Below are 51,873 nucleotides of genomic sequence, written 5' to 3' on the forward strand. Positions count from 1 at the left end.
CCGAAGGATGAGCATTCCCGAGAGCTCTCTGGTTTTACGACTTGTCCACCTTTGACATCTACCGGTCACCAACCTCTGCACGCTCGGCTGAACACGGAAACGGTCGTCCTCCCGGACTCGCGAGAATGCCAAAGGTTTCCTGATTGCCGTCGTGAGTTTTGAGAATTTCGATGTCAAACCCCTGTATCACTGTCTAGAAGCTCGACTTATCAGAGTGATTGTATCAATATGATGATATAATTTTATTGCACATGTTTTCTTACAATAGTCCACGTCATCAGCTTATGCACAATCAATGGACAGCTCCCTTATTTGGATGATACATTGCGCGTTTATATGAAGAGTTCTTCGGTGACTTCCTTCGTGGCGGGCAGTGTGAGTCGTAGTGGCGATAAGACTACGGAGGCATCACTGGCACAATCTGAAGAAGATGAAAGGCTTTATATCATCGGATTCGTGGGAGAATGTTCAATGATCTGTCATACGCGTTTTCGGATGCCTTCGCATGCATACCTGATACCAGTGTGCTTAGCGAGGCCATGCTGAGATCTCCTTCATTCTCGAAAACCTTGACGGTGTCTTTCGGGGATAGTACATCAGAAATATCGATCGTCACCGGATTGACTGAGGAATTCGTGTGATTTGAACATTCCAAGTGCACAAAAATCTCGGGAAGGCTTTCACAAGTACACCATTATATCAGGGATCAGGATGGAGATGCTATGAATGCCGTTAAGGAGGAACCCTGCGAGTTCCCGGGGAGTCTATCGCCTGTATCGCAGACGAGAGTCCACGATTCGGGTTCAAAGCATGGGTCGAACTAGATGAGCGTTCTCTTGGAATAACAGTAGAGGCGTTTACCATCTTTGAAACTCGTGGCTGTCACGGAACTTGCCGTCCTGGGCCTTATCTCGGAGTACACGTGATGATCGTCCTCCTCGACTATTGTGGTGGCAACCTGAATGGCGCCACGATCGAACGTTCGATTATCGTACTCGCCGCCTAGAAGAGACTTCCTACTCATATAATTATCGACGAGGTCGCGGCAATGAGAATTAGTCCGGCTCCATCCACAAATATTGATAGGTCGCGGCGACATTGCGACGCGGAAAATTGGTTTATACGCACCCTCCGATCGATACACAGCAATGCTGTCCCATGTAAGGCTGCTCGCGTTATTGCTCGAGCACATGGTTATTGTTGCGGGAATGGTCTCTGGGAACTGATGTTTCTTCAGCCAAAACAACACTGCTATGACACCAACTCCTGGAAGAAATAATCGCGATCACTCTCGGCGATGGACTCTTCGGGGAGCGAGATCGAGTTCAACGAGGGGGAATCGAAGCAGATAATAGGCAAAGGCTTGGACTAGGATCATCCAATCAGATAATTATAACATAACACTGATGAAAGAAGGTACCCTGACCGTCGATCTCTTACCGACGGCAGCTATCGAGAAAGCAGAAACAATGATGAGAACAGGGAAGAATCCAAGAGACATCTCGGTTCAAGTGATCGCAAGTGCACCCTGCATTGAACAAGTGAATCGGCCTCCTGGAAAGACATACCTCTTCTTCAAACCTTTTGAAGGAGTGCCACTGTAAGATAAGGGTCGTGCTGAACGCACCCGGAGATGCTTGTGAATGGACTTGTCTCAAGATGGAACTGGAAGACTCGACCTGCAAGCAAGTCGAGACCGCTGCATGGCTGGCATGCGCAGAGTTCCTTCAATGGTTGACTACATTGTCATCTAAGGATCGTCTCCCTTGTCAGAATAGCGTCACGTCATTACTAATCCTAATCATTGATTACGGGAGGCTAGCAGCAACCCTTTTTAGGCTAATAACGGCGAGAAGTTGGACGCTAGGAGAATCCAACTCGGGATTGATAATTATTTTTTCCGCGACGGTAAAAACTGCCTCAGAAACAGAATTGTTCCGGAAGAATCACATGAATGGTGCGGTTCCAAGGTTGCTATCGAGAAGGTCTCGTAAATAGCGATCCGAGGAATTCTCGAGAAAAAGATTCAAGCCGGACTGAGTTGTGGAAAGTTCCGAGTCGGCGCGAGGAACTCCCGCGGAACTCACAGCTGGATGTTCGGCCGGCGGAGTGGCGTCGTATGCAAGTCCTCATTCTGACAGACGAGAATGACAGCGCTCGGAACAACACACTAGCACATCTATCCTCGTCAAACCGCTGGAGCTCTTCATTGGAGGCACACGGGAACACACTCCAAAGTCAGAATTCCGCACGTTCAAAAGTTGTTTTGGAGTTGGGCGACCCTATGCCCAGTCGCTCGCCTATAGCTGGCAGACTAACTGCCTGACTGTTGGTCGGCCGGCCTGCCCGCCCAACTTGCCAACTGACTGACTTAGAGAACAACACACACGCTCGTCGATTGGTACGGCCTAGAAACAGGTACTTTTAGCAGCCTGGTGGCCTCTCTGCAAAGCGCTGCCTTTCGTTGTGTCGACTGGCAGAGCGAGCGATCACTCCAAAACAAACTCCATGAATCAAGCGGTGGCATTGTTCTCGACCATGAGACAAGCCTTACTGGGGAATGAGTCCCCTCGAAACTCCATTGTCAAGACCTGGGAGACCGGGTCTGGGAGAAACGGGACACAGAGCTCGTGAAAAATCTCTCCGAACGGCAAGACGGTCGGGTTCTTAGCGCCTCCAGCATTTTATCAGCAAGAAGCGGAATGCTGCTTCGACGCCGCGCTACTGGATCCCGGCTTCTTCCGGATCGAGCCCGAGTTCTACAGAATATTCCGGCGGAAAAAAACAGGTGCGTGTCTCTACCATGATTCTCGAGGCGTTCGGCTGAGCCTGGTGACATGAGCCACCCTCAAATATCGTCTCCAGGGCCTGCCTGGCGAGAGGATCGACCCGTACAAGGACCTTGATGAACACGAATGCTATGGTCATCGAAACGGTTGAGCGAGCAAAGTTTCCATGAGTGACGAACATCAACTATTGTTCGGATCCAGCTGTCGACTGGAGAGCCTGAATCGTAACAAGTTAGGAGTTCTTTGATTTCAGGATCTTCTCTCCGAACCGCGAGAGTTCGAAGACCGGGGAACAACGCAGGAGCAGACAAGACCGGCTCGATTCAGTTTGCCGGCGCCGCAATCACAATAAACATATGGAAAATCTCTCTACGGGATGATTTCTCTAAATTCGATAAGCCGACCTGCATGGATGGAATTCCCTCCGGTGAGCTCCAAACCAGCGTAAAGAGAGCACAAGGTCACGTAGGTACTGTATCCGACTTCGAGTGAAGAAAGATCAAAAAAGCAGCGAGGTCACACCGTGATCTGGCAGGGCATGCGGTCTACGGAACGAGCTCACTGCTCGATTTTGGGGAAATCCGCGCTAGGAAGAAAACATCCCGATAATTCTCACGCATCTCAGATAAAGGGTTTAGACGAGCCGTTAGGGATTTGCTTGCTTAGTGCTCCGTGGCTTCAAACTTAGCCCTAGGTTTTGGCGCTCATTCCAGCGTGGAAACCGAGATTGCCTCCAAGGATTGTGATCGATAATCGCAGGCGGAGCTGATTCGATCATGGAGCATCAGTCGGATCGATGCATAGTTCGGGTGAGGAATGTTGGTATACCGCTCTTGAACTCTTTCCCGGCGCTCATTCCGAATAACCAAGTCACTTCTCGGCTGTCAAACTTCTCCGTCCCTCCTCCAGCGGCGGTTCCCTAGGCGTGCGGCTGCGAAGCTGACTTTAAAAGACTGCGAATTGAATGCAAGACCACCGAAGGCGGCTTGTTCGTCCCCACTGATATTCGGCATTTTTTTTGCTAAAATTTATCCGGAGTTCATTGACCCTTCGATAATCTGACGTGACTATGCGTGCCTGCAGGGGACAACACCCGTCGAACAGTCGCGCGGATGAATAGGTCGCTCAAGGTCTAGGGTTTTTCTCCTTGGGGAGGTGGATGGATGGATGTGAATCATTCAGATAAACTAGTAGAGTGGAAACTTCATTCAGGAACTTCTCCACGTAAAGACAGCACTGCTTGAAGGAAATCACCTCAATGTGTCCGGACAAATGCTGAATCCCCGCATGTTTCTGACGAAGATTGGGCCAATCAGAAGAGAATTCCGAATTTCTCCAAAACAAATCTAATTCCTCGAGCAATAGGAGCTCCCGAGACAAGCAGCCATTGATCAGAGTCGGGAAAAAAGAAATCGAGGTACAGTTGAGCAGCCAACTTTTACAGAAAACCGCCCGTTCCATTTTCCGATCGCTCAGGCTTTGGGGAAAAGTAGTGTTAGGCGACTAAAAAGCTGTGCCATGTCTCGGACATAAGTGTTGGGGATGACGCTAGTTCGAAACCTCCTCTTGGTACCTATCAGATGAAAAGTATTGGGACTGACCTTTACTCCCGAAAGCTGAACTGCCGTCTGAGCGAATGGCCTCGTCACGATTTTTCCGAAGTTCCCCCGTAGGTTCGAGACGGTCCACCAAATCGCTACAGAACGACTCGCAGGGAGATCCTGGGACTTGACCAACTTCTGCGCATCCCAAGTTTTGCAGCCCTGTCGAAAACGTGCCGCGGTAGTCGATGGAGTTTGAAGTCTGATACGATGGAATCGGGCTTCGCCGCTGCCATGAGTCAACAGGAAGCTTTCCGTGACCAGACCCGATCGCGTAGTGAGCTGAACTTCATTGCAGGGAAAAGGAAAAAACGTGAATCAGTCAACAGAAATTTCAGTTCAAGCGTCATCCGCTCGTCTTTACGATGACATAGATACATATGTGGAGAGTGAGCTCTATTCTTCCGAGATTTCTTCTTGTTTTGATCGTCGCACAGTATGACGGCAACCTTCGGAATGTTTCAAGGCCGTCGAGATTATTATATATATTCCACCCGATTGTGAGTTTCACTGAGGAATCATCGTGGGCAGCGATCTCTTTCGACGGCACTTTGCCTCTGCCGCATTCATCCTTCACCGAACGAGAGAATTCCGCAGCTCGCGAACCAGCTTTGAAGAAAAGCTCGAGCGATATCTACGTGCCTCGAATGAGCTCTAGATCGGGCCGTCTGTAATAACACCAGAGGCTGCGGTGTTGAGAGTAGAAGCGACCGAATAAGACATCGGTACAATCTACCTTAGGCGCATCTCCACGCGGAGCTCGTGTTGGCTTTTTTTCTGGCTAGACGCCCGTGTTCATCGAAGTTCCAGTCCCTCAATGCTCCCTTCGGCTACAGAGAACTCATATATCCTACTCCATAGAGCTCGTGAACTCCATGATTGCTCCGCATGTTTCGTCGGGATTGAGAAATGGGGCGCCTGGGGTCCCGGCATGAAATTTTATGGGCGTTCAGCGGACGATGAGAATATCACTTCAGCGGAGGCGAGACTCTTCCACTCGGCAGTTCGCGTCGGGAAAATGCAGCGAGAGAGTTGTGGGCTCAACGAGAGACAACGAACCCAGTCAATATTTCGGAAATTCGAAACGATCATCCGGGGAGGAGTTTTCCCCTGGAGCATACTGGATCCCTATCCCCTTAGCCCACTGTAAGCGGCATCAGGTCTCCTCGAGGGAAAATGGTTCCTCTGTTGGGATTGAAATGATTGTCCACTGCATGGCTTATCCCGATATATCCGGTTGAGGATAGGACCAGGTTCCGCATATTTCTGACGACCGCTGAGGGCTTACTCCCGCTCCGGGAAGTCCTGCTGGGAATTCCTCTGTGCTCCCAGGAAGAGACCTTTCATCGAAAATGAGCGGAAATGCGTTTGTCTGATGCAAGGCTTAAGGCTTCTCTGCGATCTCGTCGTCACGAAATTTCCGGTTAGAAAGTTTTACGATTTCCTTGTCCACGTGAATCTCAGAAAGCGAATGGTCAAAGAATGGATCATCGGTCGTGCGTCTGTTGACTCCGAACGACGAATGCCCGAGGCTCGATCCTACTGCGAAGGCGGGAAGGGGGGGGAAGTTGCGTTGACGAAGAAGCGCCGAGACATTCCCAACGTCCTCTCGAATCAAGTCTTCCGGACGGAGTGGAAGCAACACCTTCAGCTGTCTGGAGTATTCTGAATCCATCGACTGACGCACTGTCTCAGCCTCAGGGGGTGTTCGCGCGCATGAGACTAAAAGGTTCTGTTCTCGCGCGTTTAGGTCGACTACCGATCGTCGTCTGAACAGGTCATCTCCGTCTCCAGGCCCCAAAGAGCACCGGGAGCCGATCGGGAGATGCCATTTTCGACAATATCGGGACAATTGTGAGCCCTAATCGAGCGGATCCATCATTCGATAATCAACATTTTTGACGCTTCGGAATCCAACAATCGCTTCCGCGTACGGTTGGCGTCTCTCGCCAAGTTCTCAGGGCGGGGAAGGGTGAAGTCACGAAGACTGAAACGTGGGAAAACTGAAGGATCGACGGCTGGTCGGAGAGATTTTCGCGCGGACGGTTTCTTACGAAGACGCCCGGGTGGCGCCACTGTCGAGCCTAAGCGCGAAACCATCAGAATCATCGTAGCTGAGCGAGCAAGATGGCGTCTACCATTGTTTAGCCATTTTCGTGCTGTGGGTGACTGCGGAAGTGCTGAGAGTGCTCTGCTGTTGGCTGCTTGCCTTCCATCAAAGTGCGTTGTTGTTCAATCAGCCTGAGGAAGTCTGTTATCCGAGTTTCGAGTGTGTTCAGTGCAAGCCGTCGCCGTACCGAGCGACGCAAGTGGTCAGAATCTCCTCGTCGTCATCGTCGGGTCGGTTGCGAGTGTGAAGATCATCGCGAGCGAGTGATCATCGTTCCTTCGGAAATTCCCTCGGAAATTTCCCGCTAGCGACGTCGTCGTCGGTATCGCTGCCGCGTTCAACGTACGACCGCGCAAACCTCAAGTCGTGAGCCTCGTTCGAACGAACAGCGGCCACGACAGCAGCTCGAATCCATTATTCTCCTACCACGAACGTAGTCGTTGTCGCCAACCAGCCAGCCAGCAAGTCGTCGTCGGCCCGTTGAGCAGCCAGCGAGAGACACGAGACAGCGGCCGCCTACAGAAAAAGCAAGCGAGTTAGCAGCATGGCCGACCAACTCACCGAGGAACAGATTGCCGAATTCAAAGAGGCTTTCAGTCTCTTCGACAAGGACGGTGATGGCACCATTACGACGAAAGAACTAGGCACGGTTATGCGGTCGCTCGGCCAAAATCCCACCGAGGCCGAGCTGCAGGACATGATCAACGAGGTCGATGCCGACGGTTCCGGGACGATAGATTTCCCCGAGTTCCTGACGATGATGGCGCGTAAAATGAAGGATACCGATTCCGAGGAGGAAATCCGGGAGGCATTCAGAGTATTCGACAAAGACGGCAACGGATTCATCTCGGCCGCCGAGCTTAGGCACGTTATGACCAATCTGGGCGAGAAGCTCACCGACGAGGAGGTCGACGAGATGATTCGAGAAGCCGATATCGACGGGGACGGTCAAGTGAATTACGAGGAGTTCGTCACAATGATGACTTCGAAGTAAATCGCGGTAGCATCAGCAGCGGCAGTAGCAGCAAACGTTTCGGCGCACTCAGAACCTCTCGGCTGAGAACCTCAAATTCAAGGCGCGGCGAGATTCCACCGATGCATGGCTGCAGTGCAGGTGTTGACTCCGTCGCTGGCTGCCACTGTCGCCACCGCTGCAGCTGCTGCTGCTCCTTCTACTGCTGTCGGCGATGATGATGATGGTGATGATGATGATTCTACTGAGGATTCCGATTTTGAGGTTGACGACGAAGATGACGACAATATCAACACTGTAGTTGCTGAATGCCTGTGTACTGAGGTGGACGGAGGTTTAGGTAATATAATCCTTCCGCGAGGAGACCACCACCATTATCACCACCGACAATGGCAAAATGGCAACAACAGAAAACAACATCAACAACACTACCACCACCATCTGCAACATGATTGTCGTCTATGAACGCTATGATCTTAGGTAAAGGAGAATCCTCGATTTCTATCTTTTATTTCGATTACTATCCTAACTCTGATTATTTCTCTGGAAAAGCAAAGCGGAATGCGCGGATAATGTGGTGAAGCCGAAGCCGATAGTGGCAAGGAGGAGGCTGATGATGATGATTATCACGATGACCGTCAATGTGACGTCTACTGTTAAAAATGACGTCTGGATAAGATTCATCAACCACCGTATTCGGAAGTACAGTGGTCATTAAAATCGCCTCTCCTCCGTCGGCGGAGGAAGAAGAGCGAAGCATGAGGAACGATGACTCGAAAGGAATTGAGCCTGTCCTGAACCCGGTGTCAAGAGTGGAGTCGTTTTTCGAATATATATAAGGGTCACTCACATGCAGGCTTCTCGCTTCATTTTTTCACTGAGATATATGAACCCCTCCCGGGTCCTGATGATTGCAATGATATTTGCTAGGCCGACAAAAATTCCATAACACTTTCGGGATCACAGCGGACTAACCCAGTCGACCTTCCTCGCCGCTTACCTCAGTCCGACGCGTGATCAGATCAAAATTGTCGTCTCTTGACTCGAGCGTCCTGGACATGAAATTGAGTGCAACTGATTCGTATTGAGGAAGCGCTTGTGAATGGTGCGAAGGAGAATGCTGGAAGAATCTCCGATGGACTCTGGTCGACTTGACAGAAGTCCTCACGGCTGATGGAGTCGCTGATGATCCTTTACGCCCTTCTGACTGAATATTCTTCAAGTTGGCATTCAATCAAGCTCTTCATTTGATCAGTCATCGATAATCATGTCGTATGTGAAATAGCGCCGCATAGAACGATCGTAAAGAGGATTCGGAAGAGCTCTTGTTGTCGCGGCACGTCGTCCAACGATGACGACGACGTCGACGGTTGACGCTGCTGCTTCTATTCCATGATCTACTCGCCCCGGTCTGAAAGAAAATTGTATAAAGCGGGCTGCCCTTAGCTGTTCGGCCTGTAGAGACTAATCCTCGTTGCTGCTGCTGTTGTTGTCGTTGCTATTGTCAGTCACCAGTTCCAGTTCTCTATTCAAACGATATATAACCTGTTTCCAATTTCACAAGCCACCCGGTTTTACTAAACAGTCAGGCTATTCACCCGGTACTGTCTTCCTATGATGACGACATATCCCACCGCGATCTACCAGCGCCAGAGTCACCTCGCAGACAGCGTGGGCTCATGTCCTGAGAATATCTTCCAGCAATCAACGATTCAATCGAGGAACGTCCATCGATCAATCAATACATCAATCGAGCGGTCCGCGGCCGCCGGAGAACTAAGAAGAATGTTCCGCTAGCTGCGGGCTTGGGACCGGCTCGGGGAATCTCAGGAAAGCAGGTTCGGGACGAAGGAATTCCCTGTTGCTCTCCCGTTTTTTCCGTCTGGGTCTGTCGGTGCGAATTCTCGGGTGGCCCCTGTCGGCATAATGTCTTGAAGATCTGTTCCCCTGATTCTGAGCGAATCTCTGCTGATTGCTCACATCCTACGGCTACGATCTGCCAACCACTTGATCTGGTCAATACGAAGAAATTTCCGTAGAGGCGATTTCCAGTGTTTGGAGGACAAACTCCGCGGAACGCCTTCCTCTCGCTGCCGGTAATTGTCTCCGAATTTTAGTCAATCGTCGGCGCTCTAGTTCGAATCGGCGGCGATCGGATCTCATGGGCGAAGGTCGTTCGTCCGTAGATGGATGGATGAGTGGTGTGGATGATTGGATGGTCGACGGCTCGGTCGCTTTCGTTCTGAGTTCCTCCAGATTGGCTGTCTGCTCCGCGGAGCGACTGCAAAACTCGACTCGCTTATCCATCGTCGATTTGGGAGAATCACATCCGGCGATAATTCAGCTGGAGTCAGGGGACAAGCGGGAGGCCGTCCAAAACAAAGTGCGTAAAAGCGGATCGAAGTCGCCTGATCCCAAGCAAGCGTTCCGCCACGTTCTACTCGTCGTCGTTGACAACTGGGATTTGTTAGTCTCGAGGATCGAATCGATCATCAACGGTTCACGTTCCAATTATGGGTCGTTTTCGAGGGGAAGCGATCCGAAAGGAGATACCTCCAGGTCGTCGACCACAATCGTCAACGATTTTTGATTTCTTCTTTTACCTATTTAAGCAACTCTCTGAGAAATTCAAAGCCGCTAGGTACTAGGAAGCTAGATACGTAGCTCAAGTCTCTTCCGGCTGCATCGTCTCCGTTGCGATGCAAAATCTGATGTAAATAAATTCTTTAAAACTACCGACACGAGTCGTTACTTCCTCCGGTCTGTGCGCCAATTTCCGTAAGTGATAGCTGAGAGGAAATCCCATCCACGGTGGCTCCTCATCACAAGCAAAATAGTTGCCAGGCTTGCTCCGCAATCCTCAAGTTCAGGAACTTCTGATTGCCAAAATTACTTCACGAGCCCCTTCTCGCTGCCCCTTCTCGAATTCCGCCAAGACATTCGAACTCGCCTCTAAGCTAGCCTTTCCGAGTTTTTAGTCCCTCGGACCGAGCTCGGGAATACCGTTCTCTCTCCGACGACTCGACGCAGGATTCGTAATCAATAGTCTCCATCCCTACAATCTTGTTTTGAAACCTATGACTAGCCGTCTCGAGCAGCTCCTTCGGATGAATGACAAAGAACATCAAATCGTTCGAAAACAGTCAGCAGTGTGGCCCAGCAGAGAAGGAGGGCCGAGCTCTGAAGCGAGAAGTAAAGAAGAGTAAGGCTCGAAGCCGCGAGGGCTGCGGCGGCGGCTGCTGCAAGAAACACAGTCGTTGGCCTGCGACACCAGAACGTATTCCCTGCTCGGTCTGAAATTTGTTCAAGACTCGATGATAATGAGTCTCCTGCCGCCGTCCGGGACAAATCCTCTCGCTAAGCACATTGAATAGCGGGCAATGCATGCTCTAGTTAGGTGAATCGGGTGTCCGGCATTGATCGGGTCGGCTTTATTTTCGCTTCCACTGCTTTCATGGAATCGTGGATATCGAGATGGGTAATTAGGGTTCTTGGACGGAATCCCGCGCATTGCGCTCTCCATCGCAGCTCAGGGAGTTGTTTCCTCCTGGGTACAGCGGCGGAAGAAAAATTAAGAGCCGTTCCACGATGGCAGTTTATCGCTATATTTCTTAATCGTCTCTAATGGGATCATTAAATTACTATCTGGAGGCTGCCATCGTCCAGGCTGCGAGTCGCTGAGCTTAGGATCAATGTCTGTTTTTGTTTTCGAAAATCTTCCAGAGTGGGCGAAGGGTATTAGTCGTGCTGATTAATTATCGGGATCAGCTGAACTAGAAGAGCGATTTGAGGGAGTTACACTTTGCGCTCGAATGAGAATTCCTCAACAATTACATCATGCGGTCCATGCTGTTTTCAAAATGGGACTACACGCTCGGAGTTTTTCATTGAGCCCGCAGCTCTCGCTGTATACCCACCCGGTATCGGAAGGACTGGTCTATGTACAGAAATAATAATAATCAGATGAGTGTACAGAGAGTGATCGATGAAAACAGATCGATAATTTCAACCGTCGCTCGGAGAGCTGAACCCGCAGATACGGATCGCTTTTCCTGTCAACACCATGCAATGGCTAGAAGCGGAAGGTGCACTGGAAACGCTCGCACGCCGCGCCGGATGGAGCCCGTCGAGCGAGCGCTGCTCGTGTGCCTTTCCGGATTGGGAAATCCAGCGTTTCCTTTAACACTCCGGAGCGACGATTGTCTGCGGTAGGCCAATGTCGAGGCTACATGACGAGTGCGATGAACGAAATAATTACCCTGGGTCTGGAAAGGGACCCATTTCAGATCGAGATCACTAGAACCCTGGTCATTATGATTTCTGATACGATGAAGATACGGCGATGATACGATTGAAGATTCTAATGCGATCCTGCGGCTTTCCTCAGAATCCATTTCTGGGATCCGACCGCTCCCATCCTGCGATTCTAAGCTCGATTTCCATAAGCCACATGAAGCTGAGCGAGCGTGAGTCAACGGCGACATTCCATTCAAGTTCGTCCAACGACGACTGTGATTCCATTTGGGGTTTGGTATTCTGGCGAGAAAACCGTAGCTCAGATTAAACCAGTTTCACATAGCATAGCATCCCTGATGCTAGTGATAATCGCCCTTGTTGTCGCTTATGCTGTCGACGATGACGGCGGAAGGCAGGCTGACTGGCGGAAGTGCAGGCGGGTTCGAGCGTGCGTGAGCATCAAGTTTGCTTGAATTTTCGTCATTGACTCCGTCCGGGTCCGAGCGTCGGCGGCGTTGAAGGTCGCACCCAGTTCCTCCACAAGCAACGAGTACGTGGATCATCGACTCAGGCGACCGAAAGGGCTGGATCGACCAAATTGAGTCTACGATTCCCATTATACCCATCCGGCCTTTTTCCTAGCTTCGGTCCTTACAATCTGCCCCACTCGCAACATTATTGGATGCCATTGTTGTTCTTGTTACGTCGCCTTCGTCTTCGTCGTGATCGTCTCCGCCGGCGTCAGGTCAGGATGCTCTGCCCTGGGTACTTGAACAACGTTTGACTCGCACCAATAACGGAAGGCAATCAGGAAAATTGAGAGACAGCCCCACCCAAAAGCAGGTTGATATTCGACAGACAGAAAGACAGGCCAAGAAGCTAGCAGCCAACGAACTGACTGTGCAGAGTGTGAGTGCGTGCCCGAGAGTGTGTTATGTCCTACTCGGTCTCGCTCTCAGTTCAAGCCTGTGGTAGTGGCCGTTGCTCAAAGGAACAGTTCGAATAGAGGAACTACACAGAACAGGCTAGAATCGGCAGCGGCGGCGGCAGCAGCAGCAGCAGCTTTTGAAGCCATAGCGGCCACGATGGGTTATGCCGAGAGGGCTGAGCGCGAGACAAAACCGCTCGGAATCCGTGTACTAGAAGCAAAAGAAGCAACAGTGGTGACGATGCCGGTGGTGGCGGCTGCAGCAGAGACTCTTTCTTCTGATCCTCTCTCTGTGTTTTGGCCCTCCTCTTACTCAAGACAGGTTGCTCAGGCCGGTACTTCGACGGCGGCAAGCTCTCTTGCAACTTGTTCCCCTCGCGGCAAAACGACCGAACTTAACGACTCGCTCCGAATCACGAGCCTGTATCCTGTGAGGTCCGGCGTTCAGGATGGGCCGGCCTTGCGACCGGGGCTCCGATGAATCATGCGAAACTATATCTTGATGATGTTCTCGTTTCAAGGATTTCCGTTTCCGTCATCGAATGAAAAGGGAAGTCTTCCGAGCCTCCGGAATAAGTTCGAAAACCCAGAGGCTCGTAGATTGTTCTGCTCGATCCCTCCGACGGACAATGAATCAAGAGCACTCCAAAGAGCTTCCCGGTTATGTTTCACATCGCATACGATTCTTCTCGATAATGGCCGGCGAGAATATACTGAGGCTCTCTGGGCCGTGCGGTGACACTGCACAACTCGTTCGACGTTTTGCATTTCTCGATATTCGTGTCGACAGAGGCGTGGCAAGGCCTGACGATGCCCAGGGTGGAACCTGGACTCGCTGCCCTACGAATCTCGGTCTGTCAGACCTAGAAGCATCCTTCTAATTCCTCTCTCGGCTGAATCTTTGCTGAGCGATCAAACATGGGAAATGCCGACGCCCTCAGATCGTAGATGCCGGGAGCAGCGAATCAACTCATGTACCTTTCAACCCCCTTATCGTTCGAACTCGGCATAATTTTCGTGGTCGGAATGAGTTCGTGAAGTAATGTCGTACACGAGCTGAGATCTGTCGATTTTGTTTTCGAATTCTTTCTGCGGCGATGTTCCATTGTCGCTCGAAGGCTAATTGTGCACTCCATCGACGTCGAGAGCCACGGAGACAACTATGCTCGGAACGATGGCCGACGGAGGCAACAGCGGAGCCGATCATTATTACCCAGAATGTTCGAACGATCAGTCGCCTCATCTATATTCGATTACGCGCTCGGTCTCCACTATGCTCGTCGAGCTCAATCGCGAGCCTCACTCTCATCATGTTGCTTTATCTCTGCTTTTACTGCTGTCCTCAAGCCCGAAAATGCTCTCGCTTCGTGGGAGGCTATGACGGGCATAATGGAGCGCCCTTGCAATGGTCCTGCACACAAACGATATGTATATCTCTCGGCTCTGTTGACCTTCAGGAAAATCTGACGCATGCGGTCGCGGCGGTGATTCCGTGATCACGCCTCTGCCGCTGTACGGGAGAATCCTCCGATACATTCAAGCTCCCTCTGAATGCAACGACGATCTGTTCTATGGTGCGGAGCGACACGCCTGGCGAGGAGCGATTGGGTGTTAGTTACCCAAAGGTTAGCGGAGCGATGAAGACACCGATGAACTTCTCGTCTGAATTCCTCCTTATCACGACCCGGTCGTCTTTTTCCTCCCTTGAGGTGTCAGCCGCCGCCGGCGTAATTTCAGGTCCTGAGGCAGGTGGATCCATTGTCCTTCCGCAATAGGCGTAGTCCGGGCTCTCTTAAATGCATCAGCCGCTCCAGCGGCCTGGATGGTGGCCTTACAGCATGGGTGTGTCCCAGACAGGCCACGACTACCACCCCTGAGGGAGCCGCGACTACATTGAGAGAGGACGACAACGCCGGTCGCGCCGCTACGCAGAGCTCGGTAAAGGATCCATTTCTAAGCAAACAATACATCGGAGAATTCCGCGGCGCTTACTGATTTCGTACGAAATTTCCTCCGGGCCCTATCCGGTCGGATGTGTCCCAGAAAGGCAGCGTCTGCGAGGTGAACGATACATCGCGGGCCCCACCTACCGAGGGGACTCTGACGCTGAACGCAGAACGTACCGAGATGACCCGTTTGGCCGCCGCGCCGTCGCCAACAGCGACGATGGGCTGTTTGAGGAGCTCTCATTCCAAATGTGGGTGAGGATGTTGCTGCAGCTACTACTTCTCGACGACCACGACGGCTACGACCACAGCCCCTACCCCTTCCCCGAGCAGCTAAACGGTCTCAAGGCCACTCCGGATTAGAAGGAGGACGTCGGTCGGCGCCAGGGACAACAACGACCAAAACGAGGGCTCGACTACGAAGAGGGAGTCTTCGTTCTCTTGGAGCTTATTAATGTCGACGATGTGAGCCGTCGCTTTCACTTTAGAGAACGCTTCCACCTGTCAGACATCGACGGGCTGAGTGGCAGGATGAATCTCGACTGTGCATATTCTTCCCTGGATGTCGCTAATGGTGGATTCAGTGGAAATCCCAATCACCAGCGAAAGGTCATGCCTCGCAGAATAGTTGTAGCTCCCGGACCTCGCCCAGACCGGTCGGAAATACTTCGGCTGCCTCGCTTTCTACGAGCCGTGTGAGGTCTAAGGCAAAAGAAATTGACGGAAAGAATTCGGATGATGAGCCGGCGAAAGGAGGCTGTCACTCGATTGCGATATTCCTCCGCCCCGACTGAGAGTCAGAATATATATGTGCATCCTCTTCTGTCTCCCTCCGAGAGTTTTGGGAGCTGTCAAAGTAGACGGTGGCCTGATTGAATTTCAGTTGGCGATGATGGGGAGATTCGTTCCGGACCGAAGGCCGTGATCGTGAGGCATGGAACTCACGTTTCGATGATCTACTGCAGCCTGGAACATGATCTGTTTCCGAATCTGAAACCATCTAGGTCATAGCTCCGATCATTATTTTCTTAATCATGATTGGATTTGATTTTCCCTGGTGCTCTGACGGCAGGAACTCCTCGGGAACTTCAAGCGATCACAATTCGGGCTCGAGACGGACTGGGCCGCAGACTACGGCGGGAGCATAGATCGACTCGAGTGCCGCATTCCCGCAAGCTTGACAAGATCTGATGCCCAGCGAACTTCTTTTGAAGGAGTCAGATGAACTAGATTCCTGAGGAACCGACGCATCGCAGCGGGTTTGGCTGACGGCGTTTCGGCCAAAAAAGCGGCCAAGCGAGCTGTCGGAAGAAGAAGCAAACAAGCAGCGCGTGAGACTCAAACTTCACGGCAAATGGTGATGGCCTCTGTGAGCCGAAACCACGCCCGAGTTTATTCATGAGGCAGTTTCAGTCGAACTCACTCCAGAGCCCCAGGCTCTGTCGGGGAGCAAGCAAGCCGTCCGGTAAACATCAAGCCAGCGCGCGTACCAGATCCCTGCTCGTCAAGGGCCGTGATCCGTCTAGACTTGACCGATGCTCAGCACTCAGATCGTCCGGAGCTGTCCTGGTCTCTCTGACACAGAGCTCACGCTCGGATAGCGAAATTCGGCTCTGCAAAGACCGGAAATCAGCGAATCTTCCGGGATTCTGAGTAGCGTGCCCATTCGGCGTCGGCGACTTCCTTACTAATCGCTCATTATCCAACCGATATCCGTCTCACCTCATCTGGCGATGGGCGCCCCCAAAGAGGTACGATACAGGGAGAGATTTATCTCCCTCGATCGTGATGAACGAGCAAGATTATTGCTCGAGCTCAGAAGTACATACGTCCGTTGATTTGTGCTTCCGTGAATGAATTCGCTCGGTGGAGGCTTATGATCTCAAGGAAGTATCCCGAAAAGGTCGGAGGCCGTCCGCTCAACGTTGACAAGGAATGCATTCACTTGCTCCGTCTATCGAGCGAGCTTGATCTTCCATTATCAATGCCGCTGCTTTTTGACAATCGATTTATTTGTAATTCATTGAGCGCAACGATCCAGTAGCATTCATGTACATATGTATGTTCGCACAGTGGAGCTAAAAGCTACACGTGTCGCCGCTCATTCTCTTACCCAAGGGGTTGCAGTACAAGGCGATGCATCGAAGAGTTTCGAACGTCTAGCGTTGTCTTTGCCGCGTCACCGATTGACACGTAACCCTCTGGTGCGGCGGTGAGGGTTCGCAAGCGCTGCGGATCCAAAAATGCTTGCTTCTTGCTCGCAGCGGCAGCTTCTTCGGACTTCCCTACCGATCGGTCAACATTAGGTGCTGACCTGATGCTATGCGAACTCGGGAGCCCGATGTTCAGTCATCGTATTCCATTGTCGAGGAGCTTCGTGCGGATCGCCATTGTCGACGTCTCTTTGGACTTCAGGCCTTCACGGCAATTCACTTGACGCGCGTATCATTCACTTAGCCAGCGAGCGAGCGATCGACCGAGCAAACGATTGAGTGCCATCGAATCAAGCGCGTCGGCACTCAGTGTCCGGATCGGCGGTGAAGTTCATTCGAGCGACGCTCAGCTGAATTGAAAGTACTTCCAATAGGAGCGATAGACTTCCCGAATAGAGCCGCCCTTGCTGCTCTTCGTTCCCATCACTTCCCGCTGGATGAACGGAACTCTCCAGGCTCAATCTGCTGCCGTTCACGAGCGCCCTTCGAAGAAAAATGCCGCACTCCGCATTACTCATCATTAGAGCTCGGAAGTTCAGGCACTCAAAAATCTCAGAAATGGCAGGCGGAAAGGCACTGAAAGCCCACGAAAAAGGCACCGAAACTACCTAGGCAAAATAGGCGTTATAGGCAGGGAAACAAACGCATCGAAGCGTCCATCAGTGTCGTATTGTGAGAATTTCAGGTGGTAACATGGATTCCCATCGGTGAGTAATCGACGCCGATCCGATACGAGCATTTTCCAAGGACGAATTTTTTTTGCGCGCTCTGGCGGAGCATCGGAACTTGTCGAGAGCAAGATGTGCTCCCGGACACTAGGTTCGCCGACCTCATCTCATCACCGTTCTCAAAAAGAAACCCTCAGTTTCCCCCGAAATACTCGGGATTCGGCCCATCAGAAGCTCGAAAAGGCACTCTAGGCACAACAAAATGAAACAGGCATTTCACATCAAAAAATGCCGAAAAAAGCAGATATAGGCATTTAAGGCATAATGCCTGAGCTTCCGAGCTCTACTCATCATTCATCATTACAGATCGATGCGATCAAAACGATCTCGAAGACGGGGACATCCTGAACACTCCTTCGGAAGTTCCAGAATCTCGTAGCCAAATAAACAGATGGACTTCGCTTCGCTGAGCTCCCACGAATGTCAGAAAAACATTGTTTCCATCTCACACCATCCCGACCATTCTTACTCTATTGCAAAACTCATCGGATAAGAAGGGGAGCGCTGGATTCCCGATTCCACGCCGCGCCGGTGGAGGCTTTCTGATTGTGGAGAAAATTGCGCGTTTAATGTCGAATGTTATCCATGCTCTTATCTGGATTCCCTTCTCAGTCCTTTGGCGTGGTCCTCGTGCTTGTTTGCCGCGGGAGACTGAATCATACTTGGCCTAGCTGTTCTTCAGTATTGACGCGAGCTCTTGAGGAGGAAGTGTTTATTTCTGCTCGTTCTCGTCGGCGTCTGAATTTCTTGGCATGAGACCGTAATGGCGGCGAGAAATCGGAGCCGGCCCCGTGACCGAGCGAGGAGGGCGGGAACATTCCACGTTTTGCTCTGCGAGACGGAATGATTTTAATCCAGGTTTTGACAACTTTGTACGATCGTATCAGTCCCTTGATTTTATCTGAATCCCAACGCGAGATTCAGATCGATTCCGACATTCCTTGACACGTGGAATTTGCAGCAGGGACTCTTCGGAAGACGCAGAATATTCAATCCAAAATGAGAGAAAGGAGGGAGACCTCTGTTTTTTCTTCCGCGGTACGCATCTGATTGACGTCAGAGATCAGGAATTCCTCCGTTGGCTGACGCTACGAAGAAGCGCCCAGTTTATTGTGCCGGTCGTGCGGTGGATCCTCTGGCTGGGCGTATTTTTTATATGAATTTTCTGCTTAGGAACATTTTCACCAGAAGTTTCCATCATCTGCTTCCACAGGAAAATTGTTTCACATTTCGCAGACGTCATCGTATGTACGGTCAGGGGGAATATTGGGAGTCACACATTTCTCCCCTCCGAGCGCAAATATCGCGCTGTGACTCAGCTCGAATGCACCTCCGATTTGTCATCGAGAGATTCGGCCAACCCCCTTGATTCTCGTCGGAGCATTTTCCACTGGGAGTGCCCTCATGGTCTTTCATCGCATCCATATGCCGATGGTGCTCGAAATCCGCTCGGGAGTCCGATCACGATGATATTGAATGCAAATATTACCGTTCCGAGAAATATACCCCCGGCTCATGCTCCGAGAGCCTGAGACATTCCTCTGGGCCTCGTGGTTCCAAGTGGACCGAGAGCTCAACCAATCAATGTAGTATTACTTCATTCGTCCACGGAAGCGCAGAAATGATAATCCTTGAAGAACGGAATTGCAGCTGAGGTGAAAAGACCGTCTTCGCTCACGATAGTCTTTTGCTCGCTGAGGCTCGCTGGGTTTAATCCGTGAGGTAGCTTGGTGACGTCGATCAGGAGCTTTCTCTTCGTGCTACGGGTCTAGCGACCTCGTTTCTCGTTACCTGTCCGCCGCTCTTCGATTACTCGTGACGGTTTGGTACCGCATCCCCGAATCCTGGATGCCCGAATCGGTAGCACATCGGCTCTAAACCTAACCGGAATGGGGCCTAGGTTTAGGTCGCCTCATGGTCATATTTCTCCCGTTTTTTCCCCTGACCTAACCTCTCGGAATCGGGCATGTCGGAATCGGGCATCCGGGACGGTACAAAGTTCAGCATGGTTCTCGTCGATTAAGCCAGGTGTCCTCTGGAATCGATCTACATCGCTGTCCTATTCAGAGCTGTCAGTGTTACGGACCGACACTTATACCCCTCAGTGTGCGTCAGTCGGAGGATCATGACAATGGACGGAACGAAAGACTATCACATCAAGATTTATCTGGATCAATAACTTCATATACGCAAGCGCTACCAGAATTCGGAGGAGTGTTCTGGATCCCGATTTCATATCCTTCTGTACCCGTAGAAAGATACGAAACTCTCGCGTAAATAATTTAATATATACCATGCTCAGAATACAGAAACTTCTCCACAACATTAGATTCTGACGTCAACTCATGGAGGAAATGGGCGCCGCGCCGTGACGCGAAGGATCTTGTGATTAATTGTTTCGGATGCAAGGGAACGTCTCTCCACTTCCGATTCCGACTCGTGACGTTTCCGACGTCAGGGCCAACCCTATGACGCATCTTGTGCTCACAGTTTCGCCGCCGCAAGTCTCGACAGCGCCAGCTGCTCCCAAATCGGCCTTCATCGCATTGAACGGACATGAACGAAAGCGAGTCAGCTGTCGTTCGCTCACTCAGTCAGTCGGCGGCTGGCCGTTGGGCTCATTGCCGGCGGGGTCCCACTAAGCCAGGCTCAACTTGCGTAGTCTTGTCTGCCCGGGCTTGTTGTTTCGACTGGTCTGATGGCTCCTCAGCGCGCCACTACAGTCATCTGTGGCTGTTGCCGCCGCCGCCGCCGCTGCCATCACTCGGAGCATACAGCGACCAGTGGTGAGGAACGAGATCCGCGTACCGGTCTGTCACTCATTGTCACTTTGTCGGTGTCTAGGAGAGGATACGTGCCCGTGCTTCCGTAATTTTCGTTTCGCCTTCGGGGAGGCAGCTCCCTCCGAACACTCCAAGATGACGATGGACTCGAACAAGCGTGGCTTCCTGGACGGATCAGTGCATCGTCCGCGCACGCAGGACCGCGCCGAAGATGATCAGGATTTCCTAGTCCGAGTTCGAGGTAGGAAGAACTACGAAATACTCAGACGCATAGCGGAAGGGCTCCAGATCCGAAGTCAGTGCCGACCGTCGTCGGGCCAGCCCAGCAAGAATTGCAACAAAAGAACGCACCAAAGACTGCAGTGAAAAATCAGGAATAAGACCGTCATTATTTATCGTTCCTCGAGCTGCGAGGACCATCATCAAGCTCGGTTCGACTCGAACGAATGTAATATATGGAGGAGACGTCCAGAGAAATAAAAGCTCTCCGGTTTTTCAGATTATTCATTTCTTCTGTCTAAGGGAGTGGGTACCTCAGAGTATTTGCGCAGAGAGTGGAAAAAGAGGAGAAAGATTGGACCGTTTGATTCAAGCTTTCGGATGTCCGAAACGGCCAACTTTTTCGGGACTTCTCGAATCATCGGCGGAGAGCACGTCCGTTGTAGGGGCTCGACATGCAACCACGCGATTCGTATTCATCCTCTACGCACTTCTCCCATCCTACTGTTGGGTAAATCCAGGGACAAGCGGAACCTGGGATCTTTCATTTAGCGCCCGGAATCGCGATTCGCTCCATTCTCATTCTGCCATTATCCTCTGTGAAGTGCTACCAGTGTTGGATGCTTCTCAGCGGCCTGCGCTCTCGAAAACCGGCTCTGGGACTGGTCAGCATACCGCTCGCCCGTGCGGTCTCCATTCCCCCAGAGTCCTGCGGTATGACTCGAGAGCAGCGAGTCGCGGAAATCAGGCGGGGCCGGAGCGTTTTGAGCAGCGGCTAGCGTTTTAAGTAGCTTGGAGAAGGAACCCACCCGGATTGTTGCGAGGAAAGAAGACAGCCAAAAATACGGAGAAACTTCTCAAGTCGGAGAGCCCAATCCTTGCAAGAGGAGGATTGACCAGGTCTCAAGAATTCTGTCGTCGCTTGTGATAATCATCGATGAGCGCGAGGGATCCTGTCTCCCTAGTTGTCCTGTTTTTCTCTGAGATCATGGCTGGAGAGATCATGGCATTCTCAAATATCTGAATATTGAATGACTTCTCCGCGAGGATCTACATACGTTTCGCATTACATTCACTTTCATGTATATGGATGAGAGCATCCGCGACCAACGTCGGAGGGCTCTCGGGGAGTACTCATATGGAGCTCGATCGCTCCCCGTTTCCTCCATAAGTCTCGAGCCTTGGATGGTGCTCTCGGGACACTCGATGGATATGCGCCCAGCAGTCTTCCGTGGAATCGCCGATCGCGCATTTTATTGGAGAGTCGATGCACAACATCACTACATTGGTCGATGATCCGACATGGAGCAGAAACCGAAGGCTCGACCTTTTCTACTGGGTCGAGAAACCTTGACAGCCTTTCTAATACTTTGGAGAATGCTTATGAAGAAGTTCATTGCAATAACCGCTGAGAGAAAGAACAGGAGCGGCGAATCTCTAACGGAGATCACATCTGCCGTAGCTTCCGACCGTGCTATACGTACACCGTTTGGCCCATGTCGGATCGTCGGCCCCATTCGAATAGGCTCCTTCACCCGCAGGACTCGCGTCTCCGATTATTTTCGCCATTCTGTGGATTGCTCCCGGCTCGCTCTTTCTGGTCCTGACGGAGAACTCCAGAGCTGTTTGTTCCGAATTCATCGAGGCTTCTATTCGCCCCATCATGGTCACATCCAAAGGAGCTCCATACAATCTGTCCGGTTGGGTTGGTTTTTCGAAAGGCTCCGATGTCGCAGATTTCGGCATGAATCAGAGAGATGGGACTGCGAACATCCCTTCCGACCCCTCGGTCCGGGAAAAGGTGCGTCGAATCGGCTCGTTCGATTTCACTCCTTTGGGCCACTCATCTCTTTATGGCCCTAAGGAGCCGGTTGTCGACCCAGGCTCCTGATCTGGCGCTTCTCAACGTTACATCGTCTTGTTTCCGACTGTCGTCAGCCTCGCATGCTGAGGCGGATACGACGCTTGCTTTCCGACTCTTCAGGAGACAAAGGGTCGGAGAGAGCCTCCCGCAGGCCAGCGAGCTGTTTCGAGCTCGGGGCTATTTTGAGGTGAAAAATAAAATCAAGCTCCGTGAGCGAAGAGGTAGCCATGGCTGCTAAATTGAGGTCTTCAGCCTGAAGAGGTCTATCGAACGATGTCAGCGCATTGCGAATCGACACGATATCATGTCAGACACTGAGTCGAATGTTGGAGGATGTGAGAAGATTCACCGTGAGCGGACAGCAAATTAGGATATTGCGCTAAGATTCTCTTTGCGCGATGCTTCGTGAAGTCCGAAGGCAGCTCCATCCCCACCCCGGTACCCGCTACGTTCCGGTGGGTGTTCGCGAGAGAAAGTCCAGTCAATGTCCCCTCTCGAATGCCGGAGACTTTTCGCAGGAATCTCGATTTATAGCGATTCAGCGATCGTAATCCGCATCGGAATTCGCGAGCCCTTCGCTGGTATCCGATCCCAGCGATGCCGATGGCGCAACTCTCCATTGAGAATATGGTGCCTAGCTCTGGCCCTAGCGGTGACTGACTTCACGCTCCTCCGCATCCCAAATACATAATATTTGTGTCCTGTTTGATCATTATGATGAGTTATAATAATAAAATCACAAATGAGATGAAGGTGAATTCTGTGTGAATACTTATCTATTCGGAGAGTTGCCGAGAGGTTCCGTGAAGTCTGATCATGCGCGACGCCGACGGCACCCGGATCTCGCGGAGGAACTCCGCCCATGACGGGGCAGGAAATTCTCGGGAATAAGCTGCCAAGTCACGCCTTTGGATGAAGCTTCATACCCCATTCGCCAAGGTCTCTATGGGATCTTCTGGTTGATGGGCCTGTGAATTTCGAACCACAAGGAGTTGTGGGGACGAAGACAAATACTCCAGGTCGCGCCTCACGGGAGTATTAAAGACCAAACCCATATGTATATCCAGTATCCACCATCTAGGAGGGTGATGCGTGTGAGGCAAAGAAGTTCGGCATACACCGCGTCGATCGCGCCCGGACCTTGCAGAAATTTTTAACCTGATTCAAGACGGAGGAAGCTCAGAAAATTAGCGTTACGCACTAAGTCTTAGAAAAGCATCGTCGCTCCTCAGTCAGGTTCCTTCCGAATGATTGATCCCCAATCGATCTGAAGCATATGAAGCCTCCTCGTGACAATAAGTTCCGGTCCAAATGTGAGAGAACGAGAGCTCTATTTCTGCCTCAATCGACATTTTTTATTGAACGTGTGTTTTTACGCTGGGGGATATAGAGTGAGTCCGAAATGATGATGATTCCACTTGAGCTTTTCCTCGATGGAAGAGTGGATGGATCAGACTGCGAGCAAGACCTCCGATTCCTCATTCCAGAAGGGATGGGAGAGGTCTGGTGTCCCCGAGCTTACTGCAATCTCTGGTGGACCTGTTTCGGACCATTCTTCTCTTTATGGTCACGCGGAGTCGCTCGCCGGCCTTGGCTCCGGATCTGGAGATCTTCCACGTTGCGTTCGCTCCTCTCCGACTGTTTTCTGCCCCGCATGCTGACGCGGATACGACGATTGCTCTCTGATTCCTCTGCTGAGCGAGGACCGAAGAGAGTTTTCCGCAGGAGAGCGAGCTGTTTAGTGTTTGAGACCATTGTACGATGAATGCGGAACTCTGTTACCGTGAACGAATAGGAGGAGGAGACTATGGCCGTGGGCTACAGAATGAAGCTCACCAGGCTGAAGAGGTCTTATATACTTTTGTCCGAATTCACCCCACACAAAGTCGACGCATTCTTTTGGAGATCTGGGGGTGAGGGTGAAACCCCACCCCGCGCAATCCTGGCTATCGTGAACCTCGGATCTTGATTACGAGGAATTCGGAAGCTGATCCCCTCCCTCCGTGGTCCAGAGTAATGAAGATGCCGAGAGGGGTGAGGATCCCGAAATCGGCCGCTCAAGGGCTACCCTATAGCATTTTCGGTCCCCCCCCGGCGCGATAATAGGTCTTGGGGCTTGACGCGGGGAGGACGGAGACTCCTATCTCGATTCGATATCAATTAAGAAAGTATGGAGAGACTTCCCAGCGTGCCTTGCTAGTTCAATTTATTATCACCCGATGAATATTTGCTCTAGAATCCGTGAGGAGGTCCGAAGCGCGGAATGAATGGATACATTTGTTGATGCGCAAAGTAATTTTGAGAATAAACATCTGAAACGGATAATCACGATTTTGAAAGCAATAACTCTGATTGGATCAGGCCCAGACTTCCGAATACTCCTTGGCGCATCATCAGGTTCCGTGATCAATTCGCAATATTCCCAGCGCCTCGTTGTCAGGGCTGCATCTGGGCCAAGTTTCCCGAATTCGACGTGATAGCGCAGGAATCTGAGAGCTACTAGAGAGCTTCCGAACGCAACAGTGACGCGGTATCGAGGGAAGAACTCAAGAGCAGCGAAGTTGCTGGAACCCTCGGAGCATGTTTACTCACCGGCAATCGGTAGGGTTTCAATTCGCTGCTCTGGGTATTCGATCAACTGTCTCTCAAGGAGATCGTTCTCTTTTTCGAGCTCTTTCAACTCCTTTTCCAGTTGCTTTTCCGCCAACTTTTTCTCCTTCTCGAGCCGCTTTTCTTCCGACTCGCGATCTTTTTCCGCTTGTTTCTCAGCTTTTTCTCGCTCCTTCTCAAGTAATTTCAGGGCCTTGTCCTGCTCCTTCTCAAGTCGTTTCTGGAGGAGTTCCTCCTCCTTCTCGGCCAACTTCTGTTCCTTCTCACGCTGTTTCTCCAGCAAATCTGCCTCTTTCTCCTGGCGTTTCGAAGCTTCCTCTGCTGCCTTCTCCTGCAGTTTCTGAAGAGTGTCCCCCTGCTTCTCAGACATTTTCTGCTCCTTCTCAAGCTTCTTCCGAGCGCGCTTCTCTTCCTTCTTCGATTTCTTTTCCAGCTTTTCCGCAGCTCTAGCCTCTCTCTCGAGCAGCTTCTCGCGAAAATCTTGATCTTTCTCTAGTTGTTTCTTCAGGAGATCCCGCTGTTTCTCGGCTTTTTTCTCGAGGAGGTCTCGTTGTTTCTCCGCGGCTTTCTGTTCCTTTTCGAACTCCTTCTCCAAATTATCTCGGTGTTTTTCCGCCAGCTTCTGCTCACGGTCGCGCTGGCGCTCCGCAAGCTTATTCCTGAGCTCTTCGACCTTCTCCGCCCTGTCCAACCGCTTCCTCGCCAGTTTTTCTTGTAGCGCAGATTGCTTCCCCGTGTTTTCCCATTGCATCTCCAGGAGTTTCTCCGACGCAGTCAATTGCGACTCCAGCATCTCATCCTGGAATTCCAATTCTGTCTGAAGGAAGTCTTCGCTGAGGGCCTCTGTGTCAGGAGCGGTTTCGTTGACAGCATGCAAGTCCACCGAAAGATGCAGCTTATCCCCTGGAAATTCGAAAAGCGGGCCTTTCAGAGCAAGACCTCCCATAGTCTTAGGGAAGATATTTAGAACGAGAGTATAAGACTTCTGCTTTTCGGAAGTCAGTGAGGAATCCCATTGCGCTGAAGACTCACCCGAGAAACCCGAGAGCTTCGTCACGATGAATATATCCTCATCCTTCAAGAGTGTTCCTTTCTGCTCTTTGAGGTTCTGGTAAATCTTCGTCTCCGCGAGGGCGCCGCTTGGCAAGCCCATCGGAGCAAACATAGATATCACTGGTCGCAGGAAGGGTCGATCGAACTTCTCTAGTATTTTCCTGGAGAAGGCTTCGTGTAAGATTCACGACGCTGAAAATGCTACAAAATGGCTCAACTTATCCCATCAGTCGAGGCGTTCGACGTACCTCTGGTGAGCCATACTATTGGCGGCCATCTCTTGGCCGTAGGCTCGGTGCAAGGATCGCATGAGCAAACCGAAGGTGATCGGTTCGTTAGACTCTGCGAGCTCTTTAGCGATCTCCCTCCTCTTCGCTACTCTTGCGAGATTTTCTCGAACAGCCTCCCGCTGAGCCTTACGGATATCATGAACCAGTTGCCTCCGTTCCTCGATCAAGTCGCTGACGAATCTCGGCCGAAACCCGGCCCCTATCGCGTCACGTCCAAGAGCAGCGTCTCGGATCTTGGCGTCAATCTCGTTCTTACGCTCGGTCAATTCGACGAGAGCTCCTCGGCGTTCTCCTGGTAGCTCTTCTGTGAGTGGTCATCAAGAGTGTTTATCGTGACCGTGTTCTAAGCTCAGGTCTTCTGTGGCCACTCGGTAAGGGAGATCCATTTTTTTTGGCCCAGAATTATGTAGATAATGTGAGCCATGCTCCTGAGCGGGGGAAACTGTCTGAGACTCACCGATGGCTGCGTGATCAGCGACGTTTGACGGGTTGAAGCCCGGCCGGATAAATGGAGCACCGGGCCAGGGGAAGAAATTCCGCGCTGCGATCCCCCTAGCAATTCCTTGGTTTGCCGGATGATTCGGATTGTTCCATGGGTTAAAAGCTCCCCCGTTCCACAAGTTCTGGAAAGACGGAATGGGATAAGCCCCATGCGAGAACTCACTATCAGAAATGCGGATTCGTCGCGGCAGACGGACATTCCACGGCATTTCATGTACCTAAGTGCAGGCCCCGCGCACGGTCACGCAGCGCCGCTACCTGACGCGGATTTCAGTCAATCGCGAGGATGACGTCGCAACGCAGATTTTGCATGGTCCGTACACCTCTGCATACCCATCTTCGCTGAAACGGGCACAGGCGAATCCGCGGAGATAGGAGATTACGAGCGGGACGGATGGCAATCATGCGGATAGAGCATCGAGCCGAAATCGCTACGTACCCCGTATTGACCCTGAGCGGAACCAAGTAGGAGAAGTGTGCAAAGAGATGTGAAGGCCTTCATCGCTGCTCCTGAAAGATCAGTCTTCATCATTGCATGCTCTTGCGAGGAACGATGAGGGCATCGGCGGCGGAGGCAGCTGCTCGGAAACGCTCCCGACGGAGATCACCTGGAAATCCGGGAGCTCCCCACGACTCCGATTAACCCGCCACGAGGAGGGTTCCTTTCAACATAATCGTTGAGTTTCGTGGTCCCAGCACCGGGCTCAGTGAAATCTGAGCTCAATCGTAACGTACCTTGCAGGTCGTGTTTCGTTGAGCGTTCGAGTCCACACTCGAAGTGCCAGTCTCCCGTAATTCGCAGTCTATATTAGTACTAGGCGATGGAAGACAGCACCCGGATGAGCTGTAAAACGAACGATGACGACAACGCAATTATCAGACATTCGACTCGCGGACGTAGTAACAAGAAAGTCTCACCGGAATGAGAGGATTCAATCATACTCGTCTCGATCCTAGAAAAGCGGACGGACGGAAAAGCGGGGTAGGTATCTCCAAGGAAAAGCGACCAAATGATGACGGAGATCGACTTTCCGATGAGTCACGAACCGCTCCGAAGAACCGATAACCCAAAAGTGCTAGATTTCTAGCTCATCGAGCTCGCAATTTTGTCTTGTTGTTGAGCGCGGGCTCCATTGTGACCCGACACACAATCCTAGAAAAACTTTCCGTCGTCATCATGCATTGCCCCTCTCAATTTAAAGAGCGAAATCTCTCGAGTGAACCTTCACTTTTGGTGAATCGCAAAGCTGATCCAGACTACGTCCATCGGATTCCTCGTCAAAAATTAGGGAAAAAAACAGAGTGTCCCGTGCTGACCGCCACAGGAGCCGAGGCGGCAAACAGGAGAAAGTTTCAATTTCAATATGGGAAAAATTGGGGCAAGTTTCTCAATTTAGCCGATACGAGATTTTCCTCATGCATTCTGATCACTTGTACTGGAAAAGCATAGGGAGACCCACAAATAAAGATAATAGCCGACCCATCGCCTTTTTATCCTCGATGATGACATTGGTGGCTGGGTACCCAGTTTCCTTCCAAGATATATGTATAGACAGGCCCCTGCCCTCCCCTGTTCCTTTCATGGGTCATGATCATCGAGGATTAACCCGAAGTGAAATGATGAAATGATCGACGAACATCGTTATTTAGGGCTACCCCTATGCTTTTCCAGCTCGTGGGATAATCATGCATGCAAAAGATCTCTTCCAGGATGTTCTCGGCTCATATTGAGAAACTTGCCCCATAGATCCCCATATTGAAGTCGAATCTTCCTCCTGTTTGCCGCTCCGGCTCCTGTGGCGGTCGGCTCGGGAGACTCGGTTTTTTTCCTAATTTTCGATGAGGAATCAGGAGGACTAAGTCAGGATCAGCTTTGCGATCCACCAAAAGTGAAGGTTTCCTTGTCAGGGTACTCGGCCCATCCATTTTCCGGACGCCTCAGAATCAGCTTTGTACTGTCCTAATGGTGAGTTTCTCTTCACCCTGAGGATTGCGGAACTAGTCATTCCGTAATTATAGATCACGCCTATTTACGGCCTCGGTCTCAAGGCGATACTCGAATCCACACAACGAACAGGGTGTCCCTTCCGCCTCGACGTGTTCCCAGCGATCGATCATGGAAAGATGGAGGTCGACGGGTTTCGAGAACGGCATCGTGGAAGCAACCTCAGACTTGATTCAATCAATGAGCAGTTTTCGTGACTCTTAATCTCATTCGATCCAATTTTCTTTGACTGAATCAAAAGCTTATGAGCAGTTCAATTCACAAGCTAGTGATCCATGGAACACTCCATTGAAAAGAGTAGAGGAAGGATCAAAAGACTCTTCGTATCATTTCTACGAGGCATGAAGCACTCTCTCAGCGTTCCAGCTCCCAGGGTACACCTTCCTGGTCTCAGACAAAGACCCCTTTGACTAGCGATCGCCGGAGTCCGGCAATATTTATCGGTGTCCGGCAGCCGAGTGAGCCCAGGCAGACCGAGAGTTAACTTTATTTCTTTCGGTTGCGCGATCTGGTCGGCTAGTGAGCAGGCTCGCTCACTCCTCTGTCGCCATTCCTTCCACTCGGAAAAAATTGCCTGCGATTGGATCGCCGAGCTCGTTGACCCTAGCGAAGTCGTTGATTGTCCAGGGCGTTGAAGTCTCAGATTCCCCGGTTGTCGTCTCGGGTTCGGGATCCTCGTCCGTAGAGTTGAGCGTCTGCGACTGTTTATACACGAGGAATATGAAGCGATGGAGACCTGTAATTGTCAAGTCATCTGCTGCCGATATCGCCGACTAACAGTCAGTAGGAATGAGAGGTGAACTACCCAACTCTGAGATACGCTTCCCTGATGCTAGGCGATTCTAACGAGACTGATCGGGGAGTGGGGAGACGAAAGTGTCCCACTTCGAGCGTCCCTGCGCTGACTCGATGCTCCTCACCTGTTCCCGCCGCAGGTTGAGGGGGTTCGTATGGAGATCGTACTTCGCCTTCGGCGAGACCGTACCCCGGAATATTCACCACTAGCCAACGTTTCTCGTCCCCATCAGACCGGTTTTCCTTGGACGGCGCGTCGATATCCGTCATGATGAGCGTATACAACTCATCGGGGTCGGCCTCCCATGAAACTTTTTCTGGCTCGCCTTGTATCTGGTCCTGCGGCAAGACTTCGCCGGGCTGAAGTGTACCGTTCTCGCCGTAGTACACCTGGGGAAAACAGCCAGGGGTGATCCTTTCTGCCTCAGATCTATGCGGATCCCCGTGAAACGGACCGGGAATCATACATTCGAAGAGATCAACATTGATTACCAGCGGTCCGTTCCGGAGGTTGATGACTCACCTTCACGAGTCTGCCGGGTGCTTTGCCGATAACATCGGGAACTAAGCCGTGCTCCTCGAACTTCTGCTTCAGAATGGGATCTTCTTCGGACTGCGCAAGTGAAATGCTCAGCAGGACCACGATGGCGGCAGTCTTCGGTCGCATGGCTCTGCTACAGCATCCGTTGCTCAGCGCTCCGGGTAGATGTGTTGCGTCAGGGTTTCGGCTAGGCTCCGTGTTGTTTCGATACTGCGAAGGTGGGTGTTTTTCCTCCCGATGGGCCGAGTAGGATCATGCCCCTGAACCACTCATAGCTTCACCAGTCGAGGATTAACGAATGACTACAGCCTGGAGAACCCTATTTGGATATTGTCCAAGGCGATCGCGACAAAAGTAGTCTATTCGAAGTCGATCTCGATTCCAATCATTCCGGAATCAGCAGCTCTGCGTTCGATCGAGAATCTCTCTTCTGCTTTCCACTCTGAGATCGTGATCTGGGATGTGAGGGCCGCTCCGAATCAGAAATCACAAAGCTGACAGCTTGAAAGTCTAGAGGACCGCGGCCGCTATCACGAGCAAAATCTCGCGGTCATTGCCGGTATCATTCTACAACGTGACGGATGCGCGGGTTTTAAATGTTCTATCCAGCGTCCGATGCCGCTTGAGCTTCAAGCAGAAAAACGCACGGAGCCACCTCGAGGGCGCTGTTGAATTATTCTCCTTGGAAAATCTTTCCGTGAACCGAACTTACAACCCAGACGCATGGATTGTAGTGGGAATAATGGAACATGGGTTGATCTGCTCATGGGATTTATTTTGTCCATCATGAACATTCGCACAATGATTTTTTTCTTTGGTCTCTAGTCGAAGCACAAACTTTGTTTATGAGTTCTGATTTTTAATCGCAGAAAGCGAAACCGACTTTTTTTCAGAAGTATTAATGTCTTATTCCTCCGGAGATTCTGGCCGGAGAGCTTCAGTCCATCATCTGGATCCTAGACATGCTCAAGGATCAGGGCACGTGTAGATGATCCTGTCCGCGCAGCCTATCGGGCCTGAAGGGTTTGGCTGGGCTGCATCATTTGAGATTGCCCCCGACGTTTTGACAAGTGATGTATGCTCGACATTGGGTTCCTGGTATTGGGTACGAAGCCCCGTTCACGGGGAAATTCGCTTTCACATAGCGCCCGGGCGTGCAGGCTCCACTACCTGAAGAAAGCGGAATTCATCAGAGTCTTCACAAGAAGGCCGAATCCGGAGTGAAATGATCAGGAAACAGCGTTGCCTCTTCAATCCATCCGCTGTCAGGAGCGGAGGCTTGCACGACCGCGACCGTTTCCCGGACTCACCTCTGATTTGCGACACGATCATCGAGGCGACGATCATAAGCACAATCGAGGAGCTGTTTCTTAACGACGACATGTCTGCAGATGTTCCCTGAACCTGCGAGGAACCGGAATCGGCAATTAAGTTTTTCTCCCAGCGTTCTGGGACCCGCTGAGAGGAAAATTTCGAAGTATTGCGCAGTCGATGACTTGCACCAGAGCAGATCCGAGAGTTTGAACTTTTTGGGGTCGGATGGGCGACATTATTTTGTTTGCCGGTTTTCGCCGGTCATGTTCCCCTTAGAAGGGACTTCAGAAGGTCGATCGTTCCTGAGAATGATACGAGGAAGCGCCTCGAGCGCGAAGTGAGGGTGCTTGCCCTTCTGGATTTTTATTTGAAGTCGATGCAAGCTGCACGAGGCTCAGACTCTCATGGAATGGCTTGCGCTAGCGTCTGACAAGAGTTTCGAGGAGCCGTTCGACCAATCGGTGACCTCAACTCACGACCGCGATGGAGTACGAAACGTGCATCACACCGGGTCTCGTGCTGGACACCTTCTACGTGCTGGATTCCGTGACGTTGGAAAGAAGACATCGAGGTTCGCGACACGGAGTGCGCGACGAGTATAGATGTACACGAAAACGAGCGCATATGGAGCTCTGTGAACGCTTTCGATTTGGTTGAAATGAAAGTCGTTCAAGGTGGAGAGGTCCGTCGAGGGGACGAGAGATCAGGCGCTGTCGAAGGCGTCGATCTAGGGGCTGGGCAGGTTGGAACACCAATGAAGGGGCCCGGGAAGAGGCAAACGGTGCCTCGAGGGAGGGATGGTTATATCATACCTTTACCTCAGTCTGTCCTCCCCACGGAAGGGAAGGAGGCGCAAGATCCTCCACGCGCCCGACGCAATACTTCTGGATTCCGACAGCGGCCATCTTTTCGGAATGGCATAGAAATAAGCTCTCTGTACTCATCGTCAGATCGGGGATGTCACGAGGAGTATCGTCGAAAGCTTCGAAGAAGTGCGTGCGTGAGTTGATGTCATGAGTTCTGCACGAGTTTTTGAGATTATGAGTCGTCACTCCTCGCAGTGACACCTTCAGCATGCTTTCTCGAGGTGCATACGAGAGATGATCCGTTCTCTCGGATGATCTCAATTTACGGCTATCACCGTTCAGCTACATTCCACGGACACACCCTACCATATAGTATTTCAGAATGGTTGGAAGCACGGAGGTCGAGCTGATTGTGAGACATCTTCTCGTTCTCAGACATGGTTCCTTTATTTTCGAGGAGTTTTCAACGAGGATCTATATAATCATACGTGTCTATATCAGGACATTCGTATTGGTGAGGCCAGACGCAGACCTGCAAGAGAAATACTTCTTGTACGCTCCAAGTACAGTCATCGCATGAAGTCGACGGAGAACCTTTCCATCGCCCTCCGTCTTATTCGCTGAAGTCGATTCCGAAGCGCCCGACGATCGACCAGCACCAAGACTCCGAGTTCGATTTCTGTGAGAACTTCGTGATCATTTCCTCTCTGTGACAGCAAGAGATCCTGCGCAAGGACATCCCTCTATATCGCGGGAATGATTACAAACAGATTATCGTGTCGATTCGCCCTGTGAGTCGTCCTGTTGGGAAGGTCGACTGGTGGAGTCGAACTGGGACGCAAGCTCTCAATCTGTCACGTAGGCGATTGATTGGCTCTCGAGTTCTCCGGCCCTATCCGAAATCATGCTCCCGAATCCGCCCTGGAGCCAGCTAGGTAATCTTGCGAATGTTGCAAATCGTTCCGGTGGATACAGTAGGATTCTCGTATCGATTTTCGAAAAAGGTCAATCTACGAACCTTCAGAGATGGATGGAAGACGGTGTTCGGCCCACAACATTGGAGGAGGGCGCTATTGTGGGCGCAATGATAAAAGCCTTGGCAGTTTGTGTTGTCCGCGGGATAAAGTTGACCGCTAACTTCACATTCTATCCGGTCGGAGCCAGCGACGCATTCTGCATCGATACCTGAGGCGGAATCAATGTTTCGATCGTTGACTCAAAAAATCATCATTGGTGGCCAGTATCCTCTCGAATCCGTCTCCCAGACCGAGTTTCACGAGATGCAGTTGGTTCTTTCAGTGGAGATGCATGGCTCTCAACAACTCACCTGCCGAGAAAGTCAAGAGGCAAAAGACACCTACGAAAAGCATGATCGTCTCAAGTTGGACTGCTGAGCTTAGGGTAACTGCGTCGAGCTGCGGAAAATGTGAGCGAAACTCTGACAGTAGAGGTAGCGTCGAACTTGCCTGGAGGAAGTGCCAGATGTCATGACATGACATGTAATGGACTGTCAGCCGAAATCTGAATTTAATCGAATAAGAGTGTAAGCCGACGTCGCATGTGTATGCGGATCTTTACTCTCTATTCTTCAACCAAAGCTCATGTATCTGTATATCAAGCGGACAATGAATAAGATCTCACGAAGAATCAGGAACGGTTTCGCCGGCGATCGGAGATCCACGATCCGACGTCACAAGGTTCCATGCAGGCGCTATGTGGATGTCAATTCGATGTGGTTCGAACGAGGAATTAAACATGTGGCCCATAATCACGGTTTACGAGAAATTTCCGTTGAGGATCTTCGCATCCGTCCCTCAGGAGCCTGGGCTATGGAGAGGTAGAAAAGGGGCAGACGCTCGGGAAACAGGGAGGGTTTATGGACTCAATGAAGTTCGTAGTCACATTTATTCAAGATCTCGGGATAGTGTCCACGTATTCATCCCATTCTGCTTGATAGAAGTTCCCGGCGACCAACTCTAGCGAGTGTTTTTCGGCGAACTTCCGAGCGCTCCAATTGAGACGGCCCTCCCTCGAAAACCGAGGCACGCGAGGCTCGTCGAGCTGCAGAGCTTGTTTTTGCTTGAAGACGAGGAAAACATATCGGTGGAGACCCGTTCCTTTCGGCGGTCCGGATCCACGATAAGCCGCTATCTCGACACCCTTCTCAACGTCCGAGCCCGGAATGTTAATCACGAGCCAGTGCTTGACTTCTCCTAGGGTCGGGTTCGCTCTGGACGGTGCGTCGGGGTCCGTCATTATGAGCGTGTAGAGGACATCACTTTCAGCTGACCACGTGATCAGCACGGGCTCGTCTTTCACCTGGGTCGGGGTGAGGATGTCGCCCAAGCTGACGACTTTGCCATTGCCGTACGACACCTGCGCGTTTCATGAAGCTTAAGAACCCATTGGCGAGGAGATTTCGTCCCTATTCAACATCCGAATTTCATCCTTATATTTTAATACAGCTTGAAGATGTATCCTGAATTCTTGGGCGAGAAGTAGATTTCCTCAAGCTGATCCGAATACCTTGACAAGATTCGAGGGAGCTTCAGGGACGACATCGGGCACCACACCGTGGTCTTCGAAACTCTTCACGATGTCCAGGTCGCTCATGGCTGTCAAATCACAGGGAGTTGGTAGATCCAGTCATTGCGGCTGTCTCTCATATCGTGAAGGGAAAGGGCGTCCATGGAAAGAGCGGATTCGGGTGACCCGTTCGATGAGAGATCAATCGCTCGCGACGTGACCTTCCATCTCCTGCCTGCCGTCAGGGGCCTTCGCGAATCTGCATTCCTGTCAAGGTGGGCTCCTATAGGTCAAAGAATCGGAACGAGGCGTAAAGTCAATGAGGTCTGACCGACAACGGCGAGTCCTACCGTGAGCTTGAGTATTTCCCGGAGTCCGCATACCCACGGGACGCGCTCCAAGAACTCGTATGTGAGCTCATCGATTCCATTCCTGTCAGAAAGGGGTGCTACGACGGAATGGAATTCGGCGTCTTCGGTCTCCCCCTTAAGGAGGAGCCTGTCTTGAATGCGATCATGCGCAGAATGTTTCGACTTCTCTTCTCCGAAGAAATTTGAAGAGACGTCTATATCGATGAAAACGGTCACGGTGAACTTATCAGTCTCTGCTGGGCCTAGCGTGGAGTACTTCAGGACACCTGGGGGGAAATTGGAGAGAGGAGCGATCGCGGAGGAGTTCTCGAAGTTTTCTTGTTGAGGAAAAATTGCATTCTGGACGACCGGAAATGCTGAAGTGAAGCAATGAATGAACCGACAACGAGCGGGATCATTGTCAGAGTCGTTCTCAGGGAACGTCGATCGCCACCTCGACCGAATTCCCATCCCTCCAAGGAACGCAGACTCTTGGAGAGAGTTGCAGTCATCTGCTCACGCATCTTGGAGAATTATGAACCAGGCGCAGATTTTCCTCTATTCTAGCACCGAGGAACAAACTCACTCACTCTGCGAGTTGTTTCCTCGCTAGTCTTTGGGCAGCCGAACAGATATAGCGGTGAGTAGTCCAGAAAGAGAGATCACTGTGGGCTCTAGCACCGCCCGCCATTCAGTCAGTCCGTCGAGCAGCCGGTAAACCAGCCGCGACCCTAACACAACCGACAGCATCAGAGGCCGAGAGAGATACCGAAAGGGACCGACGTCAGTCAGTTCGTCATGTGAGCAGAAAACGCCGTCAATGTGAATTTGAATCGAGTACCTACTGAGACTGGCTGAGTGTCTCCGTATGTTGTTTTGAGGCCTGTCGGTCGGACACAGCTCTCGGCAAGACATAATGGCGGCGAAAAATCGGCCCGAGTGGAGGTGGATGTGTGCCCAGATATTTTTTGTCGCGAGGGATTCCGCTCGCGCTGAAGATCAGCGAGGAATCCTTGAGCTCCGAAGACTTGCTTCCGAGAAGTGAATCGTTATTTCCCTCGCACTTGATTGCACCGGCGTAGCGTGCCGACACTCATCGGTTTTCGGTTGCGTCGACAACGATGGTCCGTCGGTGAGGCTGACGCTGGCTTCATATCGCTCTTTCAGGCCTCTGCTCGGCTTCATCGAGAACGACGATGAATCCGAGATCCGTGTGGAGGAACTCTCAGAATTCAGAGCTAGCTTGAACTCACTCAAAGCGGTGGGACTCATACTCGGTGTCCCCGGCTGTGAGTCTGAAAATTGTAAAGAGAAGGTTTGTAGGGATGGAAATGGAAGCGATAATTTGACGAGCAATACGATGCGTCGATCTGATGATGAATACAACGACAGATTCATAGATGAAGTCGATCTACGTTTCATTACAGGTGTGGCTGTGGTGTATTCGCACCCTTCACGTTATGCTTTTCCTACGGTGGCTCGTGGAGCTCTGGAATCACGCCGCTGAGATGAGCGGTTCCGTCTTGTGGAACCGAGCCGTCCTAGGAATGCTGCACCTAAATTCAGTGTTCAACTCGTATTACTTCAACACCGAGCGACACATCGAGGTCATAAAGAAACTCGTGGACGACCTCTCGAAAATCGTGAGGAAATACGAATCTTCACCGAGAAAAAGCAGTCTCTATAGACACGTGTCCATCACCGTCCTGGGGATGTTCTTCGCCGCTTTCGTGGTGCGACTGGTGGAGACGTTCTACGTTCCCGACTTCAGAAGCGTTGCCATCGGCACGCAGCACATTCTGGTCGGTCTGCTGCTCTACGGAAGTCTCTATTATAGCGCAATATTCATGGGTGTCGTGTTCTACCAGCTGAACTTCATCATCAATCACGTAACGATACAAGTCAAGGAGAAGCCAATGCACGCAATTAAACAGCACACGATGCTTGGGCGTTTCATCAGTGATCATGTGAACAAACTCTTCGGAATCCCGATTCTTCTAATGAACGTCACCATAGTTTTCCTCACGTTGGATCTGCTGTTCACGCTCAACAACCAAGTCTCCAATGAGATGTGGCTATCAACTTATCTGCACAGCGTGAGCGGAATAATCATAATGATGGCCGTGATTGAAATGGCATGCCGAATTTCAAGCTCGTCCGAAACAATGCCCGATCTCATCTACGATCAGGTAGGGAACGATTGCCTATCTTGCAATCTACAAGAATCGAGCATGTGATCGTTCAAACATAACCACCAGCAATAATCGTCGAGCTCATTGAGTGCGAGAATTCAGGAGTATTACTCGAAATCCACAGGTGGTGACACGCAGGATAACCAGCAAAACCTCGATTCACGCCTGCGATCTATTCCTCGCGAATTTCGACACCTTTTCCATCCGAGCTTGGGAGGATATTCGACTTGATAGGAAGCTGATACTCATATTCACAGGAGTAATAGGATTCTATGCTGTGGTTCGGGCTCAGCGACTGGCAAACTCAGTGCCGTTATACATGCTTACGAATTATGATGGCGAAATGTCTTTCGTCAAAGATCAAAATCATCATAGCTTTTGATGGTGCACCCTCCCTGTAAGATTATCCCAGTGAGCAATGAACTTTTGAACGCCCACAGCTCCACTCTGATTCATCTGAGAGACCCCATGTAGCATGGTGCCATTCATTCGTCTGGCACAACCGGACCTGTAAGATTCCCCCATCTAGTCGGGGCACACGAGGCGTGGAGGATCCCGATTTTGTCTCCACTCTTGCTTAGACCGAGTTTGCGGCATGATAAGGAAAATTCTCGCTGCTGAGCCACATCCGTTATCCGGAAAAGGGAAATTACCCCCAAACCCCTCCTAAATTGACTCTTTTTTTCTTCGCGCAATTACTGCAGTGCTCTCCCCTAGTCGCGGCAGGGCGAGAAGTTCGGGAGCACGGGGGGAGAAACCCGATCCAGGCGCGATTTCTGAGAGCTCGGTTCTGTCCTGAGTCACGCCTTGAAAGCCGGATCTGCCGGAAGAAATACTGAAAGTATGATAATTCCGCGGGCCGAAAGGCGCGGCAATTTGTGCCGTATCTATCAACGCCCATCACGCTAACGCGCCATCTCGATCGGAGGAGATTCCGACAGAGGGAACCGAAGAAGCTGTGGTAACTGATATGTATTTCGTTTCTTCTCGGATTGGACGGAGGAAGAATCAGTCCGCGAGACAGAGCACCACTGAATATACTCCGCAAGGGAATCGGAGAACTTTTTGCGATGCACTCTTGTAAGTCGATAGGGTCCGCTCGAGACAATGACGGTACCAACAGTCGCCGGGACGCGGACACGATCAACAAAATGAGTTCGCGTGACCCAATGAGGACGGCAGAAGACCCGGTCGCATCGGTCCGTTTACAATGGCCGAGTTTGTTTTCTTTGCGCATTTGGGATTCTCAATCTCAAAATGCACTTTGTCCGCCGTGGAGCTCGAAACTCTTTGATTCGATGCTCGCCGCACCGAATCGGCGCTGTGTCGCTGAGCAAACCACTCGATCCTTCCTCCGGTTTGTATCTTCTTCGACCCTCCACTTCCGACTCCGAGTCTCTCATTCCATCAGCAATCGCTAACACGTCCTCTCTGGTTCTTCTGATCACGGAACATCTACGAATGAAGTGAGCGCTCCGCTGCATCCGCGACCGACCCCGATAGTCCGTCGGAAGGACTAACGTGGAAAATGAACTAATGAATGTTTTTTTTAGACAGTGTCAAAAGGTATCGGATTTCCGTCATCAAGAAACAATTCAATCGTGCGCAAACCTTGCCATCCTTCTGCGAGGCTCGCAGTCCGATTCGCTCCAGTGACCAAGCGGTCTCTCTAAGCGCCGGAGAAGATCGATTCCGTTTCGCATCTTTAAGAAAACGACGGCTGGGGACCTTTTGTGCTCACCGTGTCCATAACTAGTGACTGCCGAAAATGAGTTTCCCGCAAGCCGTCAGGAACTGGATCTCTCCCCCGAAGGCACCGAGAATCTAAATCAGAATTCCATTCGACACCTCTCGTAATCGTTCGAGAAACGAGGGATCAATCGGAGCCCGAGAAGGAACTAGATGTCTGCAACATCGCTGCCTTGCGAGAGTCAGAGGAGAGCAGCCCTGATCGAGTCGTTCCGGAGAACGTGTGGTTTCTGTTATCTCACTCGCTGGAACAATTCGCCATGCAAAGCATTGTGGTCTCAATTTTATCCCTCATTTAACCCTAATGCGGTTGTCGCTCCGCTCGTTTTGGCAAGTATTCCCCTTCCCTCAGCCAGCTAGCAGGCTGCTTGCTTATCTCATGGACAAGAGCTATTCAGCACCGCCCCGCGCGAGCACGCGGGAATCGTTTCAGCTGACGCAGAATCGCTTCGAGTTGTTCATCGATTATATTTCGCGGGGAGTCAATTTCCTCCCGCTGAGGAAACAAAAGACAAATTGAGCGGCCGGGAGCATTCCCGCGTTCCGATATCGGAGAATGCTCTCGAAGCAAGACGTAGATGCCGCCTGTTTCACCGAGTCGAGGTCTCAATGTTCTATTGGAGATGTCGACCAGTTGCTGATTTTCGGACTCGGTCCGGCGCGCGTTAAAACTTACAATTTCAGCTTCCGATGCTCTCCGACAGCGAGAGCAAACGAACGAAGGATTTTCGCGCGAATTCGTTTGCGTCGACTCGATCAAGGTGAACGAAAGCAAGCCCAGGGAGGAGGAACGTAAGACATTTTCGATACCCCGCTGTTCCGCTCAATGCTCAGAAGCTGTCCTTGACATCATAGCCAATTCTGCAACCTCAGCCTAATGATTGCATCGAAAACCTTTTAATGTTCCGGAGCTCCCAACGTCATTTCGGACGAACGGAGGGGTTCGATGATTCCGTTGCACATGAAGTACATACATAAAAGCCACAAGATCTCCATCTTCCGCTTATCTGAGTTCATATTTCACAATGTCCGACGATTGTTCGTAATCATCGCCGTCGAGAGCCTCCCGTTGACCATCTCCCCGTTTCGAGCAGGACCGCCTCGATTCTCGGACGACGCGACGGCTCGGGCTTTCGAGCATCCAAGATTTCGACTTCCCACCCGAATCGTCGCTGTAATCTCGCAGCTTTGTCGGGGCGAAAGTCTCTCAACGGAACTTTTGTTATATGACCCGCAGCCGAGTACGGCTCGGGACGAGTCGGGTTGTTCCTCGACAAGCAGCGGAATGATTCTGAGCGCAAGAATGGGTTCAGAATGTGCAGAAGAAGCTCCGGAGGGTGTGCCCCAGACGGCGGAGCGGAACGTAAAGGGGAAAAATCTCGGGCTATTTGACTGAGTCTGCAACTCAGTCGGGGAACCGCCGTAGAACTACGCTTCATTCTTTTTCCCGAGAATTCGCGACCAGATATCATTCCTGCTATACCAATGTGACCTCGAAGAATCCCGAACGCACCCGCGATGCGTCTCGCCTCATTAGGTGATGATTTACTTCTTCGAAATACCGATGCTCAGCGCATGGCACTTTCGCGTGTTCCGTTGTCCATCGTGATTCGTTTTAATTTCCCTTGTACTGAAGAATGATTTTAAAGGATTCTAGAAGCTCATCTCAATAAATCGATGAGCTCCTGAGGACCAACCAGTATTTAATTGTAGGTGATGAGTACGCGGCAGCCACAGGATCCGGAAAGTTGGAGTACCCTCGCGAAGCGATCGACCAGGTTACAATTTCTCTCGCGTCGATCCATTCTCTTACGTATCTAGTCGACCGAATCGAGTCACCGTTATTTTGTCTGTCGAAACTGCACTGGCTGGACATTCCCAGCCCTAGCCATCATGATTCCCGTGCTAAACGCGTAATCCCCGAGTATCATAAGCCCGAGCCCATATCATGGTCTTTTTCACCCAGGGGGATCGGTTATTCTTGCTCAAGATAACCTCCAGGCGATGCCTCACAAGGAGTCACGCATATTCGACGATTTACCTCGTCGAATGCTTTGTTCCTGAGAATCGCCATGATCAGATTTTTGACCAATTTTCCGCGATTCGCCCCCTACCTTTCCCCTCTACCGGGAGCTGAAACGTAGCTCTACGCTAGAGCGTGCTATCATAGAGAGTCTTCCATGGATCGATTTCGGGGACCTCTGTTTTCATCGCGAAATTACCATTATCAAATAATCTGACATTCCGAGACGGCATGACGAAAATTCCCTGCTGGAGCTCGTTGAACGCAGAAAACAGGTGTTCGGAACGAATTGTGGCCGGTCGTCGTTAGGAAATGGGTGTCAGGAGTGTCGACAATGCAAAGTCGGTCGCGTGCCAATTGCCTAAATTGTCGGTGATGACGTTCGCGGTGGTGAACGGTCCTCCTCGTTTTTCCCCTCGGTCCCCTCCCCTTGCCCGCGGACCCCATCCGAACGCATCATCATGTCCCCTCTGAGGTTCAGCGTTCCTCTCTCCCATACATGTACCCCTCCCGAGTCCTGCGACCAGCCGCGTGCCCCGTCGGCGAGGTCGGCGGCGCGACGGCGAACGAACGCGGTCGACTCGAGCCCAAGAGCAAAAGGACCCGGGCCGGCAGGGTTTCTGGGGAACCGGTGGAAAGTTTCTCGAGGGGCTCCGCGAGACGTCGCGGAGGGGAATCTCCCGCCATTCAAGAAGAGGGCGACATCGACAACAACGAGAACAACGTTGGCTTTAGTAGTTGCTTGGCTGCAATAGTTGGGAAGCCGCCGCGTCGCGGTAGCGCCGTCGTCGCTCTCGCTCCGAGTGACTGGGACGAAGGGAAACAGGCATTTATATTGAAAAATATTACTCCCGTTTCCGGAAAGGACTCCACGAACGAACGGACAGACGAATGGCTGCTCGGACTGGCAGTCGAAGCGGCAGCCAACCGCCCTGCCGGCCACAAGCTCAGACTCTCTGCTCTTTGTCGGCGACGAGAGCACGACGACGGTGGTGGTGGCGGCGGCGACAACGGCGAGAAGAGAACGACGACGACTGGTTTTTGGCCACTGCGCGGCGGAACCGAGCGGATGCCACGACGGAGAGGACGAGCGCCACGAGTGACCGACAGACAGACAGAGCGACCGACAAGAAGAGGAAAACACGTCGTTTCGACAAACTGCTTCACCAGGCCAACGAGAACGAAAGGAGAGCGTTCAGTGAGAGCTTTACTCCCCGGACGAAAGTTCTAAAACGGCAACAAACTCGTTCCTGCTCCCCGTGACAGCTCCCTCGGTCCGTCAACGATTCGCGCGTCCACTCGCCCGCTCGCTCGTCCGTTTGTTGGTTATTTGCTCCGAAGTCGCTTCTCGCTCCAACACCTACTCGAAGTTTCAATTCAAAAGTCAGGCGCTGCCGATCTGCTCATTCTAAACTCATCCTTTCGTTGTGATCCGATCGAAAGTCCGATCCCAACGCGACGCTGGCTGAAAGTCGTCGTACCCAAACAAGCTTCCTCTTTTGTCGCGCGGTCGGGGCGAACAGCGGGACTGGGAATAAATAATTGAAGGGTCTCGACAGCGGGAACGGCGCGGCCTCCAGCTCCCACTTTGTACTGTTTTTACAGCGACGGAGGGAACGCATATTTCCAGTGCCTCCGATGCGAGTTTTTATCTGATGAAAGACTGATGCACCGGATCACAGAGACTCTCATGGTGGAGAAAAGAGCCCTACACTCACTTTCTTCATCGTTTTTCCTGTATCCTCCTTATGCCAGGCTTAGCATTCGTCTCGATTTCCCGTCTCCATAGCAGGTCATATTCAGGAAGCCGATTGGACTATGGAATTTCGATTTGCTCCGGAATAAGCCTTCTAAGATGCTGGCACTGGCCGCTCTCTTATTCATCGTGTGTGTTTGTCGTACTCAAAGAGCAGTGACCAAGATGCAACGCGGATCCCTTTCCGAACGGAAACATCAGGACCTTCCGATGAAACCCACAGCAACGTGTTGAATACTTGAGGAGGATTCACTCGAGGAGGATTAAATACTATATAGACGGAATAGAATGAGATCTCCAGGCGAAGAGTTTCCAGAAACTATCTTTGGTACACTGATACTCAAAGCGGTGATTCTCACAGAAGTGAGGCAGTTCGCAATGTACTTCGAACGAAACATCTGTTCCGCATAGGGAGCCCGATTCGCTGATAGACGGCCTCAAATCATCACCGAATAGTACTCGTTCTTCAAGCAAACGTGTCCCGGACACCGGTCTCTATTCCTTTGAGAACGAGCTCAATAGTCGTGTCCGATTCTTGTAGCTAAGCGGGTCAGAAGACAATTTTCCGCCCTATTTTCTGTTTGAGGTCTTTCTTCCGGAATTGGTTCACTGAATCTATCCCGCACGCTTCCGCAAGAACAGGATCGTTGCGACATCTTCAATGCTGTTAGGGAAGAAGGCAAGGTCTGGCTCTCGTCGCTGTCATACATATACTCCGGGCCGCGGGAGTCCGATTGCCAGACCCAGACATGCGTTTCCGTCAGGTCGTACCGGCACTATTGTTACTGTTTGGGAACGCTGTCGGGAAATGCGCTCTCGAGGATTCGACGTCTGAATGTCGGAGCTCACTCTTGAAAACTAATCTCAACTATGAGAAACACAGAGCCCCCGGACTCGTACCCTCAGCCGTCTTAGTCGATGAGGATTTGGCTGTAGCTGAAAGTCGCTACGGTGGAGGAGGTGGGCACGGAGGCTACGGAGGGCACGGACATTACGGCGGTCACGGAGGACATCGTCACGGCCATGGCAGCCACGGACACCGCGGTAGCCGATACGGAGGTGTGTCTATGCTGAGCTCTTCTAATCGAAAGTTTTTTCCTCCCCGAGACAAGAATAATAATCGAGCTCATCCGAGAGAATGCAATTCTCATCCATCACGAACGTTCATTCGAATATCCAATCATGATCCTAGGGAGTCGTCACGGACACCACGGAGGTCACCGACATTACGGCGGTCGAAGACATGGTAGTCGTCACGGCTCGCATCACGGCAGCCACCGACATCACAGCCGTCACGGAGGGCATCACGGGAGACATGGCCACTGGAATAGACATGGGAGGTGAGGTCGCCGAATTTCCCTTTGGTCTAATCCGCCTTTCCCAGCTGCGACAATGGTTTCGAATTCGGATTCCAGGTACCACGGAGACCGCGGCTGGGGCCATGAGCGGAGGTGGGGCCATGATCGTCACGGGAGGCAACATCACGACAGCGGGAGCCGAGGCTCGCATCACAGACACTATGGACACCATGGTGGATCCCGCCACCACGGTAAGTCTTTTCATCGAACTCCCTCCTCTAATAGATCTTACGAATCGCAGCAAGCTCAACGATCGCCTTCACTCCACAGGGGGTCGTCACGGGAGTCATCACGGTGGATCCCACCACGGCGGGCACAGACACCATGGGGGTCATGGCTCGAGGCATCATGGTGGACATCATGGACACCACGGACACCATGGTCATCACGGTGGACATCGACGTCATTACGGGGGTCACGGGAGACACGGTCATCATGGTGGCTATCATTGAGGGCTCGAAACGAGCTTCCTGCCTGTAAAAATGAGTTGTAAATAAAAACTCGGTGTAAATATCACTTTTACGTACCTGGTAACTCTTGGCGGTTTCCCTGCTCATGTATGCCAAGACGGGCGCCCACATGAACCCCGAGTTCGGGGTCCAGGGGAGATAGAGATGCGCAACAATTTCAAAGTAAGTCGTCACCGTACAGAGCATGGTTCCGAACGAAGTCAAAACTTCAGTGGAACCCTGAAGATGAGTCGTGGGTTCTGTTAGGTACAACGATGCGCTGTCGAGTGACCTCTCTCGATAGGGAGGAACAGAGTCGAGTTGTCCCATCCCCATGGGGCAGGCCTCGGTGGCCTAATGCGTCAGCCGCCTTCACTAGAATTCGGCTCATTTCCGATCGGGAACGAAAATCAAATGAGGAAGACGGGCATTTGAGAACGTGGATCACAAGACCCGAATTCTCCGCTCACAATAGTTCCGATACAGGAGGCGCGAGAGGAATTGCGCTTGCCTCCGAAGAAAACGATTTATATCTTCACCAGCGCTGCATCGGCATAGGCCGATGGATCGATGCTGATCTGGTGATTCCGATCCCCCGATTCAATCTGGAAACGAAAAAGCATGGAAGGACTTGATATGTAGCGAGTGGATCCAATGGATTCTCTGATTCGAATAGAGGCGCACCCCATCCGTGAGATATGGCAGACTTTCCGGCACGGGTCGATCAGCCACGCTATAGAAATTGTTTTCTGTATGTCAGATTCAGGAAATCAGCCCGTCGTCGAGGTGATATCGGGTTATCAATAAGGGATCTCCCGCAGCGATCATGGAAAGAACTCCAAGATCTAGGAAGAACTCGCATTTCTCGACCTTCGAATCATAGGAGGGAGGTTCTCGTCCCGATCACATAATTTCATAGGGCCCGCAGAAGAGAATGACCCGCTCAAAAAAACTTCGGCTGGAAGTTCTCGGTCTCGTAAGACGCGTCGTTGTCCCGGGCTGACACAGTTCATTTGAGGCATTGCTTTCACTGGAAGTTGTGCTCCTCGAGCTTAGCCATCGTCGGGTTGATGGTCTTGACCAGAAGACAAGATTCCGTTTCTAGTTGACCACTTCCGCTGGTCATGCGGACCGCGCCGAGCCAGTCATTGACTTAAGGACTCGACCAGATGACCTCCATATTGTTCACCCGCGTCTGAGAGCGGCAAGTCCGAGGGAGGGAACTTCCGACCTCAGGGTACATAAGGAACTCGCCAGATGTGGCGAGCAACAATGATGAAGTTGTTCCGCAGAGCCCAGCTGACGGCTTTGATACTCGGTCTTCAATGGGAGCTGTGCACGGCGCGGGAGGCGTGCGAGACGTTCGGAGGACCATGCGATGACCTTCTGCCTCAGGTGGTATCTTCAGCAGCTCCGAACCGGACCGCGAAACCAGACTTGACGGTCCAAGCGACCGAAGACTTGGCGGTTGCTGAGTCGAGATACGGTCATCACGGACATCATGGTCACTATGGGGGGCACGGGGGACACAGACACGGACACCACGGGCACCGTCATCATGGGGGACATCACGGAAGAGAGCATCACGGTCATCACGGACACCATGGACACCACGCTCGAAGACACCACGGGGGGCATCATGGTTCACATCACGGAGGTCACAGACACCATGGGGGTTACCACAGACAGGGGGGCAGACACGGACATTGGAACCGCGGTCACAGGTAAGATTTTTCCATGCGCGATCTTAAACATTGAATGCCCGTCCATGTTCACGTTGGATCTTGCGTAGGCATCACGGAGATAGGGGATACGGTCACGAACGCAAATGGGGCTGGGACCGTCACGGAGGTTCCCATTACGACAGAGGAGGTCATCGTAGCCACCGCGGACATCACAGACATCACGGCGGCGAGGGGCACCACAGTGAGTTTCGAATCACCGGAAGGAACGAAGGGGCCTGTGCGGAACTGCTCGATGATGGATACGTTCAACTTGGCAATTTCTCTCCTTCTCAGGGCGTCATCACGGCTCTCGGCACGGCGGATCCCATCACGGGCACCACGGTCACCACAGACATCACGGTGGCAGACACTACGGAGATCATCACGGAGGACACAGACATCATGGTTACGGAGATCGTCACCACGGACACCACCAAGGTCACAGACATCACGGTCACCACGGTGGATACCACTAAGGGATCGGCGGAACCAGAAGCAATTTCATGTAAAATATAGTTGTTTTAGTTTCCGTACATGTATATAGACGGGTGCAGATTGAGTGTTCAATACAGCGGGGACCGCTTCGCCATGGGAAAGAATTTGTTCCTCTTTGATGTAAGATCTCTCTTCGGTGTAGGTATCCTAATTTCTCCTTCTTAGAGGAGGAGTTTCAATCCGGATTTCCATATTGAGTGTGCTACTTTGGTTCGTCTGTCTTCTCCCGGGACCAGATCGATCTCATTCTTCGACTTTCATCCTTCCGTGGATTTGAGCTGGGGCGCGTCGGTGTCATACCAGTCGATCGAAGTCCGTCCCAGCTGAACGCTCATCGAGTGGTGTACAGTTAGACGTCCCGGTGAGCTCGACGATTTGCTTGAGCTCGACGATTTGCTTGAGCTCCACGACCACACCTACCTCCTAGCGACCGCCCGACTCATTCAGAGCAGAACTTTTCTGAAATGCATCGATGTAGAGTAAGAGAAATCGACCAGCCTCGGCACTCCCGTCCATCTCCGAATATAGTCTAGAATTAAATATCTCCTTGAGACTACTCCCGGGAGCATATCTGCTGTCCGAGCTAGTTTTGTTCTTTCGGCTCCTAATCCAGGATTAGCGCGGGCTAAATGGAATATTGCTCAAATTCAGGAAGTTTGTCTGGAAAGTACATCCCAATAGGGGATACATCGAAGCGAGTCCTCCGACCCTCATGAGGTAGAGTCGAAGATCGAGACGGGTGTCTTACCAGGCTCAGAAGAGCCTAGAACGATTCCGGTCTCCTCTTGCCGCGTATTTTCGTTGGGAGTTTCCGTCAGGATTTTCTTCCGGGAGAGCGTCTTTCGAGAAGTCACCGGTGCCCTTCGGCGGGACCAGTGATTGCTCTGCAACCACTCAGCGAGCGACGATCAGAAAAGAACTCGTGACGAATGAATTCAAGTCGATTCCTACGAAATCGGAGAGCGTGATTCCCCGATCCCATCCCACCGAAGGAGATGCTTCGCTGACCTTCACGCTCTGCCTCCGAGAACGCATCGGTGATGGTCGCTCACCCAGACGTTTTTGGATCTGGGTCAGTGACACTTTCTGTTCGGCTGATCGAATTTGTCGAGGCCGAAGTCTTGTGTGTGAATTGATCCGTTTTCACGCCTGATCTCGCGCTCTTGTACCCTTCCTGGTGGGGGTTCTTGTGAGCTGCTCTCTCACGGAGGCTAGATTCCCTTGTCGGCGATTGCATAATATTTCCGGTTATCTCATATTGTACTTCCACTTGCCTCCCATATAACACAGACCCACAGCCAGGCGGCGACCACAGAAAATGCTTAGAGCAAAACACATAGCCACAGTATGTGTTGTGGCTCTCGCTCTCGACTGGGGCCCTCCAGGATCGGAGGCTTCGGACATCTATCCTCGTAGCAGCGAATATCTCGGTTATCTGCTTATCGGAGCTCCGTTGCTTGACCGAGAGAACAAGCTCATTAATTCAACATCACTGCAAAGCGGTGTCGCGCGGACGAGCAATGATCTCGATGTAGCGGAGTCTCGCTACGGACACCATAGCCACCGGCACCATGGAGGTCACGGAGGACACCGCCACCATCATGGAGGACATCGACACTACGGCGGACGTCACGGAGGCAGTCATCACGGACATCATGGACACCATGGACATCACGGCAGGAGACACTACGGGGGCCGTCATGGATCGCATCATGGCGGTCACCGGCATCATGGAGGCTATCACAGGCACGGGAGGCGCCACAACCATTGGAGTCGAGGCTCCCGGTGAGTCACCAGATTTTCCGACGCGAATTCTCAACTTTGAGGTCGACATGCCAACGGCGATTTCATTGTTTCAAGACATCACGGTGATCGGGGACACGGTTCTGAGAGGCGGTGGGGCTGGGATAGGAGGGGCGGATCCCACCATGATCGCGGGGGTCACCGCAGCTATCACGGCCATCACAGACACCATGACCAAGAGGGACGTCACGGTCTGTTGGAACTGTTTATCCTTTCCATGCTTCACTATTTCCCCAGGGCATTTCCCCGTTCGATTCCTTTTCCCAAGTAGACTATGTTGTCGCTCACGTTCAATCTTCCATCCAAGGTCGCCATTATGGTGGACGCCACGGGGAGAGCCACCATGGCCATCACGGACATCATGGTCATCATGGAAGTCGCCACCATGGAGGACACCACGGCGGTCACAGGCACCATAGTCACGGAGGAGGTCACAGAGGACACCATAATCGTCACGGGCATCATGGTCATCACGGGGGCTATCACTGATCGCGTCATCCCCCGTCCGCTCTTGGAGATTATTGATTCGAGCGCGGGCTGCACAAAGATTTCAAGAATAAATCTAGTCAACCTGTGACGAAAATACACCCCCTCTCATTTCGCACATCGTCATTCGGCCACTCTTACGTTAGCCGCTTCCGGGGACCTCTGCGATTATCCTGGGCTACTTGCGAGTGACTTCTCCTCGATGATTGACTGCATATTCCCACCTGGGGGGAATTATGTTTCGCCAATGACTCCGCCTTATGCACATCGAGTTATCTATATTCGGGAGCGGGAATCGTTATCAGATCATAGGAATGAAAATCCAGGGAGAGTTCGAAACAGAACACCAGCGGATGCTCAAATCGGAGCATGCCGGGTCGTCATCGACAAGAGACCCTCGTCTGTAACGAAGCTCACAGTGTCTACATCCATTTTCCCATTTTCCTCTTATTTCCGATCTGTCCGACGTCTCGAGCTCGCATCCGCCTTCCGCTAACCTGTCTCGTCCTCAATACGAGGAGCGAGAATCTTACGCATGAGCTCCTAACTAGCCTCGCGAATTCCCGATAGATAGAGGGTCTCGTCACTTCTGATCACAGAGAATGTGTTGCGTCAGACCCCTAAAAACTGACCTGATCCGCGTCACGGGCTTTCCAACACTGACTCAGTGATCAACAACGAGACAGAGCGTTTTTTAGTTGCTCCCTCCTCTTCTGGGTGAAATTCTTCGGGGAACCTCTCGGCTCCAGTCGCGATCGACGTCTTGTTTAAGCAAGATACCTAGAAGACGTCCCACGGTGTTCTCTTCCGTTTTGGCGACCTCTATTGGGAGTTCCTCTGTTGACAGGGCTCATTTGATTCCGGGAACGTGATCCTCGTTCACGGCGCTCTGGGATCAGATCTTTTGGAGAGCTCCGAGGAGTCGCCGTATCGAGGGGACTCCGATCGTAAGGCTTTCTGGCTGCGGACCTTTCACTTTAGCGAACGTTTCGTCAGGGCAGCTCTGTTGTTGGTCTATTGCACCAAATCCCGTCGCTCTTTCAACACGCGCTCGCCGACCCTCGCCAAGGGTATATCCCAAGCGGAGTCGGAGCAGCGTCTCAATCATGCGTAGGTGGCTGTGTCTTTTTCTTGTTTCCGCGGCTTTCGGCGCTTATCTCGAGTACGATGTCCCAGGGGACCTCGTCGCTCTAGAAAGTCGCTACAACAACGCAGACGGAGGGAGCGGCGGTCATGGGCACCACGGAAGCCATTACGGCGGTAAGTCATCGAGTACGAGCACAGAGTTCCGATAATTTCGTCGACCCCACGTTCCCACTTCCGTGCTCCATCCGATTGGAAGTCCCACAGGGAGAGGGGATGGAGAGCTGAATTTCATCGGATGGCCTGCCAGAAGCTACTCAAAAGGACGTCGTTCGGACGTAGTCCCGTCCTCACCTCTCCGATTGTCTCCATAGCGATCACAGAGCGCCGCTGATAGGTATCCCGCACGGAAAATCAACGGAAAAATGAATGATCTAGCAATGAGAATACCTCCCATGCCAAGACTATCCTAATTCTGAGTTCCACGGTTGAAGGCGGACATCATAGAGGTGGAGGAAGTCACGGCGATGGCGGAACGCGCCATTATAGAGACCATCACGGGAATCATCACCGTAGCATTCGCCAGAACAGGAGTTACGGCAACTACGGCGGGTATCAGGGTCACTTCGACCGCGGTCGGAGGTGCGTCGCGCAGGCAGACTCTACAGTAAACACTCGCGTTAAGCAAGATCGATTCACCTTGATTCCTTAAGTATTCTATGGGAGCTCAAAATGATTCGTCGATTTTTTTTCAACCGATCAGGTACTGGAGAGATCAAGGCCACGGATTAGAAGCTCGTTACGGCCGCCATCGACACGGTGGCCACCGCTACGACAGAGGTCAGCGTAGATCACAATACAACCGGAGGCGGCGCTACGGAGACGGAGACCGTTACGGTGAGCGAAGATCCGCAAGGGAATGATAATCATTCGATCCTCCTGATTTTTGTATGAAATCGACTCTCTCGTGTCAAAATGATTTCTCGGGAAGCAGTGGAAGCTCAATCGCGATCGATTCCTTTGAAGGAGGTCGCTACGGCAATCGGCACGGAGGTAGCCATTACGGTCAGGGCGGACGCCGAGGAGGCTACGGAGGATCGTATCAGGAAGGACACCGGCAAGGACGCCGATACGGAGGCGACAGCCATGGCCGAAGGGGACATTACGGACATCGAGGAAGCTACTGAAATAGCGGGAGCTTCTATTGCAAGCCAGGAACGACGACCGATGTACCTAACTGCGAGACGCTATCGACATAGAGATCGTTGGGCTGCCGCGTGAAGCACACACTTAGTTGAGGGGAGGTGCCCCCTTCTCTGTGGGGAGTCACCATCACTTAATGACTTCAGTCCGCGACTCAGTCCTGAGACTTCATTCGATAGGCCAAGTCCGAGGAGTCTGGGCGTCGGGACGGGAGTTCCCATTGCCGACTCTAACCCGAGATCACGTAGTCCGTCGATGAGACTGGTGTTCAGAAACCGAATCTAGGTACCTACCTATTCACGCGGAAGCGTGAACATACCATCTGCATCGACTGATCAGTCGTCACGTGAAAGCGGATCCAACCGTGCCAT

At 51.8% G+C, this 51,873-nt stretch overlaps 6 protein-coding genes across 6 annotated transcripts; 2 read left to right on the forward strand and 4 right to left on the reverse strand.

Annotated features, from left to right (window-relative positions):
* Positions 1 to 234: 234 nt before the first annotated feature.
* Positions 235 to 2,497, reverse strand: LOC100901832 (uncharacterized). Its single transcript, XM_003743753.2, has 6 exons — positions 2,088 to 2,497; positions 1,441 to 1,554; positions 1,129 to 1,266; positions 862 to 1,002; positions 514 to 624; positions 235 to 421 (listed from the first exon to the last, which is right to left on the reverse strand). The coding sequence occupies exons 2-6, from the start codon at positions 1,499 to 1,501 to the stop codon at positions 333 to 335; spliced, it is 540 nt and encodes a 179-aa protein (XP_003743801.1). The 5' UTR covers positions 1,502 to 1,554; positions 2,088 to 2,497; the 3' UTR covers positions 235 to 332.
* Positions 2,498 to 6,546: 4,049 nt separating this feature from the next.
* LOC100900981 (calmodulin) lies at positions 6,547 to 8,958 on the forward strand. The gene has a single exon (XM_018639721.1). It carries the CDS (start codon positions 7,045 to 7,047, stop codon positions 7,492 to 7,494), a length of 450 nt encoding a protein of 149 aa, XP_018495237.1. The 5' UTR covers positions 6,547 to 7,044; the 3' UTR covers positions 7,495 to 8,958.
* Positions 8,959 to 24,585: 15,627 nt separating this feature from the next.
* On the reverse strand, positions 24,586 to 27,627 carry LOC100901977 (calponin homology domain-containing protein DDB_G0272472). The gene is made up of 7 exons (XM_003743754.1): positions 27,580 to 27,627; positions 27,284 to 27,354; positions 26,801 to 26,966; positions 26,302 to 26,647; positions 26,033 to 26,214; positions 24,983 to 25,903; positions 24,586 to 24,702 (listed from the first exon to the last, which is right to left on the reverse strand). The coding sequence occupies exons 2-7, from the start codon at positions 27,344 to 27,346 to the stop codon at positions 24,623 to 24,625; spliced, it is 1,758 nt and encodes a 585-aa protein (XP_003743802.1). The 5' UTR covers positions 27,347 to 27,354; positions 27,580 to 27,627; the 3' UTR covers positions 24,586 to 24,622.
* Positions 27,628 to 29,269: 1,642 nt separating this feature from the next.
* On the reverse strand, positions 29,270 to 30,311 carry LOC100901121 (protein D2). The gene is made up of 3 exons (XM_003743829.1): positions 30,168 to 30,311; positions 29,770 to 30,034; positions 29,270 to 29,585 (listed from the first exon to the last, which is right to left on the reverse strand). Exons 1-3 carry the CDS (start codon positions 30,309 to 30,311, stop codon positions 29,383 to 29,385), a joined length of 612 nt encoding a protein of 203 aa, XP_003743877.1. The 3' UTR covers positions 29,270 to 29,382.
* Positions 30,312 to 34,194: 3,883 nt separating this feature from the next.
* Positions 34,195 to 34,937, reverse strand: LOC100902128 (protein D3). The gene is made up of 2 exons (XM_003743755.2): positions 34,832 to 34,937; positions 34,195 to 34,681 (listed from the first exon to the last, which is right to left on the reverse strand). The coding sequence occupies exons 1-2, from the start codon at positions 34,916 to 34,918 to the stop codon at positions 34,214 to 34,216; spliced, it is 555 nt and encodes a 184-aa protein (XP_003743803.1). The 5' UTR covers positions 34,919 to 34,937; the 3' UTR covers positions 34,195 to 34,213.
* Positions 34,938 to 36,097: 1,160 nt separating this feature from the next.
* Positions 36,098 to 37,755, forward strand: LOC114828251 (uncharacterized). Its single transcript, XM_029111601.1, has 4 exons — positions 36,098 to 36,126; positions 36,349 to 36,496; positions 36,609 to 37,370; positions 37,498 to 37,755. Exons 1-4 carry the CDS (start codon positions 36,098 to 36,100, stop codon positions 37,753 to 37,755), a joined length of 1,197 nt encoding a protein of 398 aa, XP_028967434.1.
* The last annotated feature ends 14,118 nt before the right edge of the window (positions 37,756 to 51,873 follow it).

Source organism: Galendromus occidentalis, unplaced genomic scaffold (assembly GCF_000255335.2).
Source record: "Galendromus occidentalis unplaced genomic scaffold, Mocc_1.1 scf7180000077451, whole genome shotgun sequence".
Taxonomy (NCBI): Eukaryota; Metazoa; Arthropoda; class Arachnida; order Mesostigmata; family Phytoseiidae; genus Galendromus; species Galendromus occidentalis.

Excerpts from the sequence above, each read along its gene's own strand:
- LOC100901121 (XM_003743829.1), bottom strand. The coding sequence starts at position 30,311 with ATGCGACCGAAGACTGCCGCCATCGTGGTCCTGCTGAGCATTTCACTT. Across the intron at positions 30,035-30,167 it reads CACCCGGCAGACTCGTGAAG|GTGTACTACGGCGAGAACGG; the intron begins GTGAGTCATCAA and ends TGTTTTCCCCAG. Across the intron at positions 29,586-29,769 it reads TCAACCTGCGGCGGGAACAG|GTCTCCATCGCTTCATATTC; the intron begins GTGAGGAGCATC and ends TGACAATTACAG.
- LOC114828251 (XM_029111601.1), top strand. The coding sequence starts at position 36,098 with ATGGCGGCGAAAAATCGGCCCGAGTGGAG. Across the intron at positions 36,497-36,608 it reads CTGAAAATTGTAAAGAGAAG|GTGTGGCTGTGGTGTATTCG; the intron begins GTTTGTAGGGAT and ends GTTTCATTACAG. Across the intron at positions 37,371-37,497 it reads CCGATCTCATCTACGATCAG|GTGGTGACACGCAGGATAAC; the intron begins GTAGGGAACGAT and ends CGAAATCCACAG.
- LOC100901832 (XM_003743753.2), bottom strand. The coding sequence starts at position 1,501 with ATGTCTCTTGGATTCTTCCCTGTTCTCATCATTGTTTCTGCTTTCTCG. Across the intron at positions 1,003-1,128 it reads TGCTGTGTATCGATCGGAGG|GCGGCGAGTACGATAATCGA; the intron begins GTGCGTATAAAC and ends AGTCTCTTCTAG. Across the intron at positions 422-513 it reads GCTAAGCACACTGGTATCAG|ATTGTGCCAGTGATGCCTCC; the intron begins GTATGCATGCGA and ends CATCTTCTTCAG.
- LOC100902128 (XM_003743755.2), bottom strand. The coding sequence starts at position 34,918 with ATGAGCGACCTGGACATCGTGAAGAGTTTCGAAGACCACGGTGTGGTG. Across the intron at positions 34,682-34,831 it reads CTCCCTCGAATCTTGTCAAG|GTGTCGTACGGCAATGGCAA; the intron begins GTATTCGGATCA and ends TGAAACGCGCAG.
- LOC100901977 (XM_003743754.1), bottom strand. The coding sequence starts at position 27,346 with ATGAAGGCCTTCACATCTCTTTGCACACTTCTCCTACTTGGTTCCGCT. Across the intron at positions 26,648-26,800 it reads CGCTGATCACGCAGCCATCG|AAGAGCTACCAGGAGAACGC; the intron begins GTGAGTCTCAGA and ends GACCACTCACAG. Across the intron at positions 26,215-26,301 it reads AATAGTATGGCTCACCAGAG|GAAAATACTAGAGAAGTTCG; the intron begins GTACGTCGAACG and ends AGCCTTCTCCAG.
- LOC100900981 (XM_018639721.1), top strand. The coding sequence starts at position 7,045 with ATGGCCGACCAACTCACCGAGGAACAGATTGCCGAATTCAAAGAGGCT.